General features: G+C 33.7%; 2 protein-coding genes across 2 annotated transcripts; one reads left to right on the forward strand and one right to left on the reverse strand.

The window, feature by feature from the left end:
* Positions 1–23,197: 23,197 nt before the first annotated feature.
* Positions 23,198–27,210, forward strand: LOC132725581 (uncharacterized). Its single transcript, XM_060710716.1, has 2 exons — positions 23,198–25,236; positions 26,431–27,210. Exons 1-2 carry the CDS (start codon positions 23,254–23,256, stop codon positions 27,208–27,210), a joined length of 2,763 nt encoding a protein of 920 aa, XP_060566699.1. The 5' UTR covers positions 23,198–23,253.
* A 24,650-nt stretch (positions 27,211–51,860) lies between these two features.
* Positions 51,861–57,365, reverse strand: LOC132725598 (uncharacterized). Its single transcript, XM_060710741.1, has 4 exons — positions 56,841–57,365; positions 53,775–53,893; positions 53,263–53,458; positions 51,861–52,765 (listed from the first exon to the last, which is right to left on the reverse strand). Exons 1-4 carry the CDS (start codon positions 57,117–57,119, stop codon positions 52,634–52,636), a joined length of 726 nt encoding a protein of 241 aa, XP_060566724.1. The 5' UTR covers positions 57,120–57,365; the 3' UTR covers positions 51,861–52,633.
* Positions 57,366–72,089: the final 14,724 nt, after the last annotated feature.

A 72,089-nucleotide genomic window follows, 5' to 3' on the forward strand; every position in this document is an offset into this window, starting at 1 on the left:
ATTTATTTTGATCAGTTTTAGGTTTATTCAAAAATTGTATGATTAACATCCCCGAATGTAGACCTCAATGACATGTTCTGGAATATTAACAAAATGACATAGTCAATCCACATTAACCATATATATTGAATGGTTGAACACAACAGTAAGGATAAATAGCGCAATGTGAATATCTTTTTATTTTGGTCAGCATTAAAGCAAAAAGAAAAGACACTGATAAGTCTGAAACATTTCATAGCCTCCCCATCAGTACATCTGCTTTGATTTATGACGGTTCCAAAGTTTCATACTCAAAGTCGAATCACAAGTCTAAATATTCACTTTAACTTTTTTAATCGTTGAAAATTAGAAAGCGGCCATATTGAACAAATGACGCAAGCGGTGACATAGTAATATTCATGGGTAACACAGGGTAATCAGCGGCAATCGATTGTATTTTGTCAATCTTTAATTATACAATTTGTTTAAGTTATTTTATATGAATATGCAAAGGAATAACTCTTTTACTTCACACACGCGAATATTCAGGCATTAAAAATAAAATGTGAAAGGAAATTCTGATAACCTTACTTAGAAATTTTAAATAAGTTTATGAATCGTCCATGGGGGGGCAGAAAATCAATAACGCAATTTAAAAAGTCCATTTAAATTGTCAATAGAAATTGTAAGTCGGATTTTTTAACATATGGATCATTAGGTGAAAAATTTCTGGAACTGCCTTTTATTTATAACCCCTGGCCATGATTTCGCACATCATGAAAATACCATTATTGTAGGTAACTCTTAAGATTATAATTAACTTTACAAGTCATGTGAAGCAAAGAAGAATTTAATTTAATATAAAACTCCATATCAATTTCTAGGTTTATTTCTTTTAAAAAAAAATTGAGGACAGTTGTGTAGGGGAAGAAGTTCAAAACACCAAAATTAACGTTTACATTCTGAGAAAATAATCTTATAAAATTTCAAACTTAAAATGGAATCTTCAGATGCATTGCGCACAGATATGAAGGGTTATGATAAATAACGCAGCACAGCGGAAATGTTAGGTGACCCTTATTGAAGGAACGTAGAAAAGCATAACGACTGTAAGACAGATAGGAGAAATGTTAGAACGACTGAAAAGCAAACAGGGTCAAACCAAAACTTCTGACGCCATTAAAATTCCAATGTTATCTATGTTCTCGCTTTTCATTGAAACGGCAACCTCGAATGTGTCACATTGAAAGTTCCATGATTGCACTCCGTATTTGTACACATCTGTGGGGTGTTGATATAAAAAATTTCAACATTATTATGTGTAAGTGATAATTCTTGTTAAACCAGCGTGGATAGGGAGCATTTGCACCCTACCAAAGCCGTATTTGGCACTCATGTGTATTTAGTTTCGAATTTGCAGTTTCAGGCGTTTTTTTTTTTTGGTGTTTTTTTAGGGTGGATATGTGGGATAAGTTTTTTGTGTTGTTTTACATTTATCTTGCTTGCTTGCCAGAACCTTGTATTGATAATCATTATCTGTTTGTTAGCGGTTCGGTATACATGTATACAATAATGATTAAACAAGATGAACAAGGAAGGCGGCGGTTCAATGAACGCAACCAAACACGACCCAGGAAACAAGAACCATTAGCAAGGGAGCCCAGCGAGGATCCTAAACCAAAAACTGGACAGGGCGCAAGGGAAGCAGGTCAGGTTATCATAAAATGTAACTGAGAAGGGGAAAGTCAAAAGAAAATATATAAATGAATGATTAATAGGACCACTAAGTAAACTGGGCACAGGGGAAGGGGCAAAGGAATTCGGGGAAGGGGGAGGGGGCGAAATAAAGAAATAAAAACTAGGACATTAAGGGAAGATACTTCCCATAGGACAAGAAAACAACAAGGGACACAGACCAAACGTGTCACCAAAACAGTATGAAACAACAAGACAATACACCATATACATGTTTAAGGTCTCTTAATCCTGGTCATTTGAAAATTCTGATCTTCTCAATGACTTTTTTAATATCCTCTACAATACAATTTATTTCAATTTAAAATATGTGACCCTCTCCCTTATACGTTCACAGCAAATGACTGGATCACAATAAAGTTCCTTTTTAGTAATTAATAAAGTATGTAAAGAAGATCATTAAACTTATGCAGTAAGTTTAATATGGTTTATAATCGCAATCGTGAAAAAGAACTCTTAAAATTATGGTAAAATACGAATAATTTGAAGTGATTTCCAATAGTCCTTCAATATTCTTTACGTTCTTTATGTCCATATAAATATGCAGTATAAATGAAATCAGTATTTATGTGAGAAGTGACATTTTGCAAGCATTAGCAGTAAACAAGGAAACGCAAAACCACCTATTGATAAATGTTGAGTACATGTACTAAAATATTTAAAAAATATTAAACAAGTACAGTAACGGAGCCTATTGTGCTACATTGCAGATTAGGTTTAAATACAATGATTCTTTCAATAAGTATTTAATAATGCCACCATTTATTAAAAATAATGAATAGATTTATTTCCCCCGATATTTTTTTAATTTTAAATCTCAGCGTAATCCCACACTTAACCTGCTAGACACCAACTGGTAACTACTACAGCTTCACGGAAATCGGTTTTTTTCACGATGACGTCTAACATGTCCGCCAAAGATAGGTAGATCAGTAACAAATTTTGGAAATAAATCCATGTATGCGTTTAAGACAGGTACAATCTAATCTTTTTTTCTAGGAGAAGTAGTACTACAATTTATATCACATGAATCTGTTGAGCGACATTGAAGTTACTTCCAGGTTTAAGCAGGAAAAACATCCAAACTATCGATAGTGTTTGCCGGTAATTTCCGTGCGTAAAATGACAGTTAAAATTCAGGCGTAACCGGTTTTGGACAGTACAACATAAAAAAAAGTCTGTAAAAATGTCAACCGTCACGGCCAAATTTTATTAGGCTAATACATTGTACTCTCCAATATAAAGTAATAATTAGAAAAAAATTGTATTTATTTTGTCTTCAGATTCGATAAAATAATAATAGATCTAATACAAATATGTTTCTAATGATTTTTTTGTAAAGTAATATTATTTATCGTAGTTTGGGGATTAAATGTCGATTTTAAATTTATTACATCAATTAAAACTGGTGATACGTGCTTCTCGTCGGTTATATTCAACACATTCGTGACCCTGAGGTAACTTACATTTTACGGTTAACCTACAGAGCCAAAAACAGTGAGAAACGCAATCGGTTATTTTACTTCGCAATTCCTACTTACTGAATAAGAAAAGCCGTCTTCTGCAGTAGGAATGTCAATCCCGGTATTATAAAATAATACAATAAATATGATAATACAAACCTAAATATTAATAATGACAAAAGTGGGCGAAGTTGACCTTTGCCAAGGTTGGAATAGGCGCCGACTGACTCGGGGCCGAGTACGTTTTAGGCCAAGCTGCACCCGGAATTCATTTGGAGATGTGCCGCCCTTCCTGTTGGGGTTTTGAAGGTGCGGCAGTCCCATAACAAGAAAATTTGGAACTTGTGAGTGGCTGAAAAAGACCCAGATCGATTAAAAGGTAACGTGAACCAACGTGACAAGCATGTGGACTCTATCTCAACATCCATTGAGACAGTTGACAATGAAAGTTAGCAGCACTTGAAATCATTTGATGAAAAAATCAGCAAAATAGTGATTGTTGGCAATTTTGAGATGTCCACTCGTTGCCATGCATGATGGTAACAGGAAATTTAAGCCTGGACATGTTGTTACAAAGGCAATGGTCCAGTCAACATTTGTGCCAAGTTTGAGAAGTATTTAATCAGTTTTTAGCTCACCTGTCACAAAGTGACAGGGTTGAGCTTTTGGTGATCGCTTGTTTCGTCCCGGCGTCCATTTCCGTCATCCGTAAACTTTTACTTTTTAAATGACATCTCCTCATAAACCACTAGGACCAATTTCATCCAAAACTTCACAGGAATGTTCCTTTGGTGGTCACCTTTAAAAAATTGTTCAAAGAATTTAATTCCATGCAGAACTCTGGTTGCCATGAAAAAAGAAAACTTTAAATATCTTCTTTTAAAAAAACCCTAAGAGCTAGAGCTTAGATATTTTGCATGACACATCTCTCTAGTTTAGTGCTACCAAGTTTGTTCAAATAAAAGCCTGGGGTCAAAATTGCCCCGCCCCAGGGGGTCATTGATTTTCCCCTATATGCATATAGTAAAAACTTAAAAAATCTTCTTTTTAAAGAACCCAAAGAGCTAGAGCTAAGATATTTAGCATGAAACATGTTCTAATGAGTGTCTACCAAGTTTGTTCAAATAAAAGCCCTAGGGTCAAAATTGGCCCTGCCCCAGGGGGTCATTGATTTTCCCTATATGCATATAGTAAAAACTTAAAAAATGTTCTTTGAAAAAACCCAAATAGCTAGAGTTTAGATATTAAGCATGAAACATCTTCTAGTGAGTGTCTACAAAGTTTGTTCAAATAAAAGCCCTGGGGTCAAAATTGGCCTCGCCCCAGGGGGTCATTGATTTTCCCTATATGCATATAGTGAAAAACTTAAAGAATCTACCTGGGGTCAAAACTGGCCCCGTCCCAGGGGTGTCATTGTTTTTAACTATATGTGTATAGTAAAAACTTTAAAAAATCTTCTTTTAAAAAGCCCAAAGAGCTAGAGCTTAGATGTTTAGCACGAAACATCTTCTTATGGATGTCTACGAAGTTTGTTCAAATAAAAGCCCTGGGGTCAAAATTGGCCCAGCCCCAGGGGGTCATTGATTTTCCCTATATGCATAAAGTAAAAACTTAAAAAATCTTCTTTTAAAGAACTCAAAGAGCTAGAGCTAAAATATTTAGCATCAAACATGTTCTAATAGGTGTCTATCAAGTTTGTTCAAATAAAAGCCCTGGGGTCAAAATTGGCCCAGCACTGGGGGTCATTGATTTTCTTTATATGTGTATAGCAAAAACTTAAAATATCTTCTTTGAAAAAACGCAAATAGCTAGAGTTTAGATATTAAGCATGAAACATCTTCTAGTGAGTGTCTACAAAGTTTGTTCAAATAAAAGACTTGGGGTCAAAATTGGCCCCGCCCAGGGGGTCATTGATTTTCCTTATACAGTACTGGACACGCGAAACCCGCACAATTCGCGTATTCGGGGCGAACTCTCGTGCTTTATAACGCGAGCGAATTCGCGGCAACTTGAGACAATTGCCGCGAATTTAACTCGCGGCGATTTTGCCGTGAACATTTGCCGTGATTCGCGGGGAATAATACATGTTCATTTGTATAATAAATGTAGATCTATTTTTAATTGTACTTTGTGAACTTGAAACCAAGATATACATATTACAAGTATGAAAATTAATTAGTAGATCTACATGAAGTTGTATCAAGAAAATCTTGTAATTTGCTAAAATGCCCTTTCTCTATTTATCTTTTGATGCCAACAGCAAATATAAATAACCACGGCACCGCTTAAAAACTTTCCGTGAATGGCGGAATCATGACTAATCAATGTATAAATGCGACGCAGTACAAAGTATGCGGCTCCATCGGCAGGTAAATAGTGTACATGTACACATGTAAAAATATTTTTTAGGGGGGGGGGGTTACATATTGAGTTTTAAAGTAGAGATATAAATATAATATATGTGTAAAACCCATATTTAGTTACATAAAAAGATACATAATTGATACGACATTAACTTGTTCATTTCTAAATGTATCCCCATATTGAAAACGTTACATAAGACATAAATTCAAGCATGGTCAAATTACGATGTGATAAACTAATCCTGCGTAAATATTCCCGTACGACCTGGAAAAAAAAAAGAGTTAAAGTGGATCACCGGGACATTTCGTTCTCTCGGGTGATCATTACTCAATTTATTACACGTCTGTAAAAAAATAACACACGCAAGATTTGTCTCCTATAATTTCTGAATGGCGGATATTTGCACCCCTGTTTTAAAAATGTTAAAATATTTAATTGTTAGTTACCGAAAATTATCGCCGATTGTTGAAATTCCATAGCGCTAAAAGACACAAAAACACTCGCGCAAAAAGAAGCATCCATAAATAAAAGGAATGTAATGTTTCCATTGTTAAATAATAAATACAAAATTTACACTCGAAATGACCTCTGACAAATGACTGGTCGGCTCTTCTGAAGAATCTGTGAATCTTTGATGTTTACACACCTGTAGTTGTTGCCGAATCATCAAACAAATGACTTCCACCTCTTTTTTATATATCAGAAAAAAAACTGTCATTTCTTTTTGTCAAGGAATGATTACACATGTTTAATTATTGCTCAAGTAAAAAAAAATGTTGGATATTGATTGTGTCAACTATTGACATATAATCGTAAGTTCATTTTGATTGTGATATTTTATTTACATTTTTATGATCTTGAAGATATTGTGCAATACTTGTGTCTGCTATCAAAACAATAATGCATATGAAAGGACCACAGCTTCCAAAAATTTATTTTTTCGGTCAATTTTATGACAGAATCCCCGCTGCTACCAGAAATGTTTTATTGCATGGGCTTAGTATTTAATCTGTGCTGGTCGTCAGTCATAAACAAACGAACATGTACCCCAAAGCACATTAAAATTACCACATGGTAAACTAGTGACCATATAAATGCTTTACAAATATTCATTAATTGAACAAAAAAATTTTTAATCCCGGGATACGTGCTTTTATTAGTTAATTCAACTTAATTGCCGCGCGCATGCAGTACTGCGTGACGTAAGGAAAATATCCTTCCCTGGTTGGTCGCTATTTATGTAAATACTTTAAATAGTAACACCCTAATTTTATGCACAGAATGCCCTCATGAATGATCACTCGTTACTTTACATATTAAATGTGTGATTTAACTCCGATTCTATTTTTTGTTTTCGAGGGAATTTTTTGGGTCGAATGCCCTGGCTGATTTGGCGGAAATAAAAAAAAAATCTGATTTGCATCTTGCTACTCATCACCTACTCATGCACCTGGCATTTTTTACTCGTGAAATTGAAGGTAAAGAATGTCTCAATTTAATTGATAAAACTTATACAATTTTCAACAATCATAATTAGCGTATTAGACGTAATAATTTAGTTACACCTGTGAATCGGTGCTAAATGTCGCTTTGCATTGTTCTAAAAATAGAATATGTGCGAAAGTAAACAATGGATTTTAATTACATTTGTATTATTATCAAAATAACAATTGGACAATTTGTTATCGTGCGTTCTTTGATGTAGTACCAATTACCTTTTGTAATTTCAATCTCGTTTTATTGTTAACTAATTTTTCACCAGCACTCTGATTGCTTTGTTTTCAGTATACAAAATGTATACCGCTGTACATGTTCAAATGCTAAATATTTATAAATATACATGACATTTACAAGATTTTTTTAAAGTTTTCAAAATGAAAGACCACGGGAATGACCAAGTAGTACTTTCTAATACAATTATTGCTGAAGATTCGCATTAAATTACGGCGATACATCGCGGCGATTTTTCGTGAACTGCCATGAAATTCGGCGAACTTGCACGCGGCGATGTTTTACCGCGTAGTTTCCCGTCGCGTCATAGACTACACTCGCGGCATAACACGACTTTTGCGGGTTTCGCGTGTCCAGTACTGTATGTGTATAGCAAAAACTTAAAATCTTCTTTGAAAAAACCCAAATAGCTAGAGTTTAGATATTAAGCATGAAACATCTTCTAGTAAGTGTCTATATACCGGTGAGCGACCTCAGGGCCATCATGGCCCTCTTGTTATAGTTTTATAGCAATTTGAACTTGTAACGGGATACTTTTCAATAAAAACGGCCATTTTTCGCAAAATGCTCATGAAGTAATGGGTTAATGAAAGAAAATGAATTTCTAAGTAAGGTTATCAGAATTTCCTTTTCACATTTTATTTTTAATGCTGAAATATTCGTGTGTGAATATAAGAGTTATTCCTGAAATAATTCACATCAATAACATAAACAAATTGTATTATAAGGCTTGAGTTAGTATACAATCGATTGCCACCGATACCTGTGTTACACCATGAAAATGTTACAATTTTACCATGACACCGCTTGCGTCATTCCTTCTATATTTCCAATTTGACCGCTTTCAATAATTTTCAACGATTTAAAAAAATAAAGTGGAATATTTAGACTTCTGTTTGACTTTGAAGTATGATAATTTGGAACCTTACATAAAAAACGGTTCTCTTTCAGGTAATGTAGGCTGTTTTCTTTAAAACTTTTCTAGTTTTCGCTCCCAACAACTTCTAATTGGGAAGCGTCCGTGCATAAAAATGCAGTTCAAGGTTGGACTTGGAAAAAAGACAGCGCTCGTCCAAAATTATCTTGGTGTCTCTTTGACAAGTCTAAATAGTTGGACTACTGGTCCGTCTGTCCGTCTGCTTGTCTGTCCGTTGTCTTGTCCTGAGCATAACTTGAAAAGCCTTGGAGATAATTTGTTTAAACTTCATACAGTGGTAGAGGGCATTGAGTGGGAGTGCAGTGTCAAAGAACCATAACTCTATTTTGCCCTGTTTTTGAATTATCTCCCCTTAAAGAAAAATCTTGTCTGGGACATAACTTTAAAACTATAAGAGATATCAAGATGAAACATTGTAGGTAGATAGATCTCATTGAGTAGATTAGTGCAGTGCAAAAGAACCATAACTCTGTTGAATTATCTCCCCTTTTAGAAAAATCTTGTCCAGGACATAGCTGTAAAACTACATGTATAAGAGATATCAACATGAAACTGTGTAGGTAGATATATCTCTATGGGTAGATGTGCAGTGCAAAAGAATAATAACTCTGCCTTGCCTAATTCTGGATTTATTGACCTTTGTTTATTTTTACTTTTTGAACTTTGTCTGGGAATTTACTCTAAAATTATAAGATGTATCAACAGTGCTACAGATAAGCAGCGTATCTGTGTAATTACCCAATAATTTTGACCAATTTACCCAAATAAAATAAAATTTTTGTGTAATAAAAACGCAAATCAAAATATCAGTACCCAATTTGTTTTGATACTCTAGCGTATTTTCAATATCTTGGACCATAATTCACCTAGCAAAAACTGCCAAACAAATCCGAAAATAGCCTGTTTCCCTTTCTGTACTTTTGTTTTCCATTTGTTAACCGGGAACAATTGAGTAGACTGGTTATATTAAAGATATTTTTTAGCGGAAAAGCTTTATATACTTATGAGAGATAACTAAATAGCAGTCCAGACTGAGGTTTATTTACTTTCTGCTTCAACAAAATGGCGAAACGGGGCTGATAAAAATTAATTATTTCAATGCAGTCTAACAAAATATTTGGTTATATAATCTTACCGAGCCAGATGTTGTAAAAAAATTTTTAAATGAACTTTTTAGACAATGTTTGTTAACAGTCTTTGTGTATATTGTTTCCGAGATCCTGGACAATATTTTGACCGATGCAAATCTATGCAAACCAATAAATTTTTCAATGATACCCAATTTTGTTTCTGTGTTACCCAATTGCTTGTCAAGTCCAGGGGTAAATACCCAATTAACTCAAAAGCTTATCTGTAGCTCTGGTATCAACATGAAAATTTGTTGGTAGATTGATCTCATTAAGTAAAAGTGCAGTACAAAAAAAACATAACTCTGTTTTGCCCAATTTTTAAATTATCTCCCCTTTTAAAAAAATCTTGTCCGGGAAATAACTCTAAAACTACAAGAGATATCAACATGAAACTTTGTAGGTAGATGGATCTCAATGGGTGGATGTACAGTGCACAAAAACTTGAACTCCGCCTTGCCAAATTTTGTAGTATAAATTGCCCTTTGTTCATTTTTAGCTCGACTATTCGAAGAATATGAGAGCTATTGTAGTCGCCCCGGCGTCCGCGTCCGCGTCGGTGTCTGCGTTGGTTAAAGTTTTTTGTAAAGTCAAATATCTCAATTATTACTTGTGATATTCAATTGAAACTTACAATAGTTATTTATAGTAACAAGGTACATCAGATTGACAAGTTGGATAACTCTGCCAACAATATTGACAGAATTATGCCCCTTTTTAACTTAGAAATTTTGGTTAAAGTTTTTTGTAAAGTCAAATATCTCAATTATTGCTTGAGATATTCAATTGAAACTTACAATACTTATTTATAGTAACAAGGTACATCAGATTGACAAGTTGGATAACTCTGCCTACAATATTGACAGAATTATGCCCCTTTTTAACATAGAAATTTTGGTTAAAGTTTTTTGTAAAGTCAAATATCTCAATTATTGCTTGAGATATTCAATTGCAACTTACAATACTTATTTATAGTAACAAGGTACATCAGATTGACAAGTTGGATAACTCTGCCTACAATATTGACAGAATTATGCCCCTTTTTAACTTAAAAATTTTGGTTTAAGTTTTTTGTAAAGTCAAATATCTCAATTATTGCTTGAGATATTCAATTGAAACTTACAATACTTATTTATAGTAACAAGGTACATCAGATTGACAAGTTGGATAACTCTGCCTACAATATTGACAGAATTATGCCCCTTTGGAACTTAGAAATTTTGGTTAAAGGTCTTCAAAGATATTTACTTGAAACTTTACACATGCACGTAGGGTCATTATTGGAGGGTCATAATTGTATGTCACTGACCAAGTTCCATAACTCTATCTTGCATTAAGGCTGATTCATATCCCCTTTTCTACTTAGTCTCTTGGTTAATGTTTACATGCAAGTTTTACATATCTCAATAACTATTAAAGATATTTATTTAAAACTTCACATATGCATTTAGAGTCATAATTGTAGTTCACTGACAAAGATCCATAATTCTATCTTGCATTTAGGCTGATTTTTCTCCCCTTTTTTAACTTAGAAATTCATGGTAAAGTTTTGCTTGTAAGCTGTTATCTCAATAACTACTGAAGGGTTTTGTGCCTTTTTTGGGACAATTTAAGCATTAATAATAATAAAGCTGTGATTTACTTAATAAAACATCTTAATAACAAGCCTTTGTACCTTTTCTGTCAAATTTATGTATTCATAGGTAATTAGTATTATTATACTCAATAAAACACCCTTGTGACATTACCTTCCGAATAGTCAAGCCAATACTGTATAATTAGACTCTCTCCAAGGCCTATAACTTGAATTTATAAAAAAAATTAGCCCTTTTGTGAACTTAAAAAATTTAACATTATCAAGGCTCTTTTACTATCAAGCACTTAGAATAGTCGAGCGTGCTGTCCTTCCGACAGCTCTTGTTAAATTTTGAAGTTGTCCGGGACATAACTCGGAAACCATAAGAGATATCAACAAGAAACATTGTAAGTTGATAGATCACATTGATTAGAAGTGCAGTGCAAAGAACAGTTACTCTGCCTTGCCTAATTTTTGAATTATTGCACTTTGAACTTTTTCCAGGGACTTAACTCTGAAACTACAAGAGGTGTACTTTCCTGTATCCAAAACCTATTCAGGGAGCATCACCCGGTTCAAACCTGGCTCTTGTCTTTTTTTAATTCTTACTGTTAATATAAAATAATAAAAGCCCTATTGTTAATCATTCGGTCACTAATAAAAGCCTGAAGGGAACCTTAATGTATTAACATAGATGAGAGTTTAAATTGGCTAAGTAATTTAGTTTCTGTGACTTGCTATACTGTAAAGATTTCATTCACATTCGTGAATAAGAAGTAGGATACCGAATATGAATATTCAAAATAGATATAAGTGAACTTTGTCTGAAATAGTTTCGTAAACAAAGACTGTTTTTATTTTCTTGCATCATGTCATTGAGTGAAATTAAATAAATAAATGCATTGGTTGCAAATTATTGTGACCAGAAAGATACCAGAATGACAAGAATACCAAATATGAACATTATTTTGATACTGTATACATACATGTATATAAAAACAATGCTTATAAATTACTACTTTATACTTTATTTTTTCAAGTAATAAAAATTTACAAAGGTATATTATTATGTTAATTAAAGTGTAAATATTTGACCCTACGCTAAAATTTTATGAAAATAATATTCATATTCGGTATTTTCTTCATATTCCTGAGTATGAATTCATATTCGGTATTTAGTCCTACCCTGAAATGTATGCCGACAGTAGATGGTGCAATGAATTTGAGCATAAAGAATTTATTTACCCTATTTTGTTTTATACTTTGTATATGTAACAAATTTTTTAAGGACTTCAAAAATATATGGTTATATAAACATTAAAAAGAGGAAATAATTCTCACAAAGTGACATAAACCAAATATTTTTCTTTCCGTTTATGTTATATGTTTTGCTCAATAAACAAACAAAGTTTAAAAGAAATCACATTATTATTTTTCTAGAAATATGATATTTTATGTCATTACCCAATCAGGAATTTTCACCAGCCTGTTTAAGATATAATACATAATTCATACATCATTTTAAAAGGTTTTTGTAAGCCAAATTCAGTAGGACATATTTAATCAAAATCTGCAAGATATCAAATATATTAGTTTGCTTACATTAAAATTTTATGACACTTTCTCACTGAAGAAAAGTTTGCAGATTTGTTCAATAATTGCTTGGAGATGTTCTAATGAAAATATTTGGGCAATCAGATTTTACTTCGGAAACCCTATTTTCTTGATTTTTTAAAATCTAATTTTACAGACTGTATCTGCAGTCTCTTTGTCAAGTTTTTCTATTCTCTGCCTCTCTTGCTCTTCTTTCTTTCTAAAATCTTCTTCCTGTTTTTCTGCTGTCTTTGCTAATATTATTTGCTCTCTTTGTTTAAACTGCACTCTTTCAGATTTCACACCACTCCTACTATCTTTTATTATTTCATTCATGTTCTTTTGACGTGACAGCCACTCACTTGTCTTATTTAATGAAAATGTAATTTGTGACTCAAGAGCCAGGGTTTTAATATTTGGCTTAGCAGTAAGTATATAATCTAACTATGAGAAACCACGTACAGGAAACTTATTATTTTTATCTACGCTAGCTGTTTTATCTGGATTTATTATTTCATATTTTCCTAAGGGGAGATGGTCACCATATTGCTTTTGAATTAATTTTGAAAGTGCAAATATTATATGACACTTAGAATAAGAATGACGTTTCCATCATATGCAGAAGGCTGTACCAGATGCGTGTAAACTATATCTTTTTTTATTGGAATGTCATCATATAGAAATATTCACCTTTCATAAATTCCACAAGATTTTTTACTACATCATTCAAGAATGTTAAAAGAGCTAAATACTTTTCACTCTTCATTGAAATTGAAACAATTTTTGCTTTCTATCACTTTTCATAATGGTGTAGTAATAATTTTTGAAACAAGTCCTAAAGCTTTACAGCCTGCTAAAAAGAAAGGAGTAAAATACCTATTTTTCCGTCACCAGAGGACAAATTTTTCAATTTTCTGGGATTAATTACACTCTATAAATGGAAAAATCACACTGACAAGATGCGCATATAAAGCAATTAGCGGCCAATGAAAGCAAATCTTGCAAATATTGAGATTTATGTAACTACCCTACTGTAAACAAAATGGCTTCTACGAAGGCGGAAGTAAACAAATTTCATCAATCAAAGTGTAAATCTGCCCCCCGAAAAAAACAACTTATATTACAAGTACCAAAAATATGTAAAAAAATGTCCTTTTACTATTTAAAGTAATAAAAAGTAAAAACTCTTACTGGTAGGTTGCCAAAAATGTCATACAAAATCTATACTGTTCACGTAACAGTAGAAGGCAAATACAAAATGGTGGCGCCGATTGTGGTCGCTAGTGGGGTATAATGGGACTGGGTATTACTAGTATCGGCATACTTAACGTTTCTTGTATCATAGTTTGGAGACCTTTCTGTTGAAAATGTGTCAGGGTTAACATATACATGCACAGTGCGTTAACTGGAGTGCGAATATTAGTTACCCGCACTCCAGAGCATGCCCATTGATTGGTTCATTTTTGCTGGGGTTTACATATTGTGACGGCAGAGAAAGGGAAAGCGACAGAAATGTCATATTCAGATGTTCGTTCATTGGTTCATTTTTGCCGGGGTTTCATATTGTGACAACAGGGAACGTGCTTTTATATTTGACTATGATACAAAAGAGAAAGAACACCAAAACACTCGGCAAATCTGATTAATACTCGGGGGCTACGCCCCCTCGTACAAATCAGATAGCCTCGTGTTTCGGTGCTCTTTCTATTACTTATATGTCTGCATTGAATATCATTGATAAATTTAAAAATAGATATTTTGTGTGAAGCAGGAAAAAAATCCCAACTAAATATTTCATTTTTTATTGAAGATTTTTAACTGCACCGTATGCATGACTGCACATGACAAAATACTGAGACTGAGAGTACGCCGGTAATAGAGTTGCCCGGATAATACCGAATTAGACTACATTGTACATGATGAGATACTGGGCTATCTATCATGACCTCAATTGAGATCAGCAAACAACAATAACATTAATTTTTGTTATGCTCCCCGAAAAAATTTCGGGGGAGCATATAGTCGCCGCCTTGTCCGTCCGTCCGTCCCCTTTTCTTGTCAGGGACATAACTTTGAAACAACAAGAGGTATCAACATGAAACTTTGTAGGTAGATAGATCTCATTGAGTAGGTGTGCAGTGCACAAGAACCGTAACTCTGCCTTGCCTAATTTTCGAATTATTCCCCTTTGTTTATTTTTACACTTTGAAATTTGTCCGGGACATAACTCTTAAAGTATTAGAGGTATCAACATGAAACTTTGTAGGTAGATAGATCTCATTGAGTAGGTGTGCAGTGCACAAGAACCGTAACTCTGCCTTTCTTATTTTTGAATTATCCCCCTTTGTTTATTTTACACTTTGAACTTTGTCCGGGACATAACTCTTAAAGTATAAGAGGTATCAACATGAAATTTTGTAGGTAGATAGATCTCATTGAGTAGGTGTGCAGTGCACAAGAACCGTAACTCTGCCTTGCCTAATTTTTTAATTGTACCCCTTTGTTTATTTTACACTTTGAAATTTGTCCTGGACATAACTCTAAAAGTAAAAGAGGTATCAACATGAAACTTTGTAGTTAGATAGATCTCATTGAGTGGGTGTGCAGTGCACAAGAACCGTAACTCTGCCTTGCCTTATTTTTGAATTATCCCCCTTTGTTTATTTTACACTTTGAACTTTGTCTGGGACATTACTCTAAAATTATAAGAGATATCAACATGAAACTTTGTAGATAGATAGGTCTCATTGGGTGGAAGTGCAGTGCTTAAGAATCATTACTCTGCCTTGCCTTATTTTGAAGTGCTTGCCCTTTGTTTATTTTTACTTTTTGACTTTTGTCCTGGACAATACTTTAAAACTATTAGAGATATCAACATGAAACTTTGTAGGTAGCTAGATATAATTGGATAGAATTGCAATGCTTAAAGAACCTAAACAAAGCCTGGTCTAATTTTGGAGTTATTGCCCTTTGTTCATTTTTACACTTTGACTTTTACCCGGGACATAATTCTGATATCATCAGGAAACTTTATAGATAGATAGATCTCATTGAATAGAAGTGCAGTGCAAAAAAACATAACTCCGCTTTGCCTAATTTTGGAGTTTTTGCCCTTTGTTCATTTTTTTATACTTTCCTGTGTCCAGAACCTTCTCGGGGAGCATCACCCGGTTCAACCGGTTCTTGTTTAGCAATTTAGTCCAACAAATTAGACTTGTCAAAGAGACTTCACAATAACTTTGGACTAGTGATGTCTTTTTCAAAGTCCAACCACGAACTGCATTTTCTATGCAGATGCTCGCTAATTAGAAGTTGTTGGGAGCGAAAACTAGAAATGTTTAGAAGAAACGGCCTAGTCATTACCTGAAACAGAACTTGTCAAACTGAAGCCAAAATATTCCACTTTTCTGTCTTGCCTAATTTTGGAATTATTAGTCCCCTACCGGTTTACCGGAGGGGACTTTAGGTTTACCCTCCGTCCGTCTGTCTGTCCGTCCGTCAGTCCGTCCGTCCACAAAACTGGATCCCACGATAACGCAAAAAGTACTGAAAATATTTTAATGAAACTTGATATATGGATAGATGGCAGTATGGAGATTATGCACGTCTTTTTCTTTTCTTCCTATGTTGAAAATTCTGGTTGCTATGGCAACAAATAGACTGAAAATATGGCAAACTTTACACATAACCTGGATCCCGCGATAACGCAAAAAGTACTGAAAATATTTTTATGAAACTTGATATATGGATAGATGGCAGTATGGAGATTATGCACGTCTTTTTCTTTTCTTCCTATGTTGAAAATTCTGGTTGCTATGGCAACAAATAAACTGAAAATATGGCATATTTTACACATAACCTGGATCCAGTGATAACACAAAAAGTACTGAAAATATGTTTATGAAACTTGACATATGGGTAGATGGCAGTATGGAAACTATGCACATCCTTTTCTTATCTTCCTATGTTGAAAATTCTGGTTGCTATGGCAACAAATAGACTGAATTTCAAGATTTCTGATTCTAGTTTTTAAGTTTTTTCACTATAAGTTCTTTATTTCTTAAGGTATTTTCTTCAAACTTTCAATATAAGTTGCTTGTCATCAACCACATCATATGTGACAAGGTTTACAACTCTAGCACAAAATCAGAATTACCTCCCTTGAACTTAAAATTTTCATGAAAAAAACATAGTTTTTTTTAATAACTTCTTTTTCTGAATGTATCTACTTCAAACTTCATATAAATGTTTCTTATTATCACTCAACATTTGTGAGTGTTCAATACTCTAGCAAGACTATTTCCAGAATTATGCCCCTTTTGAACTTAGACTTTTTATACCCCCACAAACGAAGTTTAGGGGGGGTATATAGGAGTCAGCTTGTCGGTCGGTCGGTTGGTCGGTCGGTCGGTCCGTCCGTCGGTCGGTCCACATCATGGTTTCCGGACGATAACTAGAGTTTGGAATGAGGTATTGTAATCAAACTTGGTATATAGCAACCTTATGTGGAAACTCCGGTTGGTATTGCATTTGGACCCCCTGGGGTCAAGGTCAAGGTCACCGTTACTAAAAATAGAAAAATGGTTTCCGGACAATAACTAGAGTTAGGAATGAGATATTGTTATCAAACTTTGCGTATAGCAAGCTTATATGAAGACCTGGGTTGGTATTGCATTTAGGCCCCCTGGGGTCAAGATCAAGGTCATGGTTACTAAAAATAGAAAAATGGTTTCCGGACAATAACTTGAGTTAGGAATGAGATATTGTAATCAAACTTGGTGTATAGCAAGCTTATATAAAGACCTGGTTGGTATTGTATTTGGACCCCTGGGGTCAAGGTCAAGGTCACTGTTTACTAAAAATAGAAAAATGGTTTCCGGACAATAACTAGAGTTAGGAATGAGATATTGTTATCAAACTTGGTGTATAGCAAGCTTATATGAAGACCTGGGTTGGTATTGCATTTGGACCCCCTGGGGTCAAGGTCAAGGTCACTGTTACTAAAAATAGAAAAATGGTTTCCGGACAATAACTTGAGTTAGGAATGAGATATTGTAATCAAACTTGGTGTATAGCAAGCTTATATGAAGACCTGGTTGGTATTGCTTTTGGACCCCTTGGAGTCAAGGTCACTGTTATTAGAAATAGAAAAATGGTTTCCAGAAGATAACATTAGTTAAAAATGAGGTATTGTTATCAAACTTGGTGTATAGCAAGCTTATATGAAGACCTGGGTTGGTATTGCATTTGGAACCCCTGGGGTCAAGGTCAAGGTCACCATTCCTAAAAATAGAAAATGGTTTCCGGACAATAACTAGAGTTAGGAATGAGATATTGTAATCAAACTTTGTGAAAAGCAAGCTTATTTGGAGACCCCAGTTGGGATTTCAATTAATTGAAATATTTCTTTGTACACAGTTGATAGTTTGTGTTGAAAGTTTTCTTCAGACTACTTTTTTTTCAAAAAGTTGCTGGTGGGGGTATTAATCACCTTCAGTGATAGGTCTAGTTTTTTGAGAAATTGGTAATTTTTACTCCAACTTCTTCAATCATGATAGGATTTTAAAAATGTTATATTTTGATAACAGGGATGTTTAAAAAATAACTTTAGAGTGTCCTTCAGTCCGTCTGTCTGTACATAAAAACTGTTTCCTGTGATCACTTTTAAAGAACTTTTACAACAAATTTACTTAAAATAGGAACCTAAGTGAATGGCCAATGGCCCTTCAGAATGTTGCTTGGGCTCTTACCGGTAGGGGACTTATGGATTGCTTGCAATACTATGATAATTGCTTGTTGCCCTTTGTTCATTTTTAGCTCGATTATACGAAGTATATGGTCCTTGGAGAGCTGTCGTTCTCACCCCGGCAGATTTTAGATTAAAGTTTTGGTGCAATAATATATTTTTAGTTCCCTACCGGTTTACCGGAGGGGACTTTAGGTTTACCCTCTGTCTGTCTGTCTGTCCATCCATCCGTCTGTCTGTCGGTCAGTCCGTCTGTCCACAAAACTGGATCCCGCGATAACTTGAAAAGTACTGAAAATATTTTTATGAAACTTGATATATGGATAGATGGCAGTATGGAGATTATGCACATCTTTTTCTTTTCTTCCTATGTTGAAAATTCTGGTTGCTATGGCAACAAATAGGCTTAAAATATGGCAAATTTTACACATAAACTGGATCCAGTGATAACGCAAAAAGTACTGGAAATATTTTTATGAAACTTGAAATATGGGTAGATGGCAGTCTGGAGCTTATGCACGTCTTTTTCTTGTCTTTCTATGTTAATATTCTGGTTGCTATGGCAACAAATAGACTGAAAATATGGCAAATTTTACACATAAACTGGATCCTGTGTTAACGCAAAAAGTAAGAGAAATATTTTTATGAAACTTGTAATATGGGTAGATGGCAGTCTGGAGATTATGCAGGTCTTTTTCTTTTCTTCCTATGTTGAAAATTCTGATTGCTATGGCAACACATAGACTGAAAATATGGCAAATTTTACACATACACTGAATCCAGTGATAACTCAAAAAGTACTGGAAATATTTTTATGAAACTTGACATATGGGTAGATGGCAGTCTTGAGATTATGCATGTCTTATCTGTTCTCCCTATTTTGAAAAAATATTGGTTGCCTTGGCAACAAATAGGCTTAAAACATGGCAAATATAACATTATTTATGATTAGTCAAAAAGAGCTGAAATTTTTTTATGAAATTGCATCTTTAGTTCAAGAGTTATCTCCTTTTTAAGAATTTTGCTTTTAAAAATGTTATATTTTGGTAACAGGGATGTTTCAAATATTAACTTTAGAGTGTCCTTCAGTCCGTCTGTCTGTCTGTTCATAAAAACTGTTTCCTGTGATCACTTTTAAAGAACTTTTCCAACAAATTTACTTAAAATATAGAAAAACTGAAACATTAGTGAATGGCCAATGGCCCTTCAGGGGACTTATGGATTGCTTGCAATACTATGATAATTGCTTGTTCACTATAACTTTTTCATTTCTCAAGGTATCAACTTCAAACTTCAAATATATGTTCCTGATCATCAACCACATCTTATGTGACAAGGTTCATAACTCTAACATACACCAATATTTTTAGATTTATCTCCCATTGAACTTAGAATTTTCCTTAAAAAATATCATACTCAAATGATTTTTGTGCCCCCACTTTAGGGGGAGGGGGCATTGAGAATTTACCCTTGTCCATCCGTTCTCTTTTGTGTCGCATGAACCTCAAAAAGTATTTGACCTAGAGTCATGAAACTTTACAGGAATGTTGATCAGCATTTGTAGTTGTGCACCTGGGTATTTTAGTGTGGATTTTAAAAGATTTTTAGAGTTATTGCCCTTGACTTAGTAAAAATTTGCAATTTTAAACTTGTGTCGCATGTTACTCAAAAGTATTTGACCTAGAGTAATGAAACTTTACAGGAATGTTGATCAGTATGTGAAGCTGTGCACCTGGGTATTTTCGTGTGGATTTATTTAGTATTTTTAGAGTTATTTTCCTTGACTTAGTAAAATTTTGCAATTTTCAACTTGTGTAGCATGTAACTCAAAAAGTATTTGACTTAGAGTCATGAAACTTTACAGGAATGTTGATCAGCATGTGTAGTTGTGCACCTGGGTATTTTCGTGTGGATTTATTTAGTATTTTTAGAGTTATTGCCCTTGACTTAGTAAAATTTTGCAATTTTCAACTTGTGTCGCATGTAACTCAAAAAGGATTCAACATTGAGTCATGAAACTTTACAGGAATTTTGATCAGCATGTGTAGTTGTGCACCTGGGTATTTTCGTGTGAATTTATATAGTATTATAAGAGTTATTGCCCTTGACCTAGTAAAAATTTGCACTTTTCAACTTGTGTCGCATGTAACTCAAAAAGGATTTGACATAGAGTCATAAAACCTTAAGGAAATGTTGCTCAGCATATGTAGTTGTGCACCTTGGGTTTGGTTTCTCGATTTATCCAGTATTTGTAGAGTAATTGCCCTTGACTTAGTAAAAACCATTTCATTGTTCCTTGAGTGCTTGAGTTAGAATCAACCAACTTTACAGGAATAATGATCAACATCACTGTGAAGCTGTTCACCTGGGACTTTGCATGTGGTTTTTTTTCAGTTTTGTTAGAGTTATTGCCCTTGACTTACAGTAGTATAATTTGCAGTTTTCAACTTGTTCATGCATTATCTAAGCTCAAAAGTATTTGACTTGTAGGTTCACAAGAATGTTGGTCAGCATGTGTACTTATGCACCTTGGGGTTTGCTTGTGGATTTATTCAGTATTTGTAAATTTCTTGCCCTTTATTTAGTAAAATATTTTTAGTTTTCATGTGGCACAATAATTTTATTGTAGTCCATAAAATATTTGACCTATAGTCATAAGATTGAAAGAACAGTGGCGTGTGGGGGCACCCGTGTCCAATGGACACATTTCTAGTTATTAATCCGAAAGGTTGCGATTGTTTGTTATCAGAAAACCCACCTATAATTATTGAGTAACATTGAAAATGGTGGCGCCCGTCTAGAATTGACACTGAAAATTTCATTTATAGGTATAGAATTCTATATATTCTTTAATTGTTTTTTATTTGATTTTCTTTAAATATACAGCTGCAGCCTATAGTAAGGCTCCCACGTTTGCAATTTTTTGTAAACGTTTACGGAAACGATAACGTTTAAACGGTGGTACTTTTATGTACTATTCTTTACCATGTATTCAAGTATCCAAATAATGACTTACTTTCTAATCAATATATGCACAAATAATGTTCAGGGCTAATTGCAAGAGCGATGGCACATTTTCTGCAATGTATCCCCATTTCGCTGTTTTGATTGAAGGAAAAACAAACATTTAATTTACCAAAATAGAGGATATTGAATGAGTGTAAGTTTAAAGCTGAATTAATTGAACGAGTTCAATAAAATTATATTATGCGAGCCTCTGGCGAGCATAATATTATTTTATTCAAGAGTTCAATAAATTTAGTAATGAACTTACACAAATTTAATATTCTATTTATCACATACATAAAATAATGAACATTTGTAGTGATAAAGAAACATTTAGCATTGACGCGCCATAGTATAACGCTTACATTTAGCGCGTCTTTACGCTATGTTTATATAACACAAATGACGTCACATCAAAATATATGCACGACTGTGCAATACCGTTTTTAAGGAGTAGCAAAATCGGAATGGGTGTGTGATAAAGTGTATTATGTCACGCGCGATTATTGTAGGGTGATGCTGTGTGTGTGTGGGGGGGGGGGAGGTGGTGAGAATTTATGGTTACAGGCATGATTAAGATATTTTGTAAGACAATATAGTCAATTCGTTTAAACGGTAAAAATTATAATAAAAGTTTACAAATGAAAATCGAAACAAATTTGTTAAAACGTGTAACCGTGGGGGCCTTAGTCTATAGCCAGGCAATCTAAAACCAAGGCCAGCTTCGCAGTCACTGCCGTTGACTTCCATGTATAACAGCGAAGAAGCCCTTATTTAAGTACGCTACCGGCTTAACTGGAGGGGACTTTAGGTTTATCCTCCGTCCATCTCTCCGGGCTATCTAAGAGAAGTAGGGGGCCATGTAACTGTAAACAGAACAAAAGAGAATGAAAAAGTTGATTCTGTAACAATAAAATAAGGGGCTATGGCCCTGAGACTATTAAACAAAAGAAAGTATCAAAAGAAATGGCCCCTAAGTCCATTTAAATGGCACGTCCATCATTTATCAAAGGAATTTGAAATAACTTGGCACAAATGTTTGTTATAATAAGAAGATGTGTCATGCACAAAAACTGGTCACCTACCTCCAGTGTCAAGGTCGCACTTGCTCATTCAAGGTCATCATTGTCTATTTGAGGGTAAATTTCGTGTCCGGTCCATAACTTTCTTATCTTTGAAGGGATTTTGTAAATACTTGCCACATTTGTTCACAATAATGAGACAATGTGTAATGCGCAACAACTGGTCACCTTCCTCGAAGGTCAAAGTCACACTTTGAGGTCAAAGATTAGCAAAGTCTGTTATAGGGTGAATTTTGTGTCTGATCCATAACTTTTTATATAGATCAAAGTTTTCATACTTGGCACAAATAGTCACATAAATAAGACAATGTGTCATGCACAACATCTGCATCCCTACCTCCAAGCTCAAGGTCACATTTAGAGGGCAAAAAGTAACATAATCTGTTATTATAGGGTATAATTATTTCATGTCAGGTCTATAACTTCTTCAAAAATCAATGGATTTTGAAAAAACTTGGCACAAATAGTCAAAAAAATTAAGATGAGTCATGCACATTCCTGCACCCTTACCTACATGGTCAAGGTCACACTTAGAAGTCAATTTTAGATTAACATAGTCTGTTGTAGGGTATATTTTGTATCTGGCATAGATCAAGGGATTTTGTAAATACTAGGCACAAATGTTCACAATAATGAAACATTATGTGTCATGTGCAATAACCAGTGGCCTTCACTAAGGTCAAGGCAAAGATTAATATAGTCTTTGATAGGGTACATTATGAGTTAAAGAAAAAGTTGAGTGTTGTCACGGCTAGTTGGTTGCTATTATTTTAGTAAACAGTCTTTGGCCTCTTAGTATGTCTTTTCATAGTGTACTTATCTATATCATTTCAGTTGATGATTAACATACCTTTTTGATACGTTGAGAGATTCTAACAGACCTTCAAGAAAACAATGGTTGAAATACACATGGAAGAAAACTGTTCTCAAGATGAGGACTGGATCAAAATTTGTGGCATTTATAAGGACACACCAAGACTTGAAATTCTGAAAGAAATTAAGCAATCTTTTAAGAGCAGTCGTTTTACATTTGTCCATTTTGAAAATGATAATGTTACTGTTAAACAAACCTGTAAGTTTCCACAAGAACGTTTATTGCTTTACAATGAGCTGAAAAATTATTCAAAAGTGTACAGTAATTTCATTATACATGATCATAAGTTTCTTTATGTGCCTGATGACGAATGGAAATCATTTGGAAATATTTTTCCAAAACACAAGGGAATAATGCTGCTGTACAGTTGTCTAGAACAAGGCAAGAAGTTAATGACCAATGAACAAATACCAGACTTTGAAAGTCCACAACAAGGTGTCAGTCTACTCAATCAATCATGTCATGATCCTCAATACAATTTGATTAGCCGTACATTTGCATATTGTCCACAGATTCCCTGTGATCAGAGGGACACTGCCTCTTCACATAAGGGATCCATATCAAAAAAGTGCTGGTATTGGTATGGGGCAGAGAAGGCATGCATTTCATTTAATATGATTGCACATGATAAAAGAACTGAACCAGGTGATGACATGGCTGTAAGCCCTACAAACATAGCAAAATTTATAGACAGGGCTCTGAGGTCCACAAAGATGGCAATAGGTGGAGGGATGGCTCCGATAAAGGTAAAGAAGGCACAATATAAAAGCATGGTTCTGATGCTGACAAAGATGGCAAAAATGATGCTAACAATAATTGTTCCACATGAAAAAATGGATATAATTTGCACGAGTCTGAACATTACAGACATTGTACTAAGTGTAATCAAAGGTCAATTGTTCATTAAGACTGCAAAGGGTGAAAAAATGAAGTGGAAGCTGTCAAATAATAACCAAAGTGTAAACATGATGTTGCTGTCCAGAAAAACTGAACCAGATAGTCAAAATACTCTGATGTTAACAGGGAATGATCAAGAAGTTTCCTTATTTAATACACCAAATGAAGTGGAGTTCTTTAGCAAAATTTTGTTAGATGGGCCAAAAGCAAATAGGCCAGAAAAAAATATTGAGAGGTCATTGATCAATAGGGAAGATCATGTTTCAGTTGTAGATCATTCCCTACCTAAAGTAAAAAAGTCAAGAAAAGCAGTTAGCAAAAAATATGGCTATAGGGTGAAGATAAAACATGCACTATGTGGTACTGGAAAAGGTAAATGTGCTAAGGAGAGGAGTATTTTAGGAGAACAAAACAAATTTTTGAATAAAATGCCACTTAGAAATAGGTTTTTAAAGAAAAGAGATAAATGGAAGAAAAAGCATAGAAGAATAGATACAAAGACTCAACGTAAAAGATTGAAGCCCTTGAAACAACAAAAGGGATGGTCGTGGAATTATTATGAAAATCTAAAATTGGAATACCTTAAAGATGAGGAGTATGATTTTAATCAAGTTCAAAAAGAACATATTATGGATATATCACATTATATAAGGGAGTTTACCAGACTACCTTCTGGAGAACACTACTCCTCTAACATTGATGTATGGCCAGCTAGCAGAGAGAATGGAAGGAATGAAGAGGAATCAAATGTTTTTTCTGCTGATCAGCATTCAAACCATGCTGTTCAAAATCAATTAGTGCCAAGCAGAAGAGAAAGAGAGCCACATGGTATTGGAATTCACCATCCATCGCAAAGAGAATTGACGGGCATTCATGCAGTGCAGCAATTGGGTGATGTAACTCAAGTTAACAATAGAATGGGAATACAGATGTCTTACATACATGCTGACCAGTCATCAACACAGGAAACAACCATTAATGCTCTAGCATCTGATCTGCCAATGCCACATATAATAAGACGTTCCTCATCACAAGCAATAAGAACCTCTAGTGAAACATTTGCTTATGCAGAGCTGGGTATTGGAGAAAGACTGCCACATCAGAGAGTATGTATAGTAAGGATTGTATCATTACACAAATAAGTAGAGTTGCCAAATTAATTTGCCTTCTAATTATGCACCTCAGATTACTATTAAGTGATTTGCATCTTCAGGGGGAGGGGGGGTAGGTATTTGCTTTTTTATTGATGAGCTCAACTTAGTCAACATTTGGCATATTTTTCGGTGTTTGTACGTCCGCCCAGTCTATATCTTGCTCATTCCTTGAAGGATTATAAAATAATTTGGTACAAATGTTCGCCATGACGGGGTGGCGTGTCATAAAACCCAGGGCAGCCACTCAAAGGTCATGGTCTTACTTGGGTGTCAGCGCAATACGGTAACCCATGTCTGGAGCATAACTTTTTCATGCATGTATTGATTTTAATATTACTCTGGACAAATGTTCTTCATAGAGATGCTGAGTGTTGTGCAAAAAATTAAGGTGTCTGCAGTAAAGGTTAAGGTCACACTTAGGGGTCAAAGGTAAAATAACAAAATAAAGCATTCACCTGGAAGTATAACTTCTATATACATAGATGGATTTTAGTAGAACTTGGCACAATATTCTCCATGCTGAGTTGAGTTGTTTCTGACAGGCAAAATGAAGGTCAAGGTCAAAAGAGGTCAAAGGTCAAATGAAAATAATAAGATTATGCTTTGAAGTTTTATGCTTGGTGGTTAGAGGATTTTAAATTGTTGAGCCTGCTTTTGGTGAAGTTTACTTTAAGTAGTCACTTTCCACTTTTGGCAGTTTGGTATTTGTGCATCCGTGAGTCTGTCTAGCTTTGTACTGTCTGTATCTTGCTCATCTTTTGATAACAAAGTAGTTTGATACAAATGTTTACCATGATGGGATGCAGTGTGCCGCTCAAAGGTCACACTTTTGGGGTCGACCCAAAACCAGTGTCCAGAGTGTAACTTCTACATGCATAGCAGGATTTAAATATTACTTTGGACAAATGTTCACTAAGATAATATACAAACATATTTCTTTCATACAGGCATTTAAGACGTATTATGTTTGGAAATTATTTTCATAAACTACTGGCAGCAGACAATTATTTTAAAACACTTTTACTAAAAACAACCAATATAATTATATGACTTTCACTTAACTTCTGATAATGTCTTCTAGTGTTAATTTTTATCATCTTAAATGAATATGAATGGATGCTATATTACATACTTTATGAATTATAGAACAGAAGACCAGATGGTAACTTTCAGAACATAAGACCAGTAGGTGACATCCAGAACATAAGATCAGTTGGTAACATCCAGGAAAGTAGACCAGTTGGCTACATCCAGAACATAAGACCAGTTGGTAGCATCCAGGACATAAGGTCAGTTGGTAACATCCGGAACATAAGACCAGTTGGTGGCATCCAGGACATAAGATCGGTTGGTAACATTCAGGAAAGTAGACCAGTTGGCTACATCCAGAACATAAGACCAGTTGGTAGCATCCAGGACATAAGACCAGTTGGTAACATCCAGAACATAAGACCAGTTGGTAGCATCCAGGACATGAGATCGGTTGGTAACATCCAGAACATAAGACCAGTTGGTAACATCCAGGACATGAGATCGGTTGGTAACATCCAGAACATAAGACCAGTTGGTAGCATCCAGGACATGAGATCGGTTGGTAACATCCGGGAAAGTAGACCAGTTGGTAACATCCAGAACATAAGACCAGTTGGTAGCATCCAGGATATAAGATCAGTTGGTAACATCCGGAACATAAGACCAGTTGATAGCATTCAGGACATAAGATCAGTTGATAACATCCGGGAAAGTAGACCAGTTGGTAACATCCAGAACGTAAGACCAGTTGGTAGCATCCAGGACATAAGATCAGTTGGTAGCATCCAGGACAGAAGACCAGATGGTAACATCCAGGACAGTAATGTACAGAATAGAAGACCATCTGGAAATTCACACCAAATATTAGGTACTTTAAAACTACTGATTGTTTGACCCCCATGTTTGTTTTTAGCTCACCTGTCTCAAAGTGACATGGTGAGTTTTTGTGATCGCTTTTTGTCCGGCATCTGGTGTAAACTTTTACTTTGAACGATTTCTCCTCATAAACCCCTTAGCCAATTTCATCCAATCTTCACAGGAATGATCCTTTGGTAAGTCAAATATTTGAAATTCAAATATTATCTGCAGCATTCATATTAAACAATTACATATTTGGCATAGGGTGTTTTGTGTACTTTAAGAAACACAACTTTGGTTTTATTACATGGTATTAAAATTCTGAATATTTTTAGGATTATCAGTTTTGAAAGCTTTTATTAAGTAGGTGGGGTGTTAATGATAATATATTTCAAACAAACTATATTTATATTTTGTGCCTGTTTATCTTCTGAACGTGAATGGGAGCATGGGTTTTTAAGCATTGAAACAGTTAGCCTGTATCAATCACCCAATCACTGGCTCTGAAACTCTCGGCTCAGATAGATAGTCAGTACAACTCTTGAGCAGGACAATTTTTGTCTTTTTAGCTCACCAGAGCCGAAGGCTCAGGCTGAGCTATAAGTATCAAAGGGGGATACTCCAGCGTCCGTCGTCATGCGTCAACAATCGCAGTCTTCTCTGAAATTGCTGGGCAGATGTACCTAAAATTTGGTCTGTAGCATCCTTGTGACAGTCATACTTAAATTTGCTCATGTCATTTCAATTTGCCCCTTTTAGGGGTCAGCAGAGCTAAAAATAGAAAAACATCTAGACATCTACTACAGAACTAATGGATGGATGATCACCAAACTTTGTCTGTAGCATTCTTGGTTAGTCTTTTATCAAGTTTGCTCATATGAATTTGATTGGCCCCTTTTAGGGGCCACTAAAGCTAAAAATAGAACAACCTTTAAATGTCTATTTCTACAGAACTAATGGATGGATGATCACCAAACTTTGTCTGAAGCATTGTTGAGTAGCCTTTATCAAGTTTGCTCATATTATTTTGATTGGCCGCTTAAATTAAAAATAAATATACATTTAAACGTCTATTGCTACAGAACTAATTGATGGATGATCACCAAACATTGCCTGTAGCATTATTGGGTAATCTTTTATCAAGTTTGCTCATATTAATTTGATTGGCCCCTTTTAGGGCCGCTAAAAAAAGAAATACGTTTAAACATCTTCTCCTACACAACTAATTAATGGATGATCTCCAAGCTTTGTCTGTAGCATTTTTGGTTAATCTTTTATCATGTTTGCTCATATTAATTTGATTGGCCCCTTTTAGGGGCCACTAAAGCTAAAATAGAAAAAACTTTAAACATCTTCTACTTCAGAACCAATTGATGGATGATCACCAAACTTTGTCTGTAGCATTCTTTGGTACTCTTTAATCAAGTTTGCTTATATTAATTATGCCCCCATTTCGAAGAAAAGGGGGTATATTGCTTTGCACTTGTCGGTCCGTCGGTCCGTAGACCAAATGGTTTCCGAGTGATAACTAAAGAACCCTTAGGCCTAGGAACTTCAAACTTGGTATGTGTGATTGCGTCATGACCAGTAGATGACCCCCTATTGATTTTGGCGTCAAGGGGGTCAAAGGTCAAGGTCACATTACCTATTGTAAGCAAAAATTGGTTTCCAATCAATAACTTAAGAACCTTTAAGGCCTAGGAACTTCAAACTTGGTATGGTGATGGTCATTGACCAGTAGATGACCCCTATTGATTTTTTGGGCGTCAAGGGGTCAAGGTCAAGGTCACATGTGACCTTGTAATCAAAAAACGGTTTCCGATCAATAACTAAAGAACTTTAAGGCCTAGGAACTTCAAACTTGGAATTATGGTGATTGGTCATGATCAAGTAGCATGATCCCTATTGATTTTGGGGTCAAGCGGGGTCAAAGGTCCAAAGGTCACATTGAACCTTGTAACAAAAACTGTTTTCCGATCAATAACTAAAGAACGTTTAAGGCCTAGGAACTTTAAAACTTGGTATGTTGATTGGTCATGATCAGTAGATGAACCCTATTGATTTTGGGTCAAGGGGTCAAAGGTCAAGGTCACATTGACCTTGTAAGGCAAAAAAACGATTTCCGATCAATAACTAAAGAAAACCTTAAGGCCTAGGAACTTCAAACTTGATATCGGTGATTGGTCATAATCAGTAGATGATCCCAATTGAATTTTGGGGGTCAAGAGGTCAAAGGTCAAGCGTCACATGTGACCTGTGTCAAGCAAAAAATGGGTTTCCGATCACATTAACTAAAGAACCTTAAGGCCTAGGAACTTCAAACTTTGGTATGGTGATTGGTCCATGACCCAGTAGATGACCCCTATTGATTTTTGGGGGTCAAAGGGGTCAAAGGTCAAGGTCACATTTGACCTTGTTAGCAAAACGGATTCCAATCAATAACTAAAGAACTAAGGCTAGGAACTTCAAACTTGGTATTTGTGATTTGGTCATGATCAGTAGCATGACCCCTATTGATTTTTGGGGTCAAGGGGTCCAAAAGCGTCAAGCGTCACATTGACCTTGTAAGCAATAACGGTTCCGATCAATTTTAACTAAAGAACTTTAAGGCCTAGGAACTTCAAAACTTGGTATTGGTGATTGCGTCATGATTCAGTAGATGACCCCTTTTGATTTTGGGGTCAAGGGCGTCATAGGTCAACGGTCACATTGACCTCTTTGGGTTAAAAACGGTCTTCTGATTCAATAACAAAAGAACCCTTAGGCCTAGGAACTTCAAACTTGGGTATTGGTGAATTGGTCATGACCAGCAGATGACCCCTATTGATTTTGGGGTCAAGGGGTCAAAAGGTCAAGTCACATTGACCTTGAAGGTAAAAACGATTTCCGATCATAATTACGATATGAACCCTTAGGCCTAGGGACTTCAAACTTTGATATTGTGATTGGTCATGATCAGAAAGATGACCCCTATTGATTTTGGCGGTTAAGGGGTCAAAGGTCAAGGTTCACATTGACTTTGTAGGTAAAAACGGTTGCCGATCAATTACGAATGCAACACCCTTAGGCCTAGGGACTTCAAACTTGATATTGTGATTGGTCATGCATCAGTAGATGACCCCTATTGATTTTGGGGTCAAGGGTCAAAGGTCAAGGCTCACATTGACCTCTTAGGTAAAAAATGGTTTCCGATCAATAACTAAAGAACCCTTAGGCCTAGCTTGGTAAGAGGATTGCTCATGACCAGTAGATGACCCCTATGATTTTAGGGTCAAGGTCACATTGACCTTGTAGGTAAAAATGCTTTCAAATCAATAACTTAAGAACCCTTTGGCCTTGGAACTTCAAACATGGTATGGTGATTGGTCATGACCAGCAGATGACCTATTGATTTTGGGTCAAGGGTCAAAGGTCAAGGTCACATTGACCTTGTATGTTATAAAGGTTTCCGATCAATTAACTTAAAAAGCTTAGGCCTTGGAACTTCAAACATTGTATGATGATTGGTCGTGACCAGCAGATGACCCCTATTGGATTTTGGGGTTAAGGGGTCAAAGGTTAAGGTCATGACCAGTTATACTTGATATTCCTTATTAATTGTTTGATCACTGGGTCAGAAGTCATGCATAATAACCTTATCACATGACTCATTGGCTGCTGATAGGGGGCATACATGTTTTACAAACATATCTTGTTTGATTAGCCCCTTTTAGGGGCCACTAAAGCTAAAAATAGAAAATGCCTTCGAACATCATTTCCTACTGAAATAATTGATAGATGATCACCAAACTTTGTAGCATTCTTAGGTAGTCGTTTATTAAGTTTGCTCATATAAATTTGATTAGCCCGTTTAAGCTAAAGCTTAAATGCCTCAGGTCATGGAATTTTTTCAAATTAGTGTTTAAACATATTCTATGCTCAAATGTAATATAAGAATATATTGACATTCCAACACTGAAAAGCAGTTGTTCCTGGTGAGCGACTCAGGGCCATCATGGCCCCTCTTGTAAGGTATCTACTTGAAATTTTAAATATATATTTCTAATTATTACACACATGTTGTTTGACAAGGTTCATGACTCTAGCAGACTTCCTGAAGTTAAAAAAAAGTGTCAGACATTCGGGCTGACAAACCATGAAAATCTGTCAGACCGAATGAAATTATTCAAAATCAAAGGAAAACTTGTGTTTGTATTTCTAAGACACTTTGGTTTTAATTTTTTTTTTCGCAATCGGCATAAAATTGGCATATTTGGTACAGCGCATATTCACCTCCTCTTTGTCATACACCAACGTTTCTCGGTCCTGCTTCCACTTTCATTAAATTTTTGTCTCAGGATATTCTTTTCATCATTTTACTGCTGTTCTGCGCGCTCCTCTGACGTAGATTTTCGTTTTTAACCTCATTTTGGCACCTTAAACGACACCATTTTGTATACATGCGACTTGGATAAAAGCCAGACGGTCAGACCGATTCGAAATAAAAAATCGTCAGACCTAATCGTAAATTAATAGGACATGTCCGTCGGACCGATGTATTTCTGGAAGTCTGCTCTAGCGTGACTATTTCCAAAATAACTCCCCCTTGAACTTGGAATTTATGTTAACAAATGTTATTTTTTTACTATAACTGAAAAAAAAATTATACGTAATTGATTTTTCCTATCATACTATTTTGTCTTCCTTACTGTGTCCAGTATTTTATTAGTCGCTGTCTCCTGCGACAGCTCTTGTTGATATTGGTACCAATGCAGCACAAATATATAGAACATCTGAATTTGATGCTCACTCATTCCCAGTAAACCACAACATTGTATAAATTCTAGAAGTTAAAAAATGATATTTCTTGTAGAATAAAATTCTATTTTATTTCAAAATAGCATCATCTTAACACCTTGAAAATAAGATATTACCAGTACAAATGTCCTAGATTTTTCTCTGTGAAAGGTTTTTTTCTAGATGAACCCCAAAAATAAATTTAATTAATTTTTTAAACATAAAAGGTCCAAAATTTGGTACCTTTGGGAAAGGGCTTGGGGCTTTTTATTTGTATCCCAACGCGTTAAACTCCCAGGGAAAACAAAAATTTTTTAAAATATATGAAAAATCTGGGAAATGGGGAATTTCCATGAAAATTAATTTACCACCAAAAAAAATTAAAATTTTCCCTTTTTTTTATTAGACAAAAGTTTGGGAAAAGCAAATTTTTAAACCCAAAAAATGCTTTTAAATCTTATTTTTTTGGGAAAAGAATAACCCTTTTTACCCAAACAAAAACACCCAAAAACTTTTTTTTTTTTTAGGCCCAAAATTTTTTTTTAAATTTGAAAAACAGTTGGGGGAAAAATTGAACCCCAAATAATTTTAAATACATTAATGCATAAATGAACCTTAAACATTAAACCCCCATTTTTTCTTCTGTTTTAATTTTATACTGTTGTGATAGAATTTGAAAAATTAAACAGGTGTTTTCTAAGTCCCCCTTTTATCAAGGTAAGAATTTCGTGGGACAAGAATAGATATTTCCCAAAAAGAATGATTTATAAATTTTTGCCTTTGCAGGAAATTTTCGATCATTTTCAGATAATCATAGGATAACAGAGATGGTCAAGTGCATTATCTGTGAGAGGAATGACAGCAACATTCGTTTCCCCACCAAAAGGCCCGCCTCCCTTTTTCTTGTTTAGGAAAAAGGCCTTTAGAAAATTTTCGCATTCTGTCCTTAATTTTTTGAACGAAGAAAACAAAATACAAAAGTTTTAAAAAAATTCTGATGTTTTGATACTATGATCATCAAATCTGCAGAAAAAAAATTTAAAAGTAATGTTTTATGGAATATACTTGTTGAAGTTGTTTTGACTGAAAGTGGTTAATATACCCAAACAGCCAAAGTTTAGGAGACCAGTTACTTCTGTTATTTTTCGCTTAAAGTATTTCTGCTATCATTGTCCAAAATAATTTTCCAGTCTGCTTTATGTCTGTATGTAACTGTAGGAGAAGTATGTCTATATTTAAGAAGACTTTTAGGGTAAAGAATTATTTAAAAACAAGCAATACATATATAAAAGTAGTTAATGAACAATTTGGTCACAAGTTTCATTCTTGAAATGTCTTTAAATATTAAGGTATGTTTATTTTGTATTTGCTGTCAGCATTTTTACTTTTACTTCTCAGTATTTACATTTATTATACCGTTAGTATTAAAACTTTGAAATTTTATGATAAAATACAATAATGACCTTTGCCCGTTTCCTACTTAAATAATATTGAATCACCCTTAGGATATGGGGCCTGCTTTTTAGCTCACCTGTCACAAAGTGACAGGGTGAGCTTTTGTGATCGCTTTTCGTCCGGCGTCCGTCCGTCTGTCCGTCCGTCCGTCGTCCGTCCGTAAACTTTTGCTTTAAATGACATCTCCTCATAAACCACTGAGCCAATTTCATCCAAACTTCACAGGATTGTTCCTTTGGTGGTCACCTTTAAAAATTGTTCAAAGAATTTAATTCCATGCAGAACTCTGGTTGCCATGGCAACCGAAAGAAAAATCTTTAAATATCTTCTTTTAAACAACCGTAAGAGCTAGAGCTTAGATATTTGGCATGAAACATCTTCTAATGAGTGTCTACCAAGTTTGTTCAAATAAAAGCCCTGGGGTCAAAATTGGCCCCGCCCCCGGGGGGTCATTGATTTTCCCTATATGCATATAGTAAAAACTTAAAAGATCTTCTTTTAAAGAACTGTAAGAGCTAGAGCTAAGATTTTTGGCATGGAACATCTTCTAGTGAGTGTCTACCAAGTTTGTTCAAATAAAAGCCCTGGGGTCAAAATTGGCCCCGCCCCGGGGGGTCATTGATTTTCCCTATATGCATATAGTAAACACTTAAAAAATCTTCTTTTAAAGAACTGTAAGAGCTAGAGCTTAGATATTTGGCATGAAACATCTTCTAGTGAATGTCTACCAAGTTTGTTCAAATAAAAGCCCTGGGGTCAAAATTGGCCCCGCCCCAGGGGGTCATTGATTTTCCCTATATGCATAAAGTAAAAACTTAAAAAATCTTCTTTTAAAGAACCCAAAGAGCTAGAGCTTAGATATTTAGCATGAAACATCTTCTAGTGAATGTCTACCAAGTTTGTTCAAATAAAAGCCCTGGGGTCAAAATTGGCCGCGCCCTGGGGGGTAATTGATTTTCCCTATATGCATATAGTTTAAACTTAAAAAATCTTCTTTTAAAGAACTGTAAGAGCTAGAGCTTAGATATTTGGCATAAAACATCTTCTAGTAAATGTCTACCAAGTTTGTTCAAATAAAAGCCCTGGGGTCAAAATTGGCCCCGCCCCAGGGGGTCATTGATTTGCCCTATATGCATATAGTAAAAACTTAAAAAATCTTCTTTTTTAAAGAACTGTAAGAGCTAAAGCTTATATATTTGGCATGAAACATCTTCTAGTGAATGTCTACCAAGTTTGTTCAAATAAAACCCCTGGGGTCCAAATTGGCCCCTCCCCAGGGGTCATTGATTTTCCTTATATGCATATAGTAAAAACTTATAAAATCTTCTTTTAAAGAACCCAAAGAGCTAGAGCTAAGATATTTAGCATGAGACATGTTCTAATGGGTGTCTACCAAGTATGTTCAAATAAAAGCCCTGGGGTCAAAACTGGCCCCCCCCCGGGGTCATTGATTTTCCTTATATACATAGCAAAAACTTAAAAATCTTCTTTGAAAAAACCCAAATAACTAGAGTTTAGATATTAAGCATGAAACATCTTTAAGTAAATATCTACAAAGTTTGTTCAAATAAAAAGCCCAGGGGTCAAAACTGGCCCTGCCCGAGGGGTGTCATTGTTTTTTACTCTATGTGTATAGTAAAAACTTAAAAAATCTTCTTTTAAAAAACCCAATGAGCTAGAACTTAGATGTTTTGCATGAAACATCTTCTTATAGGTGTCTACCAAGTCTGTTCAAATAAACAAATAAAAGCCCTTGGGTAAAAATTGGGCCGGGGGGGGGGGGGGGGGGGGGCTATATACAGGTGAGCGACCTCAGGGCCATCATGGCCCTCTTGTTTAACTTGTCTTTTGACGTCTTATTTATCCTTTTAAAATTCCATTTTATTTAATTCCGTCCATTATATTTTCTCGTTTACTCTGGGAATACCTGTACGAAATTTTCTGCACGGAAATGAGGCGGAATTCAATGGCAGATTCCGCCCAGAAATTTAAATTCTCCCCCAAATATACAAGTGTTAAACCATTTGCTTTTGGCACGGATTCCGGCCGGATTCCAGGTTGAAACGGGACAGATTCCGGGCGGAATTGGGACGAAATATGCAAATGAGTTGGGGCGGAATTTTGAAGCGGAATCATGGGGCGGAATTTTGAAGCGGAATCTTGGGGCGGAATTTTGAAGCGGAATCTCGGGGCGGAATTTCGGAACGGAATTTTGGAACGGAATTGTCGAACAAAATTCTGGGCGGAATTCTGGGACAGAACTCATGGGGGCGGAATTTTTATGAGTTTAACATGATCACATTTTTTTGGGATAAAATTATCAATAATGTATCAGAGTTTAACATGATCACATTTTTTTTGGGATAAAATTATCAATAATGTATCACATTAAATTTTCTTTCACAAAATTTAATACATATCCTTTAGTCCAAATACAGAATAGAATACCATACATTCACTATAACACAAATAGTTTTTTTCTACCTGCAGGTTTTGGTAGGTACTGGTTTTCTTAGAATCCAACACTTTGTTTTTTTGCAATTTTTTTGCTGAGAGTGTTTCAATCATAAATTTGTTTCAAATGTTTCTGATTATTTAAATTACTATTTCTTTAATTGATGTCTGTTTAAGTCCACTGCCTGTGTTTGCAAGAAGTTCTTGTGGTTGTGCTCACCTTTAATAATAAAATTAATAATTAATTAAACAAAAATGTAGTAATGAATTATGTTTGATTGCATAATTATATGCAGTTATATTTCATATTTTTTGATAATATCATATTTTATGTTTCAACAGTATTAAATATTAACAGTGCTTATGAATATTAAAAAATACTAAAGTTTACGCAGTATCTTATTTCAGTGCACAAGTGTTTAAGAATTGCTCTGTATAAGAATTAATTAACTGCTTTATTTGTGACACTATTTATTACTGGTTATGTATTTTTCAAGGAAAGATGTTGAATAGTAAAGTACATGTATTGAGATTTAAAAATATACCTTTTAATAACCTTTCAATTAATACTGCACATCTTTATTGAAACACCTTGCATCTCACAGTCAGCACTTAACTCCCAGTCTGAAAATATGAGTGTAAAATGTAATTTTAGATTGTTCCATTGGAAACACAACACATACATGTAAAATAATAAATGATTATGATGACCCTGTTCAGCTGTACAAAACTTCTAAATTTGTACCATTTATTCCTTAATCAAATTGGCTTAATTTGTTTAATTTCCAGGAAATGAAAAAGATCTACTACATGCTATTAATTTATACAATACACACAATCATTATATAGAATCATTGAATAATTTATATTTTACAGTCATTAAACATGTAATAAAGATTTAAAACAATTATCAGAAAAAAACAAATGTATGAAGTTGAAAATATAAAAACAACATTGACCTCTTGTTACAAATTTTAGTTTGCTACCATTGATAGTTTGATATAAAACTTGTTTCAGCATTAATGTAACTCAAGGTTTATAATTACCTGATTATGTTGTTCATCTCCTTGTCCCATGTTTTCACACTTATTTATCATACCAATACTAAAACACTTTGAGATCTCAATCAAAAGTATATCTCCAAAATTGTTAAAATATCAAGTACATCCTCTGTTATTTGCACTCTTTTTGCTGACCCAGATATCTTAGAATTCAAAATTCACAACTGTATAACTGCATGGACAGGTCAATCATTATGTAAAACAGGGTTAATTTACTCATCATCTCAACCTCCATTCATTGAATGTAACAAAAATTCAAGTAACAAATAGATATATATATAGAATTTAAAAATCATTACATATTTCTGAACAAAAAAAATTGCAATGTCCTAGACAAATTCTGCATATGAAATTTATAATGTTATCTCTCCCCAAAATAATTCAATGGAACAGCCTGATCTGTTGGAATGACCAGTGGAGTAAATTAGTCATGCAAAGAGTTTAAGATGGTGGGAAACTGCTGGTCAGTTGAGTTTTATCAGAGCTCTGATCTGTGTAGTGTAAAATCTCAGTGGATATATATTGTAGTATTTATTTACCTAAATTAAAGCAATTATTGGGCATATTGGCTGATCAATTCAGATCTATATAGATTAAAAGGGCATAATATATGAGATTATTTCATGCCCTGTTTTTGTTTTGTTTTTGTTTATTTTTTTATAACAAAATCATGATTTCTTAGAGTTTAAAATGGCAAGCACACTATCTTGTCCTGTGGCTGTCCTGATACTCAAATTTAAACAGCATTCTTATTTCAATGTTGCTTTTTATAAACTTAAGCATTTTGGAGGTGAATGTTTTCAAGTTCTACACTAAGATTATTACAGTTGTTTTTCAGTACAAAAAAGATTTGCTAAATTAGTCTGACAATATATCATTTGCCACAATATTTAAAAACATTGTTTGGGCATATTTTAATGTCTAAAAAATAACCCTATTTATTCTAAAAATACACCTGTAATTATTGGTCAAGTATCAATTGCTTCAACAAAAATAATAAGTACAGTTGGTAAAATTTCAATGTCTGCAAGTGCAAAAACAAGAGTTAACAATTATGATTTAGACATCTTATATGTGAAATTCTGTTCAAGAAAAATGTTTAAGTATAGAATTCCGCCCATAGTGAAGGCCATTCCTTCCCAAGAAAATTTCAAAGTTGAAAATTCTGCCCAAGATGAAATGTTTAAGTATATATTCTGCTCCAAATAAAATTCCAGCCGGAATTTTTCTAGTTTTCCGCCCAGAAAAGTGAACAAAATATTTTTCTTGTGAGACGGAATGACACGGAATTTGCGTTTCCGTTCCTGGTCCGCCCAGAAATCACTGATTCCGTGTCAATTCCGTGCCAATTCCGCCCAGAATCCGTGCCAAAATTTCGTACAGGTACTCTTTTACTTCACAATCATACGCCGCTGTGCATGGAATGGCACTTAAGTGTCACATTGACATTCCATGATAATTGTGGATGTTTATTAATTATAAATTTCACCATGTCATATGTTTAAATGTTGAATTCTGCTTAAGCCAACGTAAGGGGGCGTGGACGGTAGCTTTTAAGTTGACTGTACATTCCATGAACAGACTCAAACCGAGCCTGCACATTTTCAATTTGGCTCTTTTGATCTTATTAGCTCACCAGAGCCGAATGCTCAAGTGAACTATTAGTATCAAAGGGGGATGCTACGGCGTCCGTCGTCCGCCGTCATGCGTCAACAATCGTCTTCTTCTCTGAAACTACTGGGCAGATTTACTTCAAATTTGGTCTGTAGCATCCTTGTGATAGTCACACTTGAATTTGCTCATGTAATTCCAATTGGCCCTTAAGGGGTCAGCAGAGCTAAAAATAGAAAAACCTTTAAACATCTTCTTCTACAGAACTAATGGATGGATGATCACCAACTTTTTCTGTAGCATTCTTGGGTAGTGTTTTATCAAGTTTGCTCATATTAATTTGATTGGCCCCTTTTAGGAGTCTCCAGGGCTAAAAATAGAAAAACCTTTAAACATCTTCTTCTACAGAACTAATTGATGGATGATCGCCAAACTTTGTCTGTAGCATTCTTGGGTAGTTTTTATCAAGTTTGCTCATATTAATTTGATTGGCCCCTTGAAGGGGCCACAAAAGCTAAAAATAGAAATACCTTTAAATGTTTATTTCTAGAGAACTAATTGATTGATGATCACAAAACTTTGTCTGTAGCATCCTTGTGTAGTGTTTTATCAAGTTTGCTCATATTAATTTGATTGGCCCCTTTTTAGGGGTCTCTAGGGCTAAAAATAGAAAAACCTTTAAACATCTTCTTCTACAGAACTAATGGATGGATGATCACCAAACTTTGTCTGTAGCATTCTTGGGTAGTGTTTTATCAAGTTTGCTCATATTAATTTGATTTGCCCATTTTAGGGGCCGCAAAAGCTAAAAAAAATACCTTTAAATGTCTATTTCTAGAGAACTAACTGATGGATGGTCACCAAACTTTGTCAGTAGCATACTTAGGAAGTCTTTTATCAAGTTTGCTAAAATTATTTTGATTGGCCCCTTTAAGGGGTCTCTAGGGCTAAAAATAGAAAAACCTTTAAACATCTTCTCCTACAGAACTAATGGATGGATGATCACCAAACTTAGTCGGTAGCATGCTCTGGTAGTGTTTTATCAAGTTTGCTCATAATAATTTGATTGGCCCCTTTTAGGGGGCTGCTTAAGCTAAAAATAGAAATTCTGTTAAATGTCTATTTCTACAGAACTAATTAATGGATGATCACCAAACATTGTCTGTAGCATTGTTTGGTAGTCTTTTATCAAGTTTGCTAATATTATTTTGATTGGCCCTTTTTAGGGGTCTCTAGGACTAAAAATAGAAAAACCTATAAATATCTTTTCCTTCAGAACTAATTGATGGATGATAACCAAACTTAGTAGGTAGCATGCTATGGTAGTGTTTTATCAAGTTTGGTCATATTAATTTGATTGGCCCCTTTTAAGGGCCGCAAAAGCTAAAAATAGAAATACCTTTAAATGTCTATTTCTGAAGAACTAATTGATGGAAGATCACCAAACTTTGTAGCATTCTTGGGTAGTCTTTTATCAAGTTTGCTCATATTAATTTGCTAAGCCCCTTTTAGGGGTCTCTATAGCTAAGAATTGAAATACCAGTAAATGTCTATTTCTAGAGAACTAATTGATGGATGACCACCAAACTTTGTCTGCAGTATTCATGGGTAGTCTTTTATCAAGTTTGCTCATATGAATTCGATAAGCTCTTTTTAGGGGCTGCTTAAGTTAAAAAAAGAAATACATGTACCTTTAAATGTCTTTTTCTGGAGAACTAATGGATGGATGATAACCAAACTTTGTCTGAAGCATTGTTCATTTTATGAATTTTGCTCATATTATGATTGGCCCCTTTAAGGGGCCGCTTTAGCTAAAAATAGAAATACCTTTAAATGTCTATTTCTACAGAACTAATGGATGGATAATCATTTAACTTTGTCTGAAGCATTGGTAGTGTTTTATCAAGTTTGGTAATATTAATTTGATTGGCCCCTTTGAGGGGCCGCAAAAGCTAAAAATAGAAATACCTTTAATTGTCTATTTCTGAAAAACTAATTGATGGAAGATCACCAAACTTTGTAGCATTCTTGTGTAGTCTTTTATCAAGTTTGCTCATATTAATTTGCTAAGCCCCTTTTAGGGGTCTCTATAGCTAAGAATATAAATACCAGTAAATGTCTTTTTCTAGAGAACTAATTGATGGATGATCACCAAACTTTGTCTGCAGTATTCTTGGGTAGTCTTTTATCATTTCTACAGAACTAATGAATGGATAATCATTTAACTTTGCCTGAAGCATTGTTGGGTAGTCTTTTATCAAGTTTGCTCATATTAATTTGATTGGCTAAAGCTAAAAATAGAAAAACCTCTAAACAACTTCTTCTACAGAAGTTATGGATGGATGATCAACAAACATTGTCTGTAGCATTCTGGGGAACTCTTTTATCAAGTTTGCTTATATTTATTTGATTAGCCCCTCTTAGGGGCCACTAAAGCTAAAAATAGAAAAAACTTTCGAACATCATTTCCTACTGAAATAATTGAAAGATGATCACCAAACTTTGTAACATTCTCAGGAAGTCTTTTATCAAGTTTTCTCATATTATTTTGTTTATCCCTGTTTAAGTTAAAGCTTAAATACCCCAGGTCATGGCATTTCTTCAAATTATTGTTTAAACATATTCTATGCTCAAATTTTATATTAGAATATATTGACATTCAAACACTGAAAAGCAGTTATTTCTGGTCAGCGACTCAGGGCCATCATGGCCCTCTTGTTTAGAGATTATTTCCTCTATTTTTCAAGTTCAAGGTCGTTATAATTAGGTTGCTAAGAAGTTTAGCTCACCTGTACCAAAGAACATGAATTTTGTTTGTTTGTTTGTTTCATTTTACGCCTTTTTCCAACAGTATTTCAGTCATATAGGCGGGTAGTTTCCTAACCACCATTCCTGGAGAGTTACACCAGTACTAGACTAAACCGAATTAAAAGGATTTCTGTTGTTGTATAATTCGAGTAAATCTTTGTTATCTCTTAACTTTACCAAATAACAATTGAATAGTTGTTAGATACATGTCATATGTATGTTTTTAACTCTCTACACTGTGTTGATGCAGTACCCCTAGACACTTGCAGAAATCATGATAAATTACTATAAAAAAATATTGCTTTTTACTCCAGTTCTGACATTTTCCTTTTGTCATTATATATCCATCGGTATGAACAGATTAAATAGATTAAAGAGCAATTTGGCAGGTGAAAAAGCCAAATTTAAATATTTAATCTTTCGAGTGCCTTGTCTGGATAATACAGTATTTAGTGTGATGATCCAACACTTTGTTTTGTCTCACTCCTTTTGTGATGTCTTTGGCAAATATCCTCTAAATAATATATGTTTACATTTGCAGCTTTGGGGAAAATGTATAAAATAGTTAGGGCATTTGTTATTGTTTAATATGCAACCATAGACATATCAACTTATTGAAATCAGGTTTGATATTTAGATATAGCTTTTTGTGAAAAAGTTTTGTATTGTTTTAGTATGTGATCAAAATTACATATCATCGTCTTGTAATTATATTTAATATTTTAGTAAATTTTGCAGCTATAACAACTACATCTTTACAGAATGATAAAATCAAATTTAAGGTATATATCAATATCTTTAAATCATGTTTTGTCTAAGGAAATTTGTAAACACAGGAATATTTTCATATTTGTTTTCATGTTTATACACATATAATTGTTTTTTGTGTGGTGGTATAAGATGTTTCTCGACTTGCTTTTACTGGTAAATTAATCAGACTTTTGTTTTCAAATGTTAAAGAATCCATGTATTTTTTATCTGTTTCTTTAGTGCTTTAACCCTTATGTCCATCGTACAATCATGACAAAACCATCAAGCCTTGTCCGGGAAAATGTCATATATATCTACCTTCTGAATAGCTGCACATGTCTGCACTTGTGACATGGGTACATTCAGTTGCATTCAGCGTGGTAAAGTTAAGATATCAACATACTGTGGTGAAAGTTTCCACATATGTAGTGTATTCATCTGCCCATAGATTACCTCACATTGCTTCCATATGTATATATTAACATACAAGATTGGCTGTTTGCATCTTCCTTTGTATTTAAGTTGTGAATCATGAATTGTATGGTTGCTTAGATTTGCTTGTAATATTTTTAAACAGAAAAAGCAGTTTATACCACATTTAAACCAAAGTATGCAATTTTACACTTCATCAACTAGCTTGTGTTGCAATATATATTCTATTTTGCAATAATGTTTTTCATGAATTTTTAGCTCACCTGTCACAAAGTGACAGGGTGAGCTTTTGTGATCGCTTTTCGTCCGGCGTCCGTCCGTCGTCCGTCGGCCGTCGTCCGTAAACTTTTACTTTAAATGACATCTCCTCATAAACCACAAGGCTAATTTCATCCAAACTTCACAGGAATGTTCCTTTGGTGGTCACCTTTAAAAATTGTTCAAAGAATTTAATTCCATGCAGAACTCTGGTTGCCATGGCAACCGAAAGAAAAAACTTTAAATATCTTCTTTAAAAGAACCATAAGAGCTAGAGCTTAGATATTTGGCATGAAACATCTTCTAGTGAGTGTCTACCAAGTTTGTTCAAATAAAAGCCCTTGGGTCAAAATTGGCCCCTGCCCCGGGGGGTCATTGATTTTCCCTATATGCATATAGTAAAAACTTAAAAAATCTTCTTTTAAAGAACTCAAAGAGCTATGGCTAAGATATTGAGCATCAAACATGTTCTAATAGGTGTCTACCAAGTTTGTTCAAAGAAAAGCCCTGGGGTCAAAATTGGCCCCGCCCCAGGGGGTCATTGATTTTCCCTATATGCATATAGTAAAAACTTAAAAAATCTTCTTTTAAAGAACCAAAAGAGTTAGAGCTAAGATAATAAGTATTAAACATGTTCTAATAAGTGTCTACCAAGTTTGTTCAAATAAAAGCCCTTGGGTCAAAATTGACCCCGCCCCGGGGGGTCATTGATTTTCCCTATATGCATATAGTAAAAACTTAAAAAATCTTCTTTTAAAGAACTCAAAGAGCTATGGTTAAGATATTTAGCATCAAACATGTTCTAATAGGTGTCTACCAAGTTTGTTCAAATAGTAGCCCTGGGGTCAAAATTGGCCCCGCCCCGGGGGTCATTGATTTTCCTTATATGTGTATAGCAAAAACTTAAAAAATCTTCTTTGAAAAAACCCAAATAGCTAGAGTTAAGATATTAAGCATGAAACATCTTTAAGTGAGTGTCTACAAAGTTTGTTCAAATAAAAGACCTGGGATCAAAATTGGCCCCGCCCCGGGGTCATTGATTTTCCTTATATGTGTATAGCAAAAACTTAAAATCTTCTTTGAAAAAACCCAAATAGCTAGAGTTTAGATATTAAGCATGAGACATATTCTAGTAAGTGTCTACAAGGTTTGTTCAAATAAAAACCCTGGGGTCATAACTGGCCCGGCCCCAGGGGTGTCATTGTTTTTAACTATATGTGTATAGTAAAAACTTAAAAAAATCTTAGCTTAGATGTTAAGCATGAAACATCTTCTTATGGGTGTCTACCAAGTTTGTGCAAATAAAAGCCCTTTGGTTAAATTGGCCCTGCAACATTTGGGGGGGGGGGGGGGTGGGGGGGGCCTATATACAGGTGAGCGACCTCAGGGCCATCATGGCCCTCTTGTTTAATGAATTTTATTGTTGCTTAGATGTGTTTGATATATTTTTAAAGTAAGAAAAAATCATTTGTACTATTTTCAAAAGTATGCAATTTTACACAAGCTTGAATGTGTTGAAATTTATTCTATTTTACAATAATTTTGTTAATGATAGTTATGCTTTCTAAGTTTTTGCTTGCAATATTTATAGACAGAAATTTGTAAAGTATAAAAGAATCATTTGATACTTCATTTAGTATGCAAGTTTAAACTTCCACAACTAGCTTGTATTGAAAAAAATATTTAATTGTTAAAATGATATTTGGTAATATTCAAAATTCCAATTACTAAATTGCTGAAAAGTATAAACTTTTATCCTGCAACAACTGCTGGTAGCCTTAAATGAAAGTATGCAATACTGAAATTGATATTCAAGTTACTGCTGTAGTCTTTTGCTGAAAACTATTATCTTTTCAACTGCGTTGAAAAGTATGCAATATTGAAATAAGTATTCCATTAAGTAGTGTTTGCTGTAAACTATTTACTTTCATTCTACATCAAGTAGTAGCTTTAATTGAAAGTATGTTATATTGAACTTGATATTCCTTTAGCCGGTTTTTGCTGAAAACTTAACTTTCTTCTACGCCAACTACTGGTAGCTTGACAGTATTGCAATATTGAAATTGAGACTCATTTAATAATGTTTGCTAAAAACTATTAACTTTCATTCTACAAAAAATTACTGGTAGCTTTCATTTAAAGTATGTAATATTAAAATTGATATTCCTTTACATTTGTAGCTGCTTTTTGCTAAAAACTATTAAATATCATTCTACAACAACTACCTTAGATTTAATTAACAGTATGCAATATTTAAATTGATATTCCATTAACTAGTGTTTGCTAAAAAGTATTAACTTTCATTCTACATCAACTACCGGTAGCTTTAATTGAAAAATTTGATATTCCTTTAACTAGTGTTTGCTAAAAACTATTAACTTTCCTTCTACAAAAAACTACCGGTAGCTTTTGTTGAAAGTATGTAATATTAAAATAGATATTCCATCAACTAGTTTTTGCTGAAAACTATTAAAATATAATTCTACATCAACTAACTTTAGATTTAAGTGGCAGTCTGCAATATTGTAGTTGATATTCCATTAACTAGTTTGTTGCTGAAAATTATTCAATGTCACTCTACATCAAATAGTTTTTTGTTTAAAACAATGCAGTTTTGTATTTCAATTTCTATCAATAAAATTTAGTTGAAATAAATTAAATTCTTTGCTAGACATTATTGTTCGATCATGTCTTTATCTTTAAAAGAAATTGTTAAAGTTTTATAGTTTTTCTGTTACATTTAGATATAAAATAATGTATATTCTGATAGCACGTACACTTTCAATTTCACATTATAGTATATTTCTGCTGAACATTCAATTCTTTTCCAATACTTCTACAGTAAGATATTTGTTTCAGTTATTTCTCTTTGGTTGGAAAAATGATTTTAGTAATACTATACTTTTCTCTTTTACATTGTTAGATGAAACCAGCAACTATTGTCTGTATTTGTAATAATAATATTTGTTTTGTATAAGTAGTATTTATATAGTTTACATATATATAGATGTAACTTTGCATCGCAAACATTGGAAATAATATTACATTCCATGACTATATTCAAAGTGCCATGATTTTAGTGCTTTACCGGTGAATATATTTGCTTCAAGTTTCGTAAGTGCCATTTCAACTTAAGTGTTTCTACACATAAGTGACTAAAGGTTTGTCTATTTTGCTCTGTCCATCTGTCTGTCTGTATGCCATATTGAAATCTGAATTCGAAAATAATTTAGAAAAAAGAGAAATAAGCTTGAAGAATGTGAATTGGTTGAAAAACAGAGTTGAGAGACTTAAGGAAATTCATTTGGTTGTGTTGCTTTCCATCTTGTCATAATTCTGGTAACTATGGACATAAAATAATTATTATAATAATATGAAATTAATATAATAATTAAATGCCTTCAATGATAGGTTGTTGAAATCTTACTGATTAATGGAAAAAATTGTTTCGTTAAACTTTATATGAGAACACTAGATGTTTGCAAAGACCTCCAAACTAATCGAAATTATAAATGATTTTTAGTTTACATTTTTATGAATTCAAATATCATGTCCATTTTCACTTTAAACAGTCATTTCTTTCATGATATATTTTTATTATATTTTTAACATTCCAATACAGTTCTTTCATTTTGGTTGAAAAAATCATTTTAATATGACTTTACTTTAATTTATCTCTTTTACATTGTTATATGTTACAAACCAGCAATTTTTGTCTGTATTTATGATTATAGTTATTGTTTTGTATATTAAGTAATATTTATACAGTTTACATATATATCTATGTAACTTTGCTTTGCAAGTGTTTATACTTTATCTATGAGTGGCATGCCTTTCTTCAAGTCCCATTCTTTTTATTGATTTACCGTAGATTAACTTTGCTAAATGTTTTGTGAGTGCAATATCAACTTAGAGTTTCTACACGTTAGTGACTAAAGGTTTGCCTATTTTCCTCTGTCCATCCGTCTGTCTGAATTAGACAATAATTTAGAAATTAAAGAAATAAGCTTGAAGATTGTGAATAGGTTGAAAAAACAGAGTTAAGAGAGTTTAGGCAGTTCACTTTGTTGTGTTGCTTTACATGTGAAATCTTATTGATTTAGAGACAGATTAGTTTCATTAAATTTTGTACTCATTAAATTTTGTATGAGTACCGGAGATGTTTGCAGAACATGCTTTACAATTAGTGGTCTCAAGTTAACTAATTGATTAATTAGTATTCAATTAATTGGTAATTGCAAGTCATGTTACATAGACTTAATATGTGTAAATTTAAAAATAAACAACAAAAAACATTAAAAAAACAAAAAAAAAACACCAATATTGTTAACATGGTCACTGTGACCTTGATAATACCAGGTGACTATAAACACATGTTAATATTCAATTTAATGCAATGTTCTTCTTAATTCTACAATCAAAACACATTGCATTACAAACAAAATTATTTTTTTCAGTACTTAAGTTTTTCAGTTTTAAAAAAAAGTAATGTATTAATTTTCATGAAAGTGAAATATTACTGATAAAATAGTTTTATGAAATCTTTCTTGTGTCAAATGCTTTATTGCTATTATGTTTGAATTTAATGAATGCTATTGAAGTCTTAGACAAAATGTAAAATAGAAGAGAAATTAAAAGATTTTTGTTCTTTGTCCCTTTTAATGTTCTTTTGGTATGAGTCATGTGCATAGCAGATTAATCAGTATTACTAACACATGCTTGTAAAGTATATATTTGCTCATAATGTGCCTGCTCTGATAATCAAAGATTTTGAAACTATAATGAAGTGTTGTTTTATTGAACTCCAGAACCAAATAAAGAGCTTGAACTGTTTGCTAGTTACATGTATGTTATACCAACAAAGTGTGATACTGCTTTCAAACCTCATATTAACAAAATCAATCAAACAAATTACATTCTCAGTCAAACCAGTTTTAATTTAAATAATCATAGACTCGATCAAACAAATTTCTGACTCTATCAAACCAATTGGACTCCTGCAAACTAATTTCAGACTCGCGATCAAACCAATCTTATTTTCACCTGCTCATTTTGTTTTCATTACCTTAGAAGAGTATTCAAGATGATTTTATCCCATCTTTCATTTCTTTGATTAAAATTTAAGAAGCTTTGTGATACAACTTTCTATGAAAAAGAGGCATTGTGTCTCAATTTTTTTAAATTGGGTTTTACGTGACATCGACACAGTATAGGTCATATCGCAACGTAAAGCTTTACTGGTGGAGGAAGACCTTAGGTGCCCTTCCGTTCGTTATTTAAGGCACGAACGGATTCCTGAATAGAACCATCGACGTTCCGTAAGCTAGCTGGATAGCTTCCTCACATGAAAGAATCTAAAGTCCCTGTCGGATTCGAACCCACAGCGATGGGGTTAAGTGGTTTGAAGCCAACGACCTTAACCACTCGGCCTAGGACGCCTTTTTGTGCTTCAAAGTTTGCGAACCTTTACCACTCGGCCACGGACGCCTTTTTGTGCTTCAAAGTTTGCACGATAATGTTATGATAAGCAAGCTATTGTGACCTACCAAGTTTAAATAGATAGATAAATGTCAACGAATTGTGGATCGTCAAAAAGACAGTGACATGTGTGACCCTTATTGTCAGTTCCCTTGGGCCATATAATGCTAAATAGAAGAAACGATCAATGGTTTGCTCCAGAAGATCGTGGTTTATACAAAAATTAAAAAATTGTAATACTTTTTATAAAAAAAGATCAAATAACGCCTTATATTGTTGTAAAGGGGAACTTTCAAAGTAATAGAATTGTAAATATGAAATGGAATCAGAAAAATGGTGTTTGAACAGTAGGCACAAGAAAATGGTGATTTTGCAGAAACATTTTACACTTTAAATAAATACAAAAAAATTCACCGATCTTAAAAATCGACCATACATGAGGGCATATATTCCTTGGGCTAGAGCTTACTGTAAAGACGAACCTCTAAGCATGTGGAATTGCAAATCTGCAACGGAATCAGACAAACAGTGTTTTAACGGTCGAAAGAAGAATGTGATTTTTTAAATTAAATTTATACAGGTTGTATACGGAAATAACAAATCGACAATAAACAATAAAGAAAACAAGCCATTTTTTTAGGTTTAAAACTTTGTGCCCTATATTGCTTTAAAGCTTATGCAGTTGCTAACCCGCAACGGAATCACACAAATGGTGTTTTTACAATTGGCCCTAGATAATGGTACATATTTTCCGGAAAAATACATACTATATATATATATACTTAAAGAACACATCACCAATGCAGATACCGACTAATAGAATACCCCGCCGTCGTTTTTCCTGGAGTTAGATATTTGAACCTTATATTGTTGTAAAGATTTAAGATCGCATGTAATACAATCTACTCGACCACTACATAAGTACGTAGCGTTAATTTCAACATGACTCACCGTACATGGCATAAGTAACTGTCCTTTAATAACGTGCTGTAATGCAACATCATATTCACGTTTTCAAGAACTTGTAAAAACCATTGTTTCCTGCAGGTCTGAAATGATAGTTTCAGAAGTGTTGTGTTATTGCAAAGATTAAATCGATTTGTGAGTATATAGAAGGAACATATCTCCGATCCATAGACGACAATGTCATGCAGGCGTCTTCAGGCCAATCCCTTTGATATGAGCTTAAGGTCATGATTCGCTGTAAAAACGAACTCTATTAAAACTAACGCGACGGCAAATCCGCAACGGAATGAGAGAAAATGGTGTTTGAACGGCTGTCACAAGAAAATCATGTTTTTGTACGTTAAGTAAGACTTTTACTATATAAAAATGAGCATATCGCCGGTCCAAAAACGACCATGACACGTGAAAAACACTGTACAACATTTTGCATTGTTTGTCGTATGGCTTTGCGATTTTTTTGTCGCCTCTACGGAGTAGTGGCGAAATATAGGGATCACTTCTCTGTCGTCTGTCTGTCCGTCTGTCTGTCAGTCTGTACGTCCGTCACAAAACTTGTTCGGACTACTCCATAACTAATTGTGCAATTTCATCCAAACTTTACAGGAATTATCAGTACCAAGTCTAGTTGTGCATATTATTAGTATTTTTTGGTACAATGATTTTTGTCAGAGTAATGGCCCTTTAATATGGCCCTTTATTAATTTTTATTTTTAAAATTTGTCTGGACTACTTCTCTTATACCACTGATGCAATTTCAATGAAACTTTACAGGATTAATCTGTAGCTCTAGTCCTTGCGCATATTGCACGGGTTTTCAGGTTGAATGATTTTTGGCCGAGTTATGGCCCTTTGATAATAAGGTGTTTTTTTCTAAGTGTTGCAAGATACACAAAAGCTTATCCGGACTACTCCTCATAAAATACAGGTGCAATTTTATCCAAACTTTACAGGAATAATCAGTACAAAGTCCAGTTGTGCACTATCCGACTGTCTGTCCGTCTGTCACAAAACTTATCCCAACATGAAATTGGCCATCATGAGGCGACACAGGTGATCACTGATCGCTGTTGTTATATTTTTAGAGATGTCCCTCTGAATTTATGGAAAGATGAATCTGCAACAGAATCAGACAAATGATGTTTTAACGGTTGGCTTGTGAAAATGGTGTTTCTTTTATCCTGAAAGTTAACCTTCCATATTTTTGGAAAAAGGAATCCGCAACAGAATCAGACAAATGTTGTTTTAACGGTTGGCTCGAAAAAAATGGTGTTTTTTCTAGGGCTTTGGGGTTTATATATCTTTAAAGATGACCCACTAATTGTATAGAAAAACAAATCCGAAACAGAATCAGACAATTGGTGTTTTAATGGTTGGCTTGAGAAAATGGAGTTTTTTTCTAAATTTTATACACTAAGAACTGGCTTGAGAAAATGGTGTTTTTTTCACTAAGAACTAATCATCGGTCCAAAAAACGGCCGTGTCACGCGGTAATCATCCAGAAATTTAGTTTTTGTTAGGGCTTTATGCCTGATATTGATGTAAATAAACTCTCCAAACTTATGGGATAAAACGAATCGGAAACGGAATCAACGAATGATGTTTTAACGGAAGGCTCGAGAAAATGTTTTTCTCTATGAATAGTTGAAAACTAGGTTTTGTACTTTTAAAACTTAAAAAGTGTGTTTTGAAGAAATTTGATTGTACAGAATTTAATAGTGTTGTGCGCCTTCAGATACTTTAATAACCACCTTTAATATAGTAAAGCGGGGTCACACATGTGTTTTTTGTTTGTGTGTTTTATTTTGGTTGGATTTGGTAACAGATTTGATGTCTTATACATTTATACTATGTTTATACTCAAATTTGATTTTTTTATTGTAGGTCATTTGCTTATTAAAATTTATTGATCGTTTAATTTGGATGAAATTAATCTGTATCTAAACCATTACGAGAGTGTCAGCTCTGTCTATATAAAAACAAGATAAAATCGTGTAAAGGAATTTACAAAAACGACAAACGACCCTTTGTACACGCGACGAAAAGGACTTTTATGTCGTAATGCGCCCCCTTTTAAAATTTCAAAAAACAAAGCAGATTTTAAAAAAAATTTCGCCCTCCCTGTGTAAAACAAATGAGGGTTCCTTCTCCTTCGGGGCGGATTTTTAACCTTTAAAAGTGGGGAATTGAGGTTTTGGGTATTTGCTGAAAAGAATAAAAAAAGCAAATTTCCTAAAGGGAATCAAAGGGTTTTAACGATTGGTTTGTTGTACATTTAGTTGAGTATTTTGAGTAGTTAGAGTTTCGAGAAAAGGGATTCCCCGATTCAAACAGAGAATATTCGGTTTAAACTGGGGCCCTTTTCCTTTCTATATTTTTTCAAATTTGGTCTTACCGTTTAAGTTCTGTGCCGGTTAGACACGATCTTTTAATATATAATGGTTAAAATGTTTAATATGAATTAGTATACATGTATATAACAAGCATTTTTTTCAAAAAAGTTTTTTTTTTTAAAATTTGTTTAAAATTTGTAAAAGTGATTAAAAAAATAACAAATAAAAATGAAAAAACAGGGCAATTATTTTTTCCCCAAAAGGAAATTGGGAGTATTTCAAGTGAACATAACAAATTTACTTTGCTTAATTGGCTAAATTCAATCTGTCTGGTATATCGACACTTTTATTGAACATGATTTTACCACTAAATTGGTAAGTGTTGCACTGTTCTTGACCGTCTTAATTGTGTAAATGATTTCTTAAAAAAATTAACCTATACAAAAATGTTCTTATATTAAGAATAATGGTACTTAATAAGACATTATGTAAATAACACATGTCTGTCTGGATGGAAAAGGATATTATCAACCAGAGAACTGGGTAATATGCCAGTTAATGTCACCCCGACAGCCATGTATTATTTATTTTATCATACCCTATGAATTACAACTACAATATTTATAAAATACGCAGTAAGGAAATAAATAGACACATCATTTTTACAGGTGATGCTAATCCTAAAGACACTATCAGAGAGGCTAGAATGTACGATAATATTGAGTTATGCAAGAGTTATGTGCCCACTGGTGATATAAGAAATATTCGCCGGGGAATATATCCTAGGAGGGTGATATTCAAGCAGAAAACATAATATGCCTATGGGAGTTTTACATTTAAGGATATATTGAGGTTTAAAAAAGGCTGATCTTATTTGCATTTAGACAAAAGTGTTACATGAAATTGAAATATGATTCAATGTTACGCCTTACCTATACATGTATATACTATTCATTGTTAACATTATACCATAGTTATGTGAATGGTATCAATAGGAATTTCAATTTTGTCTTTGATATGCCATCTTCAGTAATTCTTTAACAAAATATCAGTTTGTAGATTTTCACTTGAAATGAACTGTTACAGGTCTTTAAAACATATTTTCTCTAGCAAACAATTGGAGCCCAATGAAGGTCTGAACTGTATATTTCGTGACAAATCAGGGCTCAAGACTGCAGAATAATGGTATTTCTCTTTTCCGTCAACATACACCTAAAATATAAACAAAACAGAATATGTTAGTCGATTATCTGCAAGTACAACCTCTTGGCGACGTTGATCCAACGTCGTGATCTAACGTCAGTGCAACGTTGGTTTAACGTCTTTTGTTTGCAAGGTGTAAGATTATGAAAAATGGAGGGTTAAATTGTACATGTATTTGTTTGTATAAAAGAGACACTAATAAATATTTCCATCTTGTATCTATATGTGAACTCCGCCAAGAAACAAAGGAAAAGGGTATCCAATTATTTTTTATTACTTTGATAAAAAAAACATTATTAAAACCGAAAAGACTTTTGAAAGGCCAGCTTTTAAACCTCGTTAATAAAGAAATATAACAGTAAAATAGTAATGCATAACCTCATGGATATATTATACCAAATGTTGTTAAACAAAAAAAACTTGTTAAATATGCACATTCATTCATATAATCTTTTAAATGTACAGATCAGAGCGCGTGCAAGGAAGAAAAAGAGCAACTTACGAACCTTGAATGCATCTTGATGAACTTCCACAGTTAATTTGGCAACACTGCCTGATGTAATTTCCACGCCCTCAGCGTTTTTATTCTTCGCATATTTGCCCGAGACTTTCGAATTGAGCTGGATCTTGTCAAAGTCTTTCCGAAATGATATGTGTAGCACGATGTCAGTTTCGCTGGCATCATAAATGTTGAAAACAATCCTAAAATGAATCATAGAGAGAATTTTCTTTTCGTCAGCATTTGATTTTCTTTTTCAATACATTGAATTAGAGACGTTTTCTGGAGTTTTCATATAGACATATAGACAAAATGAAAACTGTTAAATAGAATTTCTTAAAACTTGTTGTTAGAATATGATAACAGAAACTTTTTTAGCGAAGAAAAAATTGGGGTCACCGTTCTCGTTTTTGAGTTATCACATTTATGATGTCTTAAGGGGCATTTTAAGCCACTTTTATACAGTTTAAGAGTTATTGAATTACTATTCCACTAAAAAGCTGAACTAGAATGGCTTACTGGTTCCACGGCTCCTGGGGTACAAACACTATCTCAATGCTCGTTCCAGTTACGACTTCACCAGGTATTGGTGACCTGTAGTGGATCGAATTGCTGTTACTCTCAAAATACAATGCGATCTGGAAACATATAAACTTCGTGTATAACAGCATTCATAGTCGGGGGTCTTTAAAATCTATTTGAAAGTCCCTGTTATTACATGATATTAATTTTGCCAAATGTCCAGAAAAATTCAAACAATTTCGAAGTTTTATAATTTTTAAATATTTTTCAAACTTTACAGTTTTATAGACCATTTTTCAGCTAAAGCCATCATTAACACACTGTGTAACCGGTTGCAGAGATGAATTTATTGATTACAACAGGTTGGATATAAACTTGCTTAGATTACACACATTTTATTAATATATGTGTGATTTCATTAGTATGACTGGGGGATACAATCAGCTAATTTCGGACCTGTTTCATGATTTTGTCACATGTTTTGAGCGGGTAAAAACTGGCAGCCTGTGAAAAAGCAGTGAAAATGGCTATATACATGTAGTTCGGACTTCAAGATCAAGTTCAATATCGTCACGCCTTGGTGAGTCGTTCGTCCTCATGAGAAGGAAGGATGACGCCCGAATATATCGTTAACAACCGGAGCACGCACGAATACCAATGCTGTCTACGTCGCAGACGGTAGCTACGTGTTTGCATAAGATTTGTACTTTTGTTTCGTTTTGAATGCCAATTTTCTCGATTCAGCAGTATCACCTCAAAAACAGTAAATGAGATACACCGCAACGATGACTTTATACTTGTATCACTTTATGGTGTTTCTGCTTTTTTAGCCATGTTTGTTTTCACTAAAGTCTGTCCAAAGTGAAAGTAGGCCAAAATTCATATAACAACAAAGCTCTTATTGTAAAATGATGAACCATTTGAAAGTACACTTCCAGGTTTATATTTTAAGGACAATTATAAACAAAAATGAAAATGATAACAATAAGAATATTTATCTTGAATGGGCTAAATTTCTGAAGACCAAAATCATTCTGTTGCAAAGTTTTATGCACATTTCATGAATGGCAAAATCCTTTTTAAAGTCTGTTTTAGTGCCTACAAAAGCTATTTTTGCAGCAAATACAAAAATCTTTAAAAACTAAACTCCAAATAAATCCGTATCTCATGTCCTTCTAAGCACATGGTCTCCAATATTTTTTGTAAAAAAGTAGTGCAAGAAAAAACAATCATCATTTATAGTCTTATGAACAACAATTAAAATGAAAACACAATCAAACTTTAAAATCTAACCTTTTTATGTGTAACAGTGAAGTGTGTCTGTCTGTCATGTACACAAGAAATAGGTAAATGATGTTTATTTTCATGGTACTACTTTTTTACACATGTCATAGTGGACATGTTTTATTCAAGGTCAGATAAACTACTTTCCTAAGATTTATGTTTTTTAATTTTTTTGTATTTTCTGTAAAAACAGTTTTTGTAGGCACTAAAACAGACTTTAAAAAGGATTTTGCCATTCGTGGAATGTGCATAAATTTTTGCAACAGAATGTTTTTGGTCTTCAGAAATTTAGCCCATTCAAGGTAAATTTCCTTATTGTTATCCTTTTTATTTTTGTTTTACATAGTCTTTAAAAATATAGAACTGGAAGTGTACTTGCAAATGGCTCATCATATAACAATGTGAGCTTTGTTGTTATATGAATTTTGGCCTACTTTCACTTTGGACAGACTTTGTGAAAACAAACATGGCTGACACAGCGGAATCACCCTAAAGCGTAACCTATAAATGTAGGTAAACGTTTTTTTTCCAACATACAATGAAAACAGTTGTAAGTTGCTTTGTGTTTAATGGATAATAACAAATTATATTATTATAAATTGTTACTGACTGGAAATCGACTGACTATAATGGTCCACCAACTTATTTTGGATCTAAATGTAGCTTGAACTGAAGAGTACGGACATGGACATGTCACTAGCCATGCCCTGAAAGTATTTAAGTATTAATGTGGAAGCACGATGGTGATAATTTACCTTAATGAAATTTGCAAGGAGCCCTTCCCCTGCCCTCACTCCCCCCCCCCCCCCAAAAAAAAGAGTTTTGAATCAAAAGTACTCCCTGTACGGCGGTAAATGGTAACCTAAATCAACAGTTATCTGAGACATGAGGATCTGAATATGATGAAATGAATGAAATAACTTTAGTTATTACTTGTAATATGTCTAATTTTAAATTTATTTAAGGGTATGTTTTACATTATATCTGTGTTATCTTGGAGGTTATGAAATATTGTCTTAACAAGCAACCTTTGTTATTCTTATTATTATTATCATCATCATTATCATCATCACCATCATTATTATCATCATCAGCAGCACCAAACCGCAGCAGCAGCAGTATTATTATTATTATCATTATAACCCCCCCCCCCCCCAGTCAGGAAGGAGTAATGCCTATTTTATATAAACAATTACAGCGCCCGGATTTAATCCGCGAACGTGTCCATGGTTACAGTGTGTGAACATCACCCGGATCGTAACCTTTGACAACGGTGTTCTTTAATGAGGAACTCAGCCAAGTTCCCAATTTTTGTGTTGATGCCAAGTGCCTTCTCTGTGACGTTGCTCATTATAATTAGGAGAAGAAAGAAGTATACGGGAGAGTAAAACCTTGTTATCATAGATATACCCCTCAGCTGGCGCGTCGTGACATATTTATCACATTCAGGATTTATACTTCCGTCAGTAACTTGTATAATATATTTGTCACCACACGGGTAATAGAAAAAGTACAAATGTATATATAATATTAGTATGCAGGATTTCGTTTTTCTATCTCTTTTTCTTACTGACAGTAAAATACTCTAACTGAAACTTGAACCATACGTAAACGCAATACAAAAGGCAGAGAAGTTTTGAACTGTTTTATAACATCATATAGATCTCTTTTTATATGTTGAAATATAAACAGTTTGAACCGTGTTTAAAACAACATCTTCACAAATACAATTTCATTCTTAAGTAGTATGAATGATATGTAGATAAATGCATGTCTTACCGGAGTGTCAAAGACATTGCAATTCCAGGTTTTCTTTAAATATTCCGAGCCTGGTGATACTATGCCTGACCATCCGTACTGGACTGCCGTACACACGCCGTCCGGTGATAATATGTGCCCAATATACTCGAACCCGACGTAAGTTTCAGCACATCGGTACCTATCTAGCGGACTTATCCCCTCTTGTTTGGTAACAGCATTGTATCCTGCATATACAAGTCCGTCAATGACATGTATGTATAGTAGAAATAAAACAAATACTTCCTTTACAATCTTCATTTCTTCAGATAAGCTTCTATAACAGAAATATAATTATGTATCTGTAACAGCGTAATTTTGTTAATGTGAAATAGTTTTTACTTTGTCACAGCATTCAATGTGGTACCACATATATGCCAATTTTTAAAATAATGTCTACGAGTGCATAATAACACGTCGAGATTGTGTTTTTCATATCATGATAACTACACCTCCATAAGTAACATTTTATTGTTTATCATTAACTTACCTGTACAACATATACAGGTGAACGCTTTCTATAAAATGACGTACAGGGTAGTTCCGCGACCCGACATGTTTACATTCACTTGTTCAAATACACCGTGTAACTGTTAGGGGTGTGCATTGATTAAAGGAAACGCAGATGAAATGGTTTGCTTTAAGTTGATTCCTGTATAAATTGTTCAAATTTCCGTTCGTTAGAATTTAAACAACTGTTTCAAAAGACATGGATTTCACGAGCTTTTAAATAGCTTTCAGAATTGTTTTACAATAGTAGTTCATCACAATGAAAACTTTTATAAACATTTTAAATATTGTAAAACTACAACTGTATCTATTGTCTGAAAGCATTAAAAGAATAAAAAAATGAAACAAGAAAGCATATCTCCCACTCAGTAGGGCATGAACTTAAGCCCATTTATAACTAAAAAGGAATAATCTTAAGAAAAAGATTCATAAGGTATCTTTGATCAATATTAATTTTGTAACTTGATTTATATCATTTATAAGGTTTTAAAACAAATGCTCGAACTCAGATGATTCCTGTTTACATAAGGAGTTGTAATGATTTTCTTTTCCTAAACTACAAGCTTTTGTAGAGAAATATAGATATACCTTTATTATATCTTGCCTCGTTTTCAGTATCCTATTCTTAAAAGTCTATATCAAATCCATATTGTACTTGAAATATTTTCATTTTAATCACACTCAAAAATTTATAGCTCCGTTGGCAATCGGAATAATTATAATAGTGAATTAGTATTTTGTATGGAAGTCAAAATATTACTTTGTTTACATTTTGCTACTTCTATGGCACTTTACTGCACGCTCAGCGCAGCATTCGTTAAACAGTTAAACATCTAACATGGCCTAAATTAATTATTCGAACACTAATTAATGAATTTGTGACATTTTTAAATTAAAAATAAGATTTTCTGAGGTATAATGTGCCTTTAACGTGTTTCCTTCACGGCAACTAGAAGACAGTACTAATGGTAATTTTCAAAACAGTAAGGACATTTTGAGGATCAGTACTTGTTAGTGAGATAACTCTGACACAGTATTAATGGTAATTACAAAACAGTAAGCAGTTATAGTTAGACATAGACATCGGCGACACTTGACAAATATTTGTGTTATAACTTTGTTTTTTAAACAAATAAAAAATGATCATTAAGTATTTTAGGAGCTGGGCAGAATGTGTTGTATTTTTTTTTAATTTGGTACTTTTTTAATATATATGTATGTCAAATAACCGTACCTTGTTTACAAAACCAGGCCAATATTTTAGATACCTCATTCATGGCCTTAAAGATGAACCATTTTCTATTTACATTAAAATTTCTACATAGTAACTTTATGTCTTTGAACAGAACTTTATTTAGGTGGGTCAATATTTTAAATATTCACAAATATTATAACGCTATTGCACAAAACATGTGATATAGTATTGGAGTTATCTCTCCAACCAGTAATTGTGTTTGCTTTGTGCTGGAAATCAGACCACCAAATTAACAACCGGCGGGCGGTATAGCCTAAGGAAACACAAAGCTGACACAAAACAAGGTAATAGGCCTTTTGAGGGTTCTTGTTGCATTAAACCCGGCGTTGATAGCCTCAGGAAACAAATCCCATGGAAATGGACCTTTTTAGAGGGTTTTTATTGCAATGAAATCTGCGGTGTCATGGAACACAGTAAAGCTGCCGCAAACCAATGTGATAGACGTTTGAGAGGCTTCTTACCACAATTTAACGTATGGAAACAACCCATGTTGATACGACTTTTAAATGGGTTAAACAAACACAAACCAAGATAAAGGCCTTTTAGAGAGTTCTTATGGCGATATAACCGGCGGTGACAGCCTCAGGGAACACAGTGAAGCTTACACAACCAAAATCTAAAGGTCTTGTATAAAGTTTTTAATTAGATTAAAAAGGCAGTGATATGTCTATACTCAAATTTGATTTTATTGTCATGTGCTTATTAAAACTTTATACATCGTTTTAATTGGGATGAAACTTATTTATATCCAAGACATTATAAGAATCAGCTCTGTCTATATACATGTATATTAAAAAGATACATGGTGTGGGATTCCTGGAACAATACGATAAACGACTATGTACAGCGCGACGTAATGGAATTTTCATGTCGTAATGAGTCCCCTTTAATTTCAACAATTACGCAGATCTAAACATAAATTTGTCTACCTATGTGCACAGATGACCATTCCTTCTCCTATCTGTCGGATATCATCCTTTCGTAAGGAATTACTGTTAGTAAGGCTTATTTTGCTGAAAAAAATACCCTCAAAGCTATTGGAAAAACGAATCGTCAATGGAATCAACCACTCAAACAAATGGTGTTTTAACGATTGGCTCGTTAATTTTGTTGTTGGTTTTTTTTTTGCGATAAGTAATACATTTTATATACAGAAAGAACTATAATCGCCGGTCCAAATCAGACCATGCCACGAGGAAATCTCCTGGACATTTTGCTTGCGTTATAGCTTTGTGACTTTTATTGTTGTAAAGAAAAACTATGGCGAGGACCAATCTACAGCGGAATCAGACAAATGGTGTTTAAACGGTAGCCACCAGAAAATTTTGATTGTTACAAACATTCATAAATTTTATATGATGAAAGATCAAATCAACGATTATTAAAACGAGCAATGATCGAAATTCTGTGCGTAATCCTTATCTTTTACGTGTAATTTTTCACAGTTTCAAGGGCCAAAAAGTATGGAAGGACGTGAATAAAGTCATATTATCCTAGCAAGTAGTTTTTATTAAGGATAGTAAAATCTACAAAATGTAGTGATGGCGGAAATATCATAGCACATAGCGTTTTGTCTTTTAAGAGCAGTGACCTATGTGCATGTAGTTGAGAAGTTGAGAGATCGAGCAATGACCTCGACATCAATGCAGGAAAAGGCAATTGCAAATTCGGTTTCACTATGGTCCTTCTTAAAGAACATCTATTTCAATGACATTGGTATTACCGTGTAAGTTCTGCGCCGGTTAACCACGATCTTTTAAATATAATGGTTAAAATGTTTATTATGAATGGGTATATAGAACAAGCAGTTTTCTTCAAAACATTTTTGTTTTAATTAATTATTTGTATGAGAGATAAACTACTTAGTATAATAATACTAAGATAACATACGGGGCCACATAGTACCTGACAATCAAAACAAAATTAGTATATGAAATTATTTTGCCCAATAGGATTGCAGTATTTCAAGTGAATATAACAAATTTACTTTGTTTAATCGGCTAAATTCAATCAGTCCTAGTAAATCGACAGTTTTATAAAACATGATTTTAACCACTAAATTGGTAAGTGTTGCACTGTTCTTGACCGTCTTAATTGTGTTAATTCTTTCTTATAAAAATTAACCTATACAAAAATGTTCTTATATTAAGAATAATGGTATAAGACGTTATATAAATACCACATGTCTGTCGGGGTGAAAGAGGATATTGTCAACCCGAGAACTTGGTAATATACCAGTTAATGTCACCCCGACAGGCATGTGTTATTTATTTTATTATACCCTAAGACCTACAACTACAATATTTATAAAGTACGCAGTCAAGGAAATAAAAAGACACATCATTTTTTACAGGTGATGCTAATCCTAAAGAGGCTATAATGTACGATAATATTGAGTTATGCAAGAGTTATGTGCCCAATGGCGATTTATGAAATATTCGCCGGGGAATATATCCTAGGAGGTTGATATTCAATCAGAAAACATAATAGGCCTTTGGGAGTTTTACTTTGAAGGATATATTGAGGTATAATAAATAGGCTGATTTTAACTGCATTTAGACATGTACATGAAATTGAAATATGATTCAATGTTACGCCTTACCTTTACATGTATATTCTTTTCATTGTTAACATTATACCATAGTTATGTGAATGGTATCAATAGGAATTTCAATTTTGTCTTTGATATGCCATCTTCAGTAATTCTTTAACAAAATATCAGTTTGTAGATTTTCACTTGAAATGAACTGTTACAGGTCTTTAAAAACATATTTTCTCTAGCAAACAATTGGAGCCCAATGAAGGTCTGAACTGTATATTTCGTGACAAATCAGGGCTCAAGACTGCAGAATAATGGTATTTCTCTTTTCCGTCAACATACACCTAAAATATAAACAAAACAGAATATGTTAGTCGATTATCTGCAAGTACAACCTTCTGGCGACGTTGATCCAACGTCGTGATCTAACGTCAGTACAACGTTTGTTTAACGTCTTTTGTTTGCAAGGTGTAAGATAATGAAAAATGGAGGGTTAAATTGTACATGTATTTGTTTGTATAAAAGAGACACAAATAAACATTTCCATCTTGTATCTATATGTGAACTCCGCCAAGAAACAAAGGTAAAGGGTATCCAATTATAATTTTTTACTTTGATAAAAAAAAACACATTATTAGAACCGAGTTACACATTTCGAAAAGACTTTTGAAAGGCCAGCTTTGAAATCTCTTTCATATAGAAATATTACAGTAAAATAGTAATAGTGGTAGCAAATGCATAACCTCATGGATATATTATACCAAGTGTTGATTAACAAAAAAGCTTGTTAAATAATTATGTACATTCATTCATATAATCATTTAAATGAACAGATCAGAGCGCGTGCAAGAAAGAGCAACTTACGAACCTTGAATGCATCTTGATGAACTTCCACAGTTAATTTGGCAACACTGCCTGATGTAATTGCCACGCCCTCAGCGTTTTTATTCTGCATAAATTTGCCTTGGACTTCCGAATTGAGCTGAATCTTGTTAAAGTCTTTCCGAAATGATATGTGTAGTACGATGTCAGTTTCGCTTGCATCATAAATGTTGAAAACAATCCTAAAATGAATTATAGAGAGAATTTTCTTTTCGTCAGCATTTGACATTAAATAAGAGACGTTTTCGGGAATTTTCATACAGGCATATAGACAAAATGAAAACTGTTTAAATATAGAATTTCTTAAAACTTGGCATGTTGTTAGAATATGATAACAGAAACTTTTTTAGTGAAGAAAATATTGGGGTCACCGTTCTCCTTCTTTTAGTTATCACATTTACAAATGATGTCTTAAGGGGGTATTTTAAGCCACTTTTATACAGTTTAAGAGTTATTGAATTACTGTTTTACTAAAATGTTGAACTAGAATGGCTTACTGGTTCCACGGCTCCTGAGGTACAAACACAATCTCAATGCTAGTTCCAGTTACGACTTCACCAGGTAATTGGTGTCCTGTACTTGATCGAATTGCTGTTACTCTCAAAATACATCACGATCTGGAAATAAATAAACGTTTGTGTATTACAGCATTCATGGTCGGGGTCTTTAAAAAAATCTATTTTGAGCGGTTAAAAACTGGCAGCCTTTAAAAAAGCAGTGAAAATGGCCATATACATGTAAGTTTCGGACTTCAAGATCAAGTTCAATATCGTCACGCCTTGGTGAGACGTTCGTCCTCGTGAAACGGAAGGATGGCGCCCGAATATACCGTTAACAACCGGAGCACGCACGAATACCAATGCTGTCCACATTGCAGACGGTAGCTACCTGTTTGCCTAAGATTTATAATTTTGTTTCGTTCTGTATGCCAATTTTCTCGATTCAGTAGTATCACCTCAAAAACAGTAAATGAGATACACCGCAACGATGACTTTATACTTGTATCACTTTAAGGTGTTTCTGCTTTGTCAGCCATGTTTGTTTTCACTAAAGTCTGTCCAAAGTGAAAGTAGGCCAACATTCATATAACAACAAAACTCTTATTGTAAAATGATGAACCATTTGAAAGTACACTTCCAGGTTAATATTTTAAGGACAATTATAAACAAAAATAAAAATGATAACAATAAGAATATTTAATATCTTGAATGGGCTAAATTTCTGAAGACCAAAAACATTCTTTTGCAAAATTTTATGCGCATTTCATGAATGGCAAAATCTTTTTAAAGTCTGTTTTAGTGCCTACAAAAAGCAATTTTTTGCAGCAAATACAAAATTCTTTAAAAACTAAACTCCAAATAAATCCGTATCTCATGTCCTTCTAAGCACATGGTCTCCATTATTTTTTGTAAAAAAGTAGTGCAGAGAAAACAATCATCATTTATAGTCTTATGAACAACAATTAAAATGAAACACAATCAAACTTTAAAAATCTAAAACCTTTTTATGTGTGACAGTGAAGTGTGTCAGGTTTGTCATGTACACAAGAAATAGGTAAATGATGTTTATTTTCATGGTACTACTTTTTTATACACATGTCATAGTGGCCATGTTTTTTTAAGATCAGATAAACTACTTTCCTTAGATTTATGTTTTTTAAAGTTGTTTTTTTGTATTTTCTGCAAAAAACAGCTTTTGTAGGCACTAAAACAGACTTTAAAAAAGTTATTTTGCCATTCGTGGAAATGTGCATAAAATTTTTGCAACAGAATGTTTTTGGTCTTCAGAAATGAAGCCCATTCAAGGTAATTTTCTTATTGTTATCATTTTTATTTTTGTTTTTACAAAGTTTAGTCTTTAAAATATAGAACTGGAAGTGTACTTCCAAATGGCTCATCATATAACAATGTGAGCTTTTTTGTTATATGAATTTTGGCCTACTTTCACTTTGAACAGACTTTGTGAAAACAAACATGGCTGACACAGCGGAATCACCTTAAAGCGTAGCCTATAAATGTATGTAAAGTATGTAAACGTTTTTCCCCACATACAATGAAAAACAGTTGTAAGTTGCTTTGTGTTTTATGGATAAATAACAAATTATATTATTATAAATTGTTACTGACTGGAAAATCGACTGACTATGATGGTCCACCACTTATTGTGGATCTAAATGTAGCTTGAACTGAAGAGTACGGACATGGACAATGTCACCAGCCATGCCCTGAAAGTATTAAAGTATTAATGTGGAAGCACAATGGTGATAATTTACCTCAATGAAATTTGCAAGGAGCCCTTCCCCCTGAACTCCCTCCCCCCCCCCCCAAAAAAAAAAAAGTTTTTGAATCAAAAAAACTCCCTGTACGGCGGTAAATAGAAACCTAAATAAACAGTTATCTGAGACATAATGGATATGAATAATTATGATGAAATGAATGAAAAACTTTAGTTATTACTTGTAATATATCTAATTTTAAATTTATTTAAGGGTATGTTTTACATCATATCTGTGTTATCTTGGAGGTTAAGAAATATTGTGTTAATAAGCAACCTTTGTTATTATTATTATTATTATTATTATTATTATTATTATTAAATGTATTATCATCATCACCATCATCATTATCATCATCACCATCATTATTATCATTATCAGCAGCAGCAAACCGAAGCAGCAGCAGTATTATTATTATTATTATTATTATAACCCCCCTCCCCCCGCCTCAGTCAGGAAGGCGTAGTTTTGTCTCCAATGCCTATTTTATATATACAATTACAGCGCCGGGATTTAATCTGCCAACGTGTCCATGGTTAAAGTGTGGAACATCACCCGGATCGTAACCTTTGAAACGGTGTTCTTTAATGAGGAACTCAGCCAAGCTCCCAATTTTTGTATTGATGCCAAGTGCCTTATCTATGACGTTGCTCATTAGGAGAAGAAAGAAGTATACGGAGAGGAAAAAACCTTGTTATCATAAATATTCCCCGCAGCTAGCGCGTAGTAACATATTTATCACATTCAGGATTTATACTTTCTGACAACAACTTGTATAATATATTTGTCACCACATCGGTAATAGGAAAAATAAAAATGTATTATTATATATGTACATACTATATTATTATGCATGATTTCTTTTATCTATCTCTTTTTCTTACCTTACGGTTAAAATACTCTAACTGAAAAATTGAAACCCTACATAAAGGGATTTCAAAAGGGGAGAAGGGAATTTTAAAATGTTTTTTTAACACAAACAATCTCCTTTTTTTAAAATTGAAATTAAAAGTTTTTACCGTGTTTAAAAAAATTTTTCACAAATAAAATTTTATTTTTAAGGGAGTATGAAAATATGTGAAAATACCCTTTTACCGGGAAAATGTCAAAGACATTTCAATTCCCCGGGTTTTTTGAAATAATTTTGACCTGGGGGATTTCCCCCTCCCTCCGTATGGACTGCCGTACACACGCCCTGGTGAAAATATGTGCCCAAATTTTCTCGAAACCCCCCCGGTAAGTTTCAGGGACATCCCGGGAACCCACCAGCGAGCCTTTTTTCCTTCCCGTTTGTTAACACTTTTTATCCCCTAAAACAATCCGGGCAATGTCATGTATTTGTAAGCAGAATTAAAAAGAATACTTCCTTAAACAAATTTCTTTCTTCCCGAAGAGCTTCTTTAAGAAATATATGTATCTGAAACAGCCTATGTTTGTATATGTGAAATAGTTTTTACTTTGTCACAACGTTCAATGTGGCAGCACATAAATGCCAATTTTTTTAAATACTGTTTACGGGTGCATAATAACACGTCGAGATTGTGTTTTTCATATCATGAAAACTACACCACCATTAGTAACATTTAATTTTATCATTAACTTACCTGTACAACATGTACAGGTGAACGTTTTCTATAAAATGACATACAGCGTAGTTCCGCGTCCGACATGTTTACTTTTACTTGTCCAAATACACCGTGTAACTGTTACGGGTAGGCATTGATTAAAGGAAACGCAGATCAAATGGTGAGCTTTTAGTAGATTCCTGTATAAAGTGCTTTAATTTCCGGACAACTGTCCCAAAGGACATGGCTTTCACGAGCTTTTAAATAACTTTTAAAATTGTTGGTCAACAGTAGTTCATCACAAAAACTTCGATTCCTTGTTAAGTCAAGTTAAATATAGCTAATGTTATTACCCATCTCTTTTTTCGTAGTGCTAATTTCCCACAGGCATCTGGGAGTTATTCTTACTGTTTATTGAAGCGTACCACGTGACCAAGAAATTTATACTGTCATAGACCCTTTCATTTAAGACCGTATTCAAGTTGTCGACCTTGGATGACGTCATTGGGGGATACGGTGGACAATGCCGATACGATTAAGTACAATAATAGAGGGATATAAAGATCTGAATCCTTTCTCTTGTAAGATTGGCAGATTAAAATTGCCAAATTTTGTGTAATTGAATAAGATACTACATAAAAAGGATGGTGAAATGAATAAAAATGTTTACCATAATAAGATTAACGATTTGTTTTAATAGTAGACCATATTCCTGGGTAACTGATCATGATTACCATTTTCGTTAGATTCTTAGTAATGAAAATTTTACCAGGCAGTTAAATTGGACTAACTTGCTAATACCAGAGATATAGATAATGTATCTATGTCTCTGCTAATATACAATTACCCAATAGATATTTTGAGTTTCAAAAATGTAAGGATTCTGTAGTTTCGAAAAAGGGCTGCGTAATAATTAATTGCAAGATACTGGTTTATTAAAAATCATTTTGATTTAAGAATTAGTAAGACAAAGAAAAGAAAACAATATAAATCTATGTAATTTCAAAACAAAAAAAAAAATGTAAAGGCATAAAAAGTAAAAATTTTTTTTGAAAATGTACATGACTATATACAAATATAATTTAAGCTGGGTAATGTGATATTTTCAACTGGATACTTTTAATTCATACTCTGCTTATCAAATATTGAAAAAAAAAACATAAAAAACAAGTTGTGAAACACGTTCACAGAAATTCGTTTTTAACTGAATTATAATTTTACGAATTTTAAATCAGTAAGGCATGACCAATAAAGTCCCTCGGATAATCCATAACAAAGTTCGGACTATAAATATTTTGACAACTAACAAAAGTGAACCAATCTGATATAATGTTATAACTCTAAAAACTGTTGTACGGACATAATCCCCTTCGGACAAAATTCCCCTTCATTTATTTTTTGTATATCCGGACATAATCCCCTTCATGGGTGGACGTAATCCCCTTCATGATCTTGTGAAATGTTGAAGTGGACAAAATCCTCTTCATAAAATTGCTACCTAGGACAAAATCCCCCTCGGATGAATTTTCGGTTTATAAAGTGGGTATGAAAAAGTGTCATAACTGCATTATGCTGTGTAGTAAATATCTTAATGTATAAATAAGTAGAAAAATATTTCAGCAGAAAAGCAGATTCAATTAGCAACATTAAAATCACATTAAAATTGCTTTGGTTTAAAGCATTCATAACAATCAATCAAGTAGTGCAGTGATCTTGGTTTTGATTAAATTATCATTCTTTCATCAATAGAAAGTTGTAACAAATGGATAGTATATATCAATTAGAATTATCAAACTTATACAATCAATGAAAAAATTATTGGCTAATAAAAATGTTTTTTCATATTAATCAATTTAAAACAATGAAAGAAATTGCCTAATCAAATATGTGTGTTATGCATAATTTACCATAATTTTAAAGATGTGTGAAATTGGCGGCCCAGCGGCCTGGCGGCCTGGCGGCGTGAAGTTGGCAGCCCAGCGGCCTGGCGGCGTGAAGTGGCGGCCCAGCGGCCTGGCGGCCTGGCGGCCAAACTTTTAATGTTGTAGAAAATGTTATTTTAACAATAAAACGGCATTTAAAATGAAGTTTTAGAGATAATTATTGTTTTTTAAGGGGATATATAAAAGGAAAAAAATCACTTTCAGAGAACTTTTTTATTTTCTCATTTTTGTGAAGTTGGCCAAAAAATTTAATGTTGTAGAAATGTTATTTTAACAATAAAACGGCATTTAATGAAGTTTTACAGATAATCATTGTTATTTAAAGGATATATGAAAAGAAAAAATCACTTTCAGAGAAACTTTTTTTATGTTCTCATTTTTGTGAGTTGTTTGGCGGGTCTGGCAGCCCAGCGGCCTGACGGCCAAAAATTTTTAATGTTGTTGAAATGTTATTTTAACAATAAAACGGCATTTAATGAAGTTTTAAAAAGATAATTATTGTTATTTAAAGGATATATATAAAAGAAAATAATCACTTTCTGAGAACTTTTTATTTTGTCATTTTGTGTAAGTTGGCGGCCTAGCGGCCTGGCGGCCTGGCGGCAAAAAATTTTAATGTTGTAAAAATGTTATTTAAACACTAAACGGCATTTAATGAAGTTATAAAGATAATTAGTGTCATTAAAGGATAATTCAAAAGAAGTAATCACTTTCAGAGAACTTTTTTATTTTGTCATGTTTGTGAAGTTGGCGGCCTGGCAGCCCAGCGGCCTAACGGCCAAAAAATTTTAATGTTGTTGAAATGTTATTTTAACAATAAAACGGCATTAAATGAAGTTTTAAAGATAATCATTGTTATTTAAAGGATATATAAAAAGAAAAAATCACTTTTCAGATAACTTTTTTATGTTGTCATTTTTGTGAAGTTGGCGGCCTGGCAGCCAAGCGGCCTGACGGCCAAAAAATTTAATGTTGTTGAAATGTTATGTTGTTTTAACAATAAAACGGCATTTACTGGAGTTTTTAAGATAATTATTGTTATTTAAAGGATATATAAAAAAAAAAATCACTTTCTGAGAACTTTTTTATTTTGTCATTTTTTGTGAAGTTGGCGGCCTGGCGGCCAAAAATTTTAATGTTGTAGAAATGTTATTTTAACACTAAACGGCATTTAATGAAGTTTTAAAGATAATTAGTGTCATTAAAGGATAATTCAAAGAAAAAATCACTTTCAGAGAACTTTTTTATTTTTGTCATTTTTGTTGAAGTTGGCGGGCCTGGCAGCCCAGCGGCCTGACGGCCAAAAATTTTAATTGTTTGTAGAAATGTTATTTTAACAATAAGAACGGCATTAAATGAATTTTAAAGAAAATTATTGTTATTTAAAGATATATAAGAAAAAATCACTTTCAGAGAACATTGTATGTTCTCATTTTGTGAGTTGGCGGCCTGGCAGCCCAGCGGCTTTGACGGCCAAAAATTTAATGTTGTTGAATATTATTTTAACAATAAAACGACATTTAATGAAGTTTAAGTAATTATTGTTATTTAAAGGATATATAAAAGAAAAAATCACTTTCAGAGAACTTTTTTATTTTCTCATTTTCCATAGGGAACGGGCCTTGGCGTTGGGATTCCCTTCCTCTATCTCACCAAATGTTGATTATTTTTCTTCACTCACTGGACACACAAATATCAGTGAATCTACTTGCTACGCGTATTACAACGTACCTAAGTTTGAAAAAGCGAGGGCTTAGGCACCTGACTTTCTATGATTAAAAGCAATATGTACGTCCGCAAAATTCTACTGACCCAAGTTTATGTGTGATGCAAGTTATCATGATAAAACACATCAAATATTAAAGTCGGAAAGTGTCATAATATAAGTGTTTATAAGGAATTCAGTCGGCTTGACAAAAAGCGTTTTACCGTTTACAAAGCTATTTCTACTTATTTGGTTTATTTTGGACCGAAATATTCAATTAAATTATATCAAAATGAGATTCGTCATTAGAAGTATCTATTATTGAGAGATAATAAATTATAATCCCTTCATCATTTCCGATAGAGGGACCTTTTCTGTTCTAATGTTGTTTGAAACCGGTTTGTACCTTAAAGGTAAAGTGATAGCGGTTTGTGTATTGATGAGCTACGCAATTCGCGGGTCAGTGACTTTCCCACAAATATTAACGAAATTTTCAAACAATATTTTTTTGTGTTTATTATTTATATCAGATACATAGGTAAATAGTGTTGAGTACGTTAAGATAATTATTTAGTGACGCAGTGGTCAAGTCCTACCTATAGGGTGTAAAACAATTATCATTATTGTATTATCATCTTTTAACGACGATAAAATAAACAAAACCTACCAATTTGCCAACCGTCCACTTTAACGCAGTGGTGTCTATATAATGGAAATTGCCTATCATAGAATGTAACATCAACTTATATACTACTTCTTTGGTTCCCTTACATTAATCATAATGGGGGGTTTCATATTATTGTAAAAATAATTCGGTTTCATATAAGGGCATCTGGTTCCATACATGGCTACTTTGGTACCATATTTATTGAAGAACTGGTATCCTATAAAGTGATAATCAACGTCATATATTGCCTACTTTAGTTCCGTACATTGATATAAATTGTTTTCATAAATTGTTAAACACTGAATATATTATGAAATATCGTTCATATCAGGACATCTGTCTATATATTGCTACTTATGGTACAATATATTGAAGAATTGGTATCATATAATGTGATAACCAACTTATATATTTCTACTTTGGTTTCATAAATTGATACATTGGTTTCATATATTGAAAAATGAATTCATATTTGTGATAACTCGGTTTATCAGGATATCTGGTTCCATACATGGCTACTTTGGTACCATATATTGAAGAACTGGAAGCATATATCGAGAAAATCAACTTATATCACGGGGGAGAATCACGCCGTTCGTTACCCAAACAAACAAGATGGCGGATGCAGCCAAAAAGTAGGGTCTGAAATTCGTGATGTTCTAATGTAAAAGTACATAAACAACCTTCTTTTTCTTGGCACACCATGATTTTATTTCACGATGTTTCGTCCCGTGCTTCATCTGAAATGCGCGTCACCAGATTCGAAGCGAGAGAATTTTAACATCGGTTTTGATCGTGGTAAACGTACGGCTTTTTCTCTCAAATTCACTGTTTCGTTTACATATATATATATTAACTAAACCACTGACTTTAAAAAGTTGTAATATGTCGTCATCTAAGCATTCATGCCCATTCTGACTAAAATAACTGCTGAAAATATTAATATCGGTGCATTTTCTGGAAATGATAACATATGGCGCACAGAATACCAATGATAACGTACGGCGCAATTTTTTTCTGATTAATTGATTTTCTTTTATAAAAGAAAGTTTATGTTTACAAGACATAAGAGGATGTGTAGAAACCAAATTAAGAAATTGAAAATAAATAATATTAGTGTCCAGCTGTATATGTCATCCAATGAAAGCACTGTATTTCTAAAAAATTCTTTGTGTAAATTTTCATAGGTGATATATCAAAATCCGTTCATAGCAGCCTTCTATTTTTAATAGTGTTTCATAGAACCGCGTTTGTGCAAATGGACAGGTATAGTGACGAAATAAAGTTAATATTAATGTAGGCAAATAAAATTTGACACTAAATATGTTTGTATTTATCCGTAGCTGTTCTACAGAAAAAAGAAATATTCTCCGGTCGCTATCGCTCCCGTCGAAGTTTCTAATTTCTGTAGAACAACACGGATGAACACTAACATAGGGGGCAATACACAGTTTTCAAGGCTTCTCGGCAAACAACTGACTGCGCCACAATAAAAACCTCACACACAAGTCTGTAATCACACACCTGAAATAAATGCATTTCATATTTAACATATACATATGTATCTCACAGCAAACAATTAAAAATACATGTCACCTTCTAGTTTTTCTGGGCACAATTAGCTCGGTGTTTTTCATTGTTTTGGTCCGCGAAAATCAACGACAAAAGAGTGGATTACCCCTATCCGCATAATTACCAAAATATATTAACGTCAAAAGAATTAATCACAAGCTATAGTGATTCTTCTTCTTAAACAATGCACAATCTGAAAATAAACATCCAAACGGGGAGTCATGCACCTACTTTTTCACTATTCTAAGTCTTCTGCATACCCTTTAAATTGAAGAGCTGATTCACCGGCTAGCTCCAAAAACCACACGTTCGCATCCG

This window comes from Ruditapes philippinarum, unplaced genomic scaffold (assembly GCF_026571515.1).
Source record: "Ruditapes philippinarum isolate M1 unplaced genomic scaffold, ASM2657151v2 ctg425_1_1_1_1, whole genome shotgun sequence".
Lineage (NCBI taxonomy): Eukaryota > Metazoa > Mollusca > Bivalvia > Venerida > Veneridae > Ruditapes > Ruditapes philippinarum.

Excerpts from the sequence above, each read along its gene's own strand:
- LOC132725581 (XM_060710716.1), top strand. The coding sequence starts at position 23,254 with ATGGTTGAAATACACATGGAAGAAAACTGTTCTCAAGATGAGGACTGG. Across the intron at positions 25,237-26,430 it reads AAAGACTGCCACATCAGAGA|AACAGAAGACCAGATGGTAA; the intron begins GTATGTATAGTA and ends TATGAATTATAG.
- LOC132725598 (XM_060710741.1), bottom strand. The coding sequence starts at position 57,119 with ATGAAGATTGTAAAGGAAGTATTTGTTTTATTTCTACTATACATACAT. Across the intron at positions 53,459-53,774 it reads CCCCAGGAGCCGTGGAACCA|GATTGTTTTCAACATTTATG; the intron begins GTAAGCCATTCT and ends GATTCATTTTAG. Across the intron at positions 52,766-53,262 it reads TTCATCAAGATGCATTCAAG|GTGTATGTTGACGGAAAAGA; the intron begins GTTCGTAAGTTG and ends TTTATATTTTAG.